We start from the raw sequence: 71,452 nt of genomic DNA, 5'->3' as shown, positions 1-71,452 counted from the left end.
ACAGACCGCATTACCAGTCTCACTTCCTGTTCCCGGAACGTCAGTGTATTGCTGCAGGGTGGTGGTGGGGGTGTTGGTATATGCTGCCTTGGCCTTTTTAATGCCTCTTTTCAGCTCAGCTCTGGCAGCGCTATATTTTATCTTGTCCCCTGATCTAAAGGCGGAATTACGGCATTTGATGAGTGCCAGTGTCTCATTGGTCATCCAGGGTTTTTGGTTAGGAAAAACCCGTATTCGTTTATCTATAGTGACGTTGTCGATGCAGTTTTTTATGTAAGAAAGTACAGAGTCCGTGTAGTCCTGGAGGTTGTCGTGTACAAAAAGTTCCCAGTTGGTGCGGGAAAAGCAGTCCTGCAGCTGAGAGAGTGCGTTGTCGGGCCAAGTTTTTATTGTCTTTATTTGTGGCGTTGTTTGCCTCCGGAGTGGAGTGTAAGCGGGGGTGAGAGATAGGCAGAGGTGATCTGATCCAGCTAGGTGAGGGAGGGAAGTGGCTTTATAAGCATGTTTGATGTTAGAATAGACATGGTCAAGAGTTTTGTCTCCTCTAGTATTACAATTTACGTATTGAATAAACTTAGGTAAAACAGTCTTTAAACACGCCTTGTTGAAATCACCAGCGACAATAAAAACTCCATCGGGGTGATCAAGCTGTTGTTTGTTAACAGCCGTTAGCAGGAGGTTAAGTGCCGTGTTAACGTTAGCATTCGGAGGTATATAGATAGCCGTTGCTATGACGACGTTAAGCTCTCTTGGAAGATAATAGGGCCTACATCGTATTGCTAATAACTCTAAATCCGGGGAACAGTGAGTGTCAATAATTTTACTGTCACAACACCATTCATTATGTACATACATGCACAGTCCTCCGCCCTTGCTTTTGCCTGTTAATACTTTAGAACGGTCGTTGCGAAAAAGCGTTCGGCTAGCTAGCGATACCGCCGCGGCGGGGATATGCGGGTGTAGCCACGTTTCTGAGATGATAATAATATTACAGTTTCTAACAAAGCTGTTGGTAGCAATACGAAGTTCCAACTCATCCATTTTGTGGGTGATGGATCGGGCGTTGGTCAAAAGGATACTGGGAAGCGGAGCTCGGTGTGGTTGTTGTTTCAGCTTAGCAGCAAGGCCCCCCCGGCATCCACGCTTCTGTTTCCTGTCCCTTCGCCGCCTTCGACGTGCTTTTGGTGGGCTGGCTAGCCACGGAGATCCCGGAGAGTGTGTTAAGAAATCGGATGTATCGCATATAACAAACCGTTCTTGGACCAAACATTAGCCAGTTTGGGGGCCCCAAATCAACAATTTTTTCTTTTTGGACCAAACAATTTTGTTTGACAAACAATGCATTTTTTCCAGCAAAAATTATGATTGATTATTATTATTTATATTATGCGTGGTAGGGTGGTCCGGTGAAGCGAGTGGTTCGCGCGTTGGCCTCACAGCTCTGGGGTCCTGGGTTTAATCCAGATCAGTGGAGTTTGCATGTTCTCCCTGGGCCTGTGTGGGTTTTCTCCAGGTACTCCGGTTGCCTCCCACATTCCAAAAACATGCATGGTAGGCTGATTGGACACTAAATTGCCCCTAGGGATGGATGTGAGTGTGCATGGTGGTCCGTCTCCCTGTGCGCTGCGATCGACTGGCCACCGATTTAAGGTGTCTTCCATCTCTGGCCCGAAGTCAGATGGGATAGACTCCAGCACCCCCTGCGACCCTAGTGAGCGGTTCAGAAAATGAATGAATGAATGAACGAACGAACAAAAGAATATGCATGATAATTAAGGCATTTAATTGCGATTAATTGTGTGAGATGTGAGATTACATGCAATTATTTACATTATCACAATTTGCTGATAAATCTAAAATAGTAATTAGCACACGTTTTTAATACTAAAATAGTAATTTATATTATCTTATTAGGAATGCGTTAATGTACGGTTAAAATAATTAACTCTAGTTAAATGGATATATATATATATATATATATATATATATATATATATATATATATATAATACAATTGCGCAATTGTTAATCATAATGTAGATAAATAAATTGTGTTAAAAATGAGTGGAGATCATAAAGCAAGTGTTTTTTACTATCTTTCCATCAGTCCGTCTGTCTTTGTGTGTGTGCGTGTGTGCGTGTGCGTGCGTGTGCGTGTGCGTGTGCGTGTGCGTGTGCGTGTGCGTGTGCGTGTGCGTGTGCGTGTGCGTGTGCGTGTGTGTGTGTGTGTGTACTTATATATTGTTTATCCAAGAAGGTTTAAGTATTAACCTTCAATAATGCAATTTCATATCATGCATTACTGTTTCATTCAAAGTAGTGTTTGGGCAATAAATAAACTTTGATTTGTAGGACTAGTAGGTATGTTGCACTTAAATGGTTAAAATAAAGTAATAGGACTCTTACTCATGTATTATTTATTTTGGCTACCCGACCCAGTTGTAGTTAATGTCTAACTGATCGGTGTGGACTGGACGTACCAGGACGTGAGGACAGGTTACATAAGGCGCTATAAAAGGTTCAAGTTTGTTTACACCCGCGTTTCCGGCTGGAAGACTCTGTTTCCCAGAATGCCCCTCGAGCGCATGCGCAGAATCTTGGATTTGACATTGGTAAACAGACGTCAGAAGGGAGTCTTCGCCTCGAGTCAAAACAAAACAAACGCTAACAAAGTCCTCCACTCAGCCCAAACGTGAATCTTCAGACCACCGGCGCGACGAGAACTTCCAGCCCGGTCGTCGCCGACTCCAAACGGCCACTTTGGACGAGTTCCCGGCATCTTTTGGCCGACTTTTCGGCGCCTCGCAAAGTCCGTAGTAGCAGGAGCTTAAGCGGCTAACGTGACCGGGGGGCTACCCGGGCTTGTTTTCGCAAAAGTTTGCAGCCGGGCAGCGTGAGGCGAGCCATCCGCCGGAAGGGGCTTTTGTCGTGAGCGGTGACGACCGAGTCGCGCGGGGGAGAAGACCGGCTCGACGAGATCCGGGGCCTCGGCGGAGTCGGAGGAGTTTTGTAGCCGCCTCTCGTGGCATCGTGCGCGGCGCCACGAGTGGACAAACATGGCAGATGGCGACATGTGGCGGATTGCGCACACCTAAAAACTAAAGAACAGTTAGTAAGTCAAACCTGTCTTCTTCGCTTGCTACTTTTCGTATATCACTTTTATTTTTGGAAACAACCACCACCATTTTGTAGTTTCTTTTCTCCCTCTGCCCCGCAATGGACTGTCAGTTTGCGTAGTAGTAGGTGGGGTAGTTTGGGGTCTTTGTAAAAATATTTGGGTCATATTTTTTAAAGTCCACCTAGTTTGTAACCCTTTTTCTTCTAATTTTTTAAAATAGAATCCACCATTTAATTTGATGACTGTTCACAAACTCATCCATACTGTCCAACTTCCCAAAAAGTAGTTTCACATTTTAGTCCAGTTTTAATTTTTATTTTTGACCTGGGTTTTAAACAAAGGAGCCCCGGTTCCCTTCTATATAAATCAGGAGGTTTATGATAGTTAGTTTTAAGGAGATTATTTGGGTTCCCTAATCTCCAATCTGAGGATTAACTGGAGCTATTGGTGTGCCCAGATTATTGCGTCTTTTTTTTATCCCCCCACCTTGTTGTTTTTTTTCCTTTGGTCGGATAAAAACATCGGAGTAGGTTTGTAAGTAGTTCCGGTGCGGAGGAGGGCTTCGCCATGGAGGAATCACTACCGTTGCCACCCATTGACCCGGATTTCGAGCCGCAGAGCCGGCCCCGCTCGTGCACGTGGCCCCTGCCCCGGCCGGACATCTCGGCGGTCAAACAGGAAGCCCCCGATGGCGGCGAGCCGGCCGCCGGCACCCCGCCCGGCGAGGATGAGGGCAAGAGGCTGCAGCGCGCTGCTGCCGAGCAGGAGAAGGCGGCCGGGCCAGGGGCGCCGGTGTCTGAGCCCGGGGCTCCCGGCGGGGTGACGCCCCGCAAGGGGTCGTCCAGACGCAACGCTTGGGGCAACCAGAGCTACGCCGACCTTATCAGTCAGGCCATTGAGAACTCGCCCGAAAAGAGGCTGACCCTGGCGCAGATCTACGAGTGGATGGTCAAGACCGTGCCGTATTTCCGCGACAAGGGGGACAGCAACAGCTCAGCCGGATGGAAGGTGAGTGACCTCCGCCAGCAAAATCTGCTGTTTTATAATAGAAAGTGCTTCACTGATTGTAAACTGACCCCTTTGCTGGGTTCCCGCTCACGCTCAACTCCTACTTTGGCGCCATCTGGTGGTATCTCGGTGCCAAAGTGAGTTGAGGAGCTTCATTTATACTAGGGGTGTCCACCTCATTTTTGTCGGTTTGGTTCGGAGGACCGCCTCGGGTGCCAAGTGGGTTGCCACAATTCATCAAAGAACAAATTGACATCTTTTCTGATATTTATTTGTAGACATTAAGACGTCCTCTTTTTAAATTTCTGAAAAAGAAATATTCTCTTGTATTTTTTTAAATGTCCTTACATTTTTTTCAATACAAATGAGAAGAGACGATTAATGTTTAAATAAAAACAATCATTATATATATTATATATATGTGTACATATATATTTATGTGTATATATATTTATATGTATATATATGCATATGTATGTATGTGTATATATATATACATACATACACATATACATATATATGGAAAAATACTGCATATAAATGGAAGCTTGACTATATCAAGTGACACATTCAGCAGAAAAGTCATTTAAATGAGAATGAGAGGTGAGAAGGATAGACGCAAAAAAATAAGGTAAAATTTAAGTTAGCTGTGTGCATAGTCTAGCGACATTTATTAAGATGTTTTATTCATAGATATTAATCATAAAATGTTATTATGACTAGATCATTTAAAGGTAGTAGACATGCACCTGCTTATGGCAGGTGTGATACTGGTGTGTGCCCATAGCGAGCATTTATGAAGTTGCTCACACTGGTCCTCTGTGTGCTCAGGGAGGTTGTCTGTATGTCCAGATATATGAAAAATTAGAGGGAACATTGGTTTCAATATAAATTTTAACATTTTTATGAACATTTTTGATTTGGATACTTAATGTAAAATTCAGCGATAGACTCAAGCCGCCAAGTGGTGAAGGATGACAGTATTTAAAATTTCCCCCCTACTTTTTTTAATCCAAACATATTTTCTAATCCAAAATGTCCAAAAATATAAAAAAGACACGGCAGTTCAGAATGCCAACCACCCTACCCTGTGTGTTTTTGGGACGAGGGAGGAAACCAGAGTACTTGGAGAAAACCCAGGCAAGCCCAGGGAGAACATGCTAACTCCACACAGTGAGCACCCACCTGGGATCGAACCCTAACTCTTTGGCAGCCCAGTCAAAAAGGAGTTGGACACCCCTTACTTGTGCTAACTACCACATGAGATACTTTTCTTGTTGAAAACGGTTGAAGGTGCGTTGGTGTCACTGGCAGACATCGATAGACAGCTACCAATGCGCTTTTTTTGGGTGGTCCGAGGTCAATGTTGATTGCGTTTGCTTTCAGAACTCCATCCGCCACAACCTGTCCCTGCACAACAAGTTCCTGCGCGTCCACAACGAGTCAACGGGCAAGAGCTCGTGGTGGATGCTCAACCCTGAAGGGGGCAAGACGGGCAAGGCCCCACGCCGCCGCGCCGCCTCCATGGACAATGGCGGGAAGCTGCTCAAGAGCCGCATGCGGGCAAAGCAGACCAAAAAGCAGGCAGAGGGGGCGGGGACTGGTGCCGACAGCCCCAACTCGTCCCAACAGTTCCCCAAGTGGGGCGTGAGCAGCGGCAGCCCGTCACCCCGGGGGGGCGTCCCGGACGATTCCGACATGTGGACGTCTTTCCGCCCCCGCACCAGCTCCAATGCCAGCACCCTGAGCGGCCGCCTGTCACCCATCGCTCCCGGGCAGGAGGAGGACGAGGGCCAAGCCGACGACGGGCTGCTGGGCCGTTATGCGGGTGGTGCCCTGACGCCCGCCCTGGCCGAGAGCCTGATGGAAGAGCTGGACCTGATCGACGGGCTGACGCTGATGGGCGGGCGGCGAGGCGGCCCCGTCCCACCTCCGCCTCCTACCCCTCTGCCGTCGGCCGCCACTCTGCTGCCCCGTGCGTCCTTCTCACCGCCGGATGCTGGCCCGGCCTTTGGGAACTCCCTATTCGGCTCAACCCCTTATGGCGCCCGCACGGCATCTGGCCTGGAGGCGCTGCTCACCTCCGACTCGCCCCCGCCCAGCGACATGCTGATGGCGGCCGGCCTGGGGCCTGATGCGCCGCGGTTGCTGCTGGCCAAGGCTCCGGAGGTGACAGCCGTGGCCCAGCGGAACCTCCGACCGCCGACCCAGCCGCGGCCACACCTGCCGCTCCAGCACCACGCCTCGCCGGGCTTGGGCGCCATCCTGTCCGGCATTGCCCCGCTCCAGGCGGCCAACCCCTTTGGGGGGCCGCACTGCTTTCACGCCGTGCCCGAACGGCTGCCCACCGACCTGGACGTGGACATGTTTACCGAGAACCTGGACTGTGACGTGGACTACATCATCAACAGTGACCTCATGGACGGAGACGCCATCGACTTCAACTTCGACCCCGTCCTGCCCGCCGGGCAGTCCTACGCTGGGCCGGCCACCGCCCAAGGCTCCGCCCGCAACTGGGTGCCCAGCTAAAGACTCGGACAGGTAATCTAAACCGCTACTGTCGACTCGTTCCCAACCGAACTGCGAGTTCATTGCCGCCGATGGCGGACAGTGGCCGTATTCCTGAAATCGGCTTGCAAAACAACACTAAAACCAATTGAAACCATGTATAAGAAAGCTTTGAAAATATTGGACAGAAAGCCAAAAAATACTGTTAAATATGCAAATGCACCTTTGTTTACAAAATCTTCCAACACAAAGCTCCTTCATTTCAAAATTTTGTACAAAAAATTCCAACACATCAACAAGGGCTGGCTCTATAGGTGACTCTGTAGTTCCCTTCAAAAACAGTGCTTTCAGCCAAAGCATCTTCTCTGTCCGTGCCGCACATACCTGGAACTCAATACCAATTAACATACGTGAACTCGCATCTCTGAACTGCTTCGCCAATCATCTTAAAGCCTGGCTATTAGACGAGCAAAATTGTAATCACAACGCTGTCTAAAACTCTGCTACGTGTGTCTAGTATGTGTCATCGTTTATCTTCAACCTGCACTAGAGACTAAAGATGGAAATTAGACCTCGGCTACAATCTTACATATGTACATATATATGTTCATTAACATGAATATAAAATATGTTCCTTAATACAGTGGTGCCTTGAGACACGAGCTTAATGCATTTCGGGACTGAGTTCGTATGTCGATTTACTCGTATCTCAAATCAACATTTCCCATAGAAATGAACTAAAAACAAATTAATTAGTTCCAACCCTCTGAAAAAACACCAAAAACAGGATATTGGGATGAAAAAACATTTTTATTTGTTCTAATTCGTCATCTATTAACAGAGTAACAAATAACTAGTGGTAATGATGTTTAATAGTAGTAAAATTAGACGGATTTCGCGGAGGGGAGAGAGAGGGACAGAGAGAGAGGGGGGAGAGAGAGAATGCACGGCAACGCGCTTGTAACATGAAAAAACAAATTTAAATGAACTTGGATTATGATACAGACACTCAAAAGTAAGTTTAATCTAACCGTACACTAAATTTAATTCTAATTTGGTTTACATTTTTATACCTTTCTTCTCCCGGGTTGGCTCTATTTGCCCCGCCTCCACCCTGAATTTCAGCTGCAGTTTTTAACAGGAACCTATCGAAGGTTGCTTGCTTTTGTTTTTCCTTCAAAATATTCCAAAAATGATGCACACAAATGTCCTCACAATAGGATAACGCACGACCACTTGCCAACGGGAAGTAGTATACTCCTCTCCCATTCTGCACTGACTAACGGGGGAAAAACACTGAAAAAATGCAACGCTCCGCCCAGTGCTCGTAGAGACATTTAACAAGGGAGTTGCGGGGAGAAAGACAGCAGCCTCTCGCGTCGGCTGTATGCTCTTATATCAAATTATGTGTCGTATATCAAGGGAAATATCTGCTTGAAATTTTACTCGTATCTCAAATTGCTCGTATGTCGGGGCACTCGTATGTCAAGGTATTACTGTTCAAACTCAAATAAGATTAATGTTGTTGGAAAAATAGGAAGGTTGTTGATGCCGTTCCTGAGTTTGAGTATCCTAAATTACAATCTGGCGACGTTTTGTGCTCACTCTAATAACTTCCAGTTCAAGTCATGCAAAAATAAGTAATGTCATGTTTTTAATCACATAATTTTAGGACTATTCTCCGAATATTACTAAAATCGCCTGTTATAAGTTGTTTCAGATGAACTGTAATTATTTTCTGTATAAAAAATGATTTTGGTGTTCAAAAAGTTTTCAAAAGAGGGGGTTCGGGTCGTCTTATATTCGGGCCAATGCGGTATATCTATTAAAAATAAGAACATACAAAAAGAAACAAAATAATAATAAAGAACATTAAAAGAATCCTTAACTGGTTAACATAAAAAAACAGAATTAACTTTTTTTTGTCAACAGGAGAGAAGAAACCCGCACTCCCCCCAAAAATGGGCAAACGACACGTGCCAAGACAACCGACGACCGACTATGCACAATTTTTTAGACCCCCATTTTCCCCCCATATCCTGACTGGCGGACATTTTTACCAAACATCTCCTGGGTGTGCATGCGCCGCGACTTTTTGGTACACAAACCTCGTAGTTTTTTGGTGGCCAGTTTTTCGGTACAAAACGACGATTCATTTTTTTCTCACCCAAGAGACGATCCCTAACTTTTTGGGGGCTGAATCAACACTACTTGCTTTTTGGGCAGTTTAGATTGGAGTTTTTTTTTTTAACTTCTTTTAAGTTGTTAAGCATTTTTCTCAGATTTTTTTGCCATCAGTAATAACTTCTTCACTGCCATTGACGGCAATGTACGTCCAATTCATTTTGAGTGGAAGATCGCGTCCAGCTTTTCCCAGTGTGTGTGTATCGCCTTCAGTGGTGACCACAATGTTAAAGGCGTGCATATTTTTGCTAACTACCACAACGCAAACCCTGCTTTAACCCTTTATAGGGCACTCATTGAAATATTATGAGTTTTAATGGGAAAAGGAAAAAACACTTTGATGTTAATAGGCCAGAGCCAGAGTTGATTTTTCATGCAAATGTCCCAAAATCAACAGGAACTGACCGAAATAAGCAGGAAGTGACACAGAAATGCCCCCAACTAAGGGGTCTCCAAACTTTTTTTTTTCTCTGAGGGCCCCTTATAAAAAATCTAAGGATGCCAGGACCAATTTATCCTCATCCTGGCCTTTTATTTGTTGATTACACAATCAGAATCAAGTTTTTGAAAATGTAATTTTTTAAGTATTAACTCATTGGTTGCCATAGACGGCAATAGATTTCCCATACATTGAATTGGTAATCTGTCACCGTCAATAGCAGTGAAACATGATTTTTGAAATGTTTTTGATGTCAGTGGCAGGAAATGGGCTACTAACAACAAAATAATCAAGAGGCGTAAAGATATTGTAAAGTATATAATCATTTTTTTGCATTTACATTTTTTCGATTAACTATGGCGTCCGTTATTAAAAAAAATTAATCACTTGACAGGGGTGATATATATATTTTAGAGAAAATGTCCAGTGACCACAAAAAAGTCAAGAAAATAACAACCAAGATAGCTCTTTTCCAGATCAAATTCTTTGTTTATTAAATGTATTTATGAAAAACAAAATACTAAAATTCTGCAGTTTCCTGCTTTGATTGGGAATACAGTAATCCCTCGAATATCCCGGTTAATGTAGACCAGACATGGCCGCGATAATCCAAAAATCGCGAAGTAGGGTCACCCGTATTATAACTTTTTTTCTTCAGTCTTGAGTCCTAGTAGCAAAGATGGCTTCTGTTTACGAGTTTCAGCGTGGATTTTTACATTTTTATGAACTTAAAAAAAAAAAAAAAAAAAAAAAATAAACATTAATAGCGGGAAAAAAAATCACAAAGTAGTGAATTCGCCATAAGTGAAGACGCGATAATCGAGGGATTACTGTAATGGAGTTTATGTGATTAGCTCCATCTAGTGTTAACGTGGAGAAATTCAACACAATTTAGGCAGGATTTAATATTCTTTAGTGAGCCATTTTTATGTTTGATATTTTCATAATTTGCTGCGGGCCAATAAAAACTGGGCAGCCTGCCGCATGTTCTCGTTTGGACACTCCTGCCCTAAATCATTAGAGTGGCTCAAAATAAAGAGGGAAATGCTGAAAAATGAATGTATTAATGAAAAACTAATTGCAATTGGGTTAAAAAAAGTGATTTTTAGTCTTTTTAATAACCAAAAATATTGACTTGCCTTATAAAGGGTTAAATGACTGTTGTTATAGTAGTAGTAGTAGTAGTAGTAGTAGTGGTAGTGGTAATAGTAGTAGTAGCAGCAGTAGTAGTAGGTGAACTAATGATTTTTTAGCGGGCATTTTTTGATTTTTGCAAGCACTTACGATTTACGTCTAGAATCTGTTTTTGAAACATTTGAAGGTTGCACATAACGACGCTATGCAGGTTTAATAAGATTTTTGAAGGAAATTTAAAAAAATTAATAAAAAGCAAACGCGTTGAAGGCTATTTTGTCATTGTGCACCTTCACTAATTAAAAAAAGATATATTATTTGGTTATAGCTTTAAAATACAAACTAGATGGAGAATGATAAAAGATGCAACTTATATAATTTTTTTTACATTTGGATGATGCATTTTTTTCAGATTTGTAACAGTTTTCTACACTTATTTTTGTAAAAGTTGACACGCATGTAGATTATTTGTAAAATAACCAAAGGAACACTAATATTTGCATGGCATTTCTGCGAGCGACGTGTACATAAGCTTTTATAGTTTTTTCCTTCCTTTTTGCCATTTTTATAGATTTTCCACATTACTCATCTCAAAAAAAAAACAAGGAAAAAAAACTCATACAACCATTACCTCTCAGGGTCGCTCGAACGAAGAAAACCTTGCTTAAAAAAAGAATTTTAAAAAAGTATTTATTTTGTTTTTTTTCCTCCCTCTGGAAATTGCTATGCATTTTATGTGGATTTTTTTTTTTTTTTTTTTTTTTTGGCTTTGTCGCCTCAAGATATGAAACACTAGCCCAATGTTGTTAATAGTGTGTATGCCATTTATTATTTTTTTGTTCTTGTTGTATTTAAGTGATGGTCATGTACAGTATGTTATCTATGACAAAGTATCAGGGCTTAACAAAAAACAGGCCTAGAATATTCGTAATATCACAAAAAAAACTGTTGTAATTTTACTGAACTTTATGCACTCTGCGTCATATCATTTCACAAGATGTGGCGCCGCTTTCGTTAAAATCAAAAATATTGAGGCTGTATTTTACGATCTGTTTAATCTTAGGGCACATCGGGTACCGTATTTTCTTGCATATAAGCCGCACCCTTAAAATTATTGAATTTTACAATTTTTCACATATAAGCCGCCCCCTGATTCACAATTTTCACGGTAATTCATGGTTTTAATAGGGAGTACAAATGTGTTACTTTGAAGGAAAAATCAATGCACATGGTATTTCGGAAATAGTGTATGAATCAAAAGCACATTATTTCGGTCAATATCATAAGGAAGTTAGTAAATCATCCAATAATGTTTTTTTTCTTACAACAAAACAGAAAATAACCAACAAATAGTAAACGTGAATTTGCTGACATCTACTGGTGAAAAAGAGTATAGCAACGCTGTAAGTCTTGTGCGAATATAAGACGTACCCTTGATTCAGTCATTTTTTTTAGTTACAGATACGACTTATATGCGAGAAAATACGGTAATGTTACGGAATGCCGTAACTCTGACCATTTAACGGCTGTCATATGGCATCGAGTTGTGCAATATTACGACATATTACAAATCTCTCGTGAGGGTGTAGAATCGGTTTTACAAATAAGTTATTAATCTTTCGGCACATCTCATAATAGTAGGTTAAGTCACGTAAATGTCACATTATATCATCCACGATACATAAAATGTCATACAATGACTTTTATGTCGTAATATTACATCTTCCATCTCATATTTTTTCAATGCATGATTCAAATCTCGTGATATTATTTAAATCTCATAAATGAGCCATGACTTTTTTTTTTCCTTCATTTTACGCCTTTTTGTCATCTTACAATTAAAATCCTAATATGACAAAAAAGGAATTTACAATGTATAATTTAAATATACTACATGTTATGATATAGCCACGCTACATTGTTACTATGCAAACTTATGTAATATACAGATTTTTTTTACATAACTAAAATCATAATATGGTTTTAATCTTGTTATATTTCTGCTTAAATCTAGGATCATTGCGTAACATCACAACTACATAAATGATTTATTCATATTACGTAAAGTACATAAAGATATATTGCAACTTTTACCTTGTAATTTACGATTTAGCCATATTACGTTTAATACGTGAAAATATGTAATATTACGAATATAGGCAATTTTTTTTGTTTGTGGCCCTAATATTGTGTCATAGTCTAACCAATCATTTCACACTTTCAAAAAAATCGAGAAAAGGAGGAGCCCTCTTTGCTTTGGAGTGGTGCTACTAGTCTTTAGCTCAAAGTGACTGGAAGAAACTATTATTTTGCTTTTTATTCTTCTTAAACTTGGTCCCCATTCTGCTCTTAAGTTGGGAAAAAATGGCTTCCTCTTCAACTCTGTGTCTTTATTTTCTTTTCCTTCAACATTTAGGTTGACCTACAAAAGTATTTTAGGACTTAGTGCAGAAAGAAATTGTGTATATGATGATTTTTTTGGGAAGCGGGGTTTGATTTTGATTAATAGTTCCTCCCCCTACTCTTGATTATTATTGACATGCAATAAAGTGTTTGAAAATGACAAATTGATGAGTCAATAAACCGCTTCAACCCGCTTTCCAGCCTTGACTGACTTTTCTTTGGTTAACTTACTACCGTATTTTCACGACTATACGGCGCATTGTATTTTTAGCCGCAGTGTCAATAACGAGTGCTATTTCTGTATTTTACACAAAGGACGCACCGTTTTTATAGACGCAGCCAGGCATGGCAAAACATACACCAGCTTAAGCATTCACGCTACACCCACACGCTAAAAACACGTTTTTAAAAAGGCAACGGAAGCAAAACTGAGTTCGGTTGTATTTTATTTAGCCATTTTACAATCACCCACAAATCCATCAAAGTTGCCTCGTAAAGCTGTGTTGATGCCGATCGCCAGGCCACAATCCATTCGCAAATAGTAGCTAGCGTCCATGCTTCGTAAAGCTGTGTTGATGCCGATTGCCAGGCCACAATCAATTCGCAAATATTAGCCAGCAGCTAGCGTCCATGCTTCGTAAAGCTGTTGATGCCGATCGCCAGGCCACAATCCATTCGCAAATAGTAGCTAGCTAGTAGCTAGCAGCTAGCGTCCATGCTTCGTAAAGCTGTGTTGATGCCGATCGCCAGGCCACAATCCATTCTCAAATAGTAGCTAGCTAGTAGCTAGCGTCCATGCTTCGTAAAGCTGTGTTGATGCCGATCACCAGGCCACAATCCATTCTCAAATAGTAGCTAGCTAGTAGCTAGCGTCCATGCTTCGTAAAGCTGTGTTGATGCCGATCGCCAGGCCACAATCCATTCTCAAATAGTAGCTAGCTAGTAGCTAGCGTCCATGCTTCGTAAAGCTGTGTTGATGCCGATCGCCAGGCCACAATCCATTGGGTGTATTGACAAAAGAACTACCGTAATTACTCGAATATAACGCGCACTCGAAAATAACACGCAGGTAATTTTGGGCCAAAAAAATCTGGAAAAACGCAGTACTCGAATATAGTGCGCACCTAAAATTTCCCGCTGACGAAAATCAGAAATCTTACCTTTTTTTCTTCGTTTCACGATTGTTTTGTTCAAACAAATTTATTCATTAGAATCCTTCAAATGAAGAGTTCCTCTCTCTCTTTGTCTGTCCTCTCATACATCTCTTCGTTGAGAATCCTATCAACGTCCACGCTTCCTTCATCCACTTCCTCTTCCTCCCACAACACATCATCCGATTGGCTTTACGAGATGACGTAAAATCCGTGCGTCAAAGTGAGTTTGACAATGCTTTTTTCGATCGAAAATTTGTAATTTATTTTAGTTATTGATTATAACACTGAACTGAGAGAGGGTGAACTGAGACGGGTACGAGGCTAGAGGGGGGCAGTGGTGGTCTCGGCTTTACGAGATGACGTAAAATCCGCGCGTCGGCTTCACGAGATGACGTAAAATCCGTGCGTCGGCTCTACGAGATGACGTAAAATCCGTGCGTCAAAGTGAGTTTGACAATGCTTTTTTCGATCGAAAATTTGTAATTTATTTTATTCAATTCAATTTCAATTCAATTTATTTGGCAAGAAAAAGCACCAGGCTAAGGGCCATGTAACAAGACACAAAAAAAAAAAAAAAAATTTCGTTATTGATTATAACACGCACCCCTAACTATTGGAATTAATTATATAGCAAAAATCTGCGTGTTATATTCGAGTAATTACGGTATATATCCCAGCAGTCATTGCGCAGTACTTTTTCTACGGGAAAATAGTAGAGTCGAGGACTGCTTGCCGTAGTTGTGAGAGCTGTAGAGGATGGTGTACCCTATCGACTGATTTATTTTATTTTATCGTGATAACAATTTTAGTATTGGTCCATATATAAAGCGCACTGGATTATAAGGCGCCCTGTCTATTTTGGAGAAAATTTAAGACGTTTATGTGCGCCTTATACTCGTGAAAATACGGTACTCTGACGGTGGTAAATGTCCAATCCATCTTGACTGGGATGTCAATCACTGCCAGTCCCTCAGTCAAAGTGGATGTGACTGTCAATGGCAGTGTAACTACCACTGCATGCCAAATTTTATAATTGTAGTTAATTTGAATTCTATAAACTCCAATTGTGGTCGCCTGGGGACTGGCTGGTTAGCGTGTCGGCCTGACAATGGGGGACTAGGGTTCAAATCCAGGTCGGTCCACATGTGTGGAGTTTGCATGTTCTCCCTGGGCCTGCGTGGGCTTCTTCCGGGTACTCCGGTTTCCTCCCACATTCCAAAAAAACATGCATGGTAGGCTGATTGGACACTCTAAATTGCCCCTAGGTATGGTTGTGAGGTTGCATGGTTGTTTGGCTCCCTGTGCTCTGCGATTGGTTGGCCACTAATTTAGGGTGTCCCCCGCCCCTGGTCCGAAGTCAGCTGGGATAGGCTCCAGCACCCCCCGCGACCCTCGTGAGGATAAAGCAGTTCAGAAAATGAGATGAGAATCTCCAATCGTGACTTGCCTTTAAAATAAGATCAATTTCATGTAATATTATTCAATTACAGAAGGTAGACACTACCCTCTAGTGCCCACCGAAATAGTCTCCAATTATGATCATTTCTTGTTTATACTACATTATTCAATGTGCGTTTTGAGGGTGTATTTTTTTATTGTTGTTCAGTGTGATGTGACTCTGTGCAAATGGAAAATATCTGAAAAGAAGCAAGTGAATCAGGTTTAATTTAAATATTTTAATAGAAAACATTAAGTACACAATTATTTTTGTCTTTTTTTTTTTAAATCACACATTCGTTTGTGTGTGTCTATAATTTCCCCGGTTACATTTACTTCATCCACTTTACTTAGGCTTCACGGGTAATCTTAAAAAGGCCCTATGTGGCAATACATTCATTCGTTCAGTGCCATTGACGACGATAGACGTCCAATCAACTGGCTCCCAATACAAAATTAAAACTCTTTAAATGAGTTCACCACCAGTAGACGTCCAAACAGTCTGAACCGAGAAAGCAACAGCGAGTGGATGCTTGCTCATTCGCTGCCAGGCCTCCCACTTCAAACGGATTGGACATCTCATCCCGTTTAAGATAAATAAATGACAAACTAAAATCTGTTGTGGTTTTCCGAGTTAACACCCTACACTGTTACAACAGCAAATTGGTATATTTTGATTAAAATAGAAGTTTGGAAGAAAAAAAAGTGTAAAAAGCAAAACCACAATTGTATTTGGTTGCGATAAAAGGAAGTCACCCGATGAAGAAAAAACAACAAAAATAAAGTTGAAATGATATATAATGTAAACTACATTATTTTTCAAGTTCAGAAAAAAGTCAAGTTATAAGAATAATACATGAAAAGATTGACACACCAGTGTATTTGTGCTATTTCATTTTTGACACTTAAAATTTGATTGCAAATGAAACCCCCCAAACCTCCCATTCAGTCTTTCTGTGAACAAAGACAAGAATAAGTGTTGTAACAATTTCCATAATAAAAGCTCAACAATGTTAGAAAGTAACAATAATAAGTACCTACATTTCCAAAATAAAATGTGCTTCTTTGTCCTATGGAGTGCCATAATTAAATGTGTCAACTAAATGTTAATATATCTAATTGTATTATTTATTTCAATAATTATTTGTTCATTTCAACATTAGATTACTTCAACTTCACTTTGTTTCAATTTCTTTTCTTCCAAAGTTTGTTTCCATTTTATAAAGGATTTATTTCAAAATAGATTTCATTATTTTAATTTATTTCAGTTTTTTTTAAATTACAATATCAATTAATTTCAATATTCATTGTATTTTTTTATTTCAGAACTTTTTTCAGGTTTAATTTTTAAATCGTATTTGGTTATTTAAATTATCACAACAGGGATTTTTAAAATTGAATATATGTCAAGATGTATTCACTTCAATATTGCTTTCTTTCTATTTTACTTCAACATTTATTCATTTCAATATGGATTTCTTTCAATATTCATTTATATTTTATTTATTTTGACATTAATTTATATAACTATTTATTTCAACATAATTTTAATATGCATTTATTTCTGTTGTTATTTTTTGTTTCCAATTGTATTTCAGTTTTTAAAATTAATCATTCCCACTTAATATTTCATTTAAAATATTTATACTTATTCATTTCAATATTTATTTATCCAGCATCTATTTCCATTTTTTTTCAATGTTATGAATTTCCAAGTATTTTTTTTCTCTGACATTTAAGGACTGGAACATTCATATGATCATTATTGATTTCATACTTGTTGATTTAATTGTATTTATTGTGTTGTGTTCATCTAATTTTGGCACTCCACCAATAAAGAGCAACAAAATGTTTTTGTTTTGTTCCATTGGCTCGAGTGGATTGGACGACCAGATGCAATTTCTGTCCGTCGCACGCCGCAAACAATCATCCCGTTGGTCGGTCGCTGGGTTTCTTTGCTCGTACAAATACAGACTTCCGCTTTCTTTAAGTCGCCGTTAGTTGGAAAACCTGCTTTCAAAGTCCATGTGCTCACCTGTGAAAGGGTTACCAGTGCGTTTTTTTCCTCTCTCTCTCTTTGGCACAAGCGAGTTGGCGTGCAAAAAGGCGAGCTGGGATTTGTCAGGCGATCATGTACTGAGTGATGGCTCTCAAGGCGTAGAGCAGCTCGGCTTGCAGGCGTGCTTCCATGATCAGCAAGTTGACGTCAATCTGCCCAACGAATAACCATATTCAAACAGCTTTCAACATCAAAAATTCTAGGACCACCATGTCTCCAAACCGGGTAACGTTACTTTCATTCAAAGGGACTTTACTAGGCTGACAAATCCAAATGAACAAATGTGATTCGACAAGCTTTTTCCGACCGTTTGTGGGTGTCAAACCCGGTCCCCAAGTGCAGGTTTTTCCGACTGAGGGAGAACATTTTCCCCAATCTGGTTTCTTAAAAGTGTAATCAGTAGATGGCAGTCGGGTGCTGCTGTTGTTGTTGTTGTTGTTAAGTCACCTCAGGCGCCTGAGGATTACCCTGTTTGTTAAGTGGTCTCGGCTGGATTACAGCGTGACCGGACGTTTGGTCGAAAGACGTTTGGTCGACCGGACGTTTGGTAGAACGGACGTTTGGTAGAACGGACGTTTGGTAGAACGGACGTTTGGTAGAACGGACGTTTGGTAGAACGGACGTTTGGTAGAACGGACGTTTGGTAGAACGGACGTTTGGTAGAACGGACGTTTGGTAGAACGGACGTTTGGTAGAACGGACGTTTGGTAGAACGGACGTTTGGTAGAACGGACGTTTGGTAGAACGGACGTTTTGGTAGAACGTCCAGTCGACCAAACGTCCGGTCGACCAAACGTCCGGGGACCAAATGTCTTTCGACGAAACGTCCGAGTACCGGATTACAGTAATCCCTCGATTATCGTGGTTAATGTAGACCAGACATGGCCACTATTATGAAAAACCGCGAAGTAGGGTCACCCCTATTTTAAAAGAATAATAATTGAGGACAGGGGAGTGGCTTCCGCTTGCGAGTTTCAGCGTGGATTTTCACATTTTTATGAACTTTAAAAAAAAAAAGTTTTTACTTCAGTGCTGAGTTCTAGTAGTAAGCGGAGGACAGGGGAATGGTTTCCACTTGCGAGTTTCAGCGTCCAAAATCCTACTTTTTGAATGTACAAAAAATGTTTATTTGAAAAAAAACATTAATATAATAAAAGTGGAAAACCAGAAATATATTTAATTAGTTTTTCATTTTAAAATGCCTTTTAAAAAAAGAAACAGAAAAAAAATACCTAAAAAATGTGAATATTACGAATGAAAGTTTGCTTAATCTTTTCTTAAAAAGAGAAACTGAAATTATTCTCTCTATATCTAATCATTGAATTTGATCATGAGATAGGAAGTCGACACGCATGATTTACTTGGGCGGGCCACACAGAGTGATGTTGTGACCTTAATTGGTCTCAAGAGCAAAAACGTGGAGCAACTCACCCGTTCTGAGGTTTTGAGCGCAGCGAGGCCCGGCGGGTTTTTCCCGGCGTCGGGGAAGCACGCCACCGTCTTGACGTACGCCTTCAAATCAGGTCCCAAGAGGCGCCCCACGTCTCCATAATCGTAGTCGTCGTACCTGAGAGAGGACGAGCATTTTTGGAATTGCCGACGGCAGCCGGCAGAGCGCTTACCACCGCGTCGGGCTACTGACCGGATTCCCAGGACGTAGTGGATGTAGTTCCAGACGGCCCGCTTCAGGTCAGGCCCGTGCGGCCACGCGGACGGCGCCGTCACGCTCCGGAAGCGGTCATCCAGCAGGTGGCCCACATCAGAGTATAGGCGGTTGACCAGTGAGAAGCCGTGGTCCTCCCACGAGTAGTCCTGCCAAATGGCAACAGTGTCACGAATCATCGGTTGCACTTAACACTCAACTAGTGCAGGCTTGTCCAACTCATTGTCATGTGACATGTAGTAAGTAGTTAAGGTTATGCCACTAATATTCTATTAAAAAAAATCACAGCTTTTCTGATAGTGGATAAATCAATTAAAGGCATTAAAGTGTCTCCAAATTGAGCCTCTAAACAGCAAATATTCACTTAACGTCAATGGCAGTCAATGTCGGCACGAGGCTTGCCTCACCTGAACTCGAAATACTTGGAAGTGATTGTCGTCATCCCGTCGCGCAAACTCCTGGTAGGAGAAGTCGGGTTCCGTGACAAAGCGAGACGGTTCCGCTGAGAAGATGCTCTCATCATCTTCTTGGATATCTGGAAAAAAAGAAGGGTCCCGCCTTAGAATATGTATGACAAGTTTGGTGTGTTGTTTTGACTGACCTGCTTGCAGATACTCTTCTCGCTTGTCTCGCTCCTCCTGGACTTTGTGGATCCTCTCCCTCATGTCGCTGTTGGCGTCTACACACTGACCACAAAAGTTGTCGTTTTCAGTTCTCAAACAATTAACGGTGACAAATTAGAAGAATACTGAGCTCTCTGAGAATGGGGGACCAAATGGAAGGTAATGAAATAAATACATCTTTAAAAGTGTCATTAATTCAGTAAAATTAAACAAAGACAAGTGTCATGAAATGTATCATAAATGACTTGAAATACCAGCTCATGTTAAGGGGTATTCTCGAGGACATTTTTGTTAAATAACAAATTAATGTGACAGTTATTTTCATATTTGAATCATTGTTTAGACATATTTGTGATACCAATGTTGATTTGTCCTAGTTCGAGACACTCCATAGAAATTCTCTATTTTACCCCTTTTGTTTTAATAAAAATAAACTAAGATGGATAAAAAATATTTTTGAATGATTTCTTTTTAGGAATTCAAATAAATTAAATTGAGCTTAATAAAAGTTTCATATTTAAATTAAAATAACAAGGTAAAAAAAATATTTTTTTAGTGAGAAGAAAAAAATCTGTTATTTAGTCTGGTGGTATTGGTTTGAGATTGTTTACCGGCCATTGCGTGGTTTTGTCGCCGGCGCTGTCCGGGGAGAGAGGCCGGCCGTCAGCGGAGGTATCGGCGTCTGAGCCAAAGATGAAACTGCAGAGCGAGTGGCAGTGGGCCAAGACCACCACGGCCTGGACCAGCTCGGCCAGCGACCAGCACTGCTCGCCGCACTTCAGTAGAGTCTGGACATGCGGGGGGAAAAAACACTTCAACATAGCAACTCGAAATGGCCAAATTTCCAACAACATTCCATTGGAAATATTTATCCACTATTCTTTGCATTTGTATTTCTTTTTCAGATAAATTTGAATTTAACAGTCATTTCCTTTCTTTCCCCCAAAAAGCAAATGACCACGCCATGATTAAAACCAAGCAAGATTTTTTTTTTATCATTTCATTGAAACAATTTTAAATCTTTAGTCAGTTTACACAGATTTTGTCGTTAAAAAAATCCCACTGCCAATTAAAAAATACAATATGGTTAAAAACTGCAATAATACATTGTAAAAAAAAAAGAAATTATTTAATTGGCTATCCATTAATCATAATTTGGAGTTAATGTAGAATAAAATGTAAAAATACATTTTTCCACAAAATGACCAATGTTATTATTATTACCCATGCAATAAAAAATTAAATGATAAAAAACTAGTAACATTTCATACAGCTGGAATCTTTAAAAAATCATTAATTCAAGACATTTTCAAATGAATCTTTTAATTCATTTTTTTGGCCATAGAATTGATGAGTTCATGTAAAAATATGATGACTTTTTAGGGTGGGGTATTCAGCCATTGAAAATGGGGGAGTTTCTGGGCAAATTTCTGTAGATATTTGCCAAAAAATGGCTTCCTTTTTGTGGCATGATTTTGTACATTTTTTTGAGGTATGAAAACCTGGAAGACAAGTTTTTACCATTAAAATATCTGTTTAGATGTGGTAATATTTCCCGATCCAAAACTACAATTTGAATGTTTTCCACACTTCAATTTAAAACCAAAGACAGTCTTATTCATCTCAGTCTGTTTTTCTTCCGCGTACCTTGATGTGAGAGCAGGTGGCAAGCCAGGGCCGGTGAGCCAGCACCTTGTTGATGTGGTCGAGTAGACGCAGGCGCGGGGGCGCCGCCTCCAGACCCCGTAGCCACAGCGGGTCGCCGCCCAGCCTCAGGAAGTGTGCCGAGTGCACGTATACCAGATAGTCACAGTGGTGACGCGCCGCCGCCTGATGACAAAAAATAGTAGAAAAAAACAGTGTCAAAAAGGTCAAGGGCTGAATTACAGTTAGAGTGAGTTCAAGAAGTATTTGAACACCCTGCTATATTGCAAGTTTTCCAACTTAGAAATCATGGAGGCGTCTGAAACTATCATCGGAGGTGCATGCCCACTGTTGGTAGAGCTCAAGTTATCCTTGGACCAAAGTGTCAGCAGTTAGATTCCAGGCTATGACTGCCAACTGCCAAAGTGCCCTTGGACAAGGCACTGAACCCTAATTGCCCCCAGTGGGTTGGCAGCGCCTTGCAAGGCAGCAGCACCGTTGGTGTGTCAATGTGTAGGTGAATGGCTGCTAATGTAAAGCGCTTCCCCGTCACCGCGATTTCCTGTTGATTTTGGGGCATTCTCGGGTAACTTGCATTTGATTTTGGGTCACTTCCTATTAATTGTGGGGCTTTTTAGGCCAGTTCCTTTATTTTTTGGCTCACTTCCAATCGGTTTTGGGTGACTTAGCCTTAATTGTGGGGCTTTTTAGGTCAGTTCCTTTTTTGTGGTTCACTTCCAATCGATTTTTGGTGACTTAGTCTTAATTTGGGAGCATTTCCAAGTCACTTCCTGTTGATTTTGACTCACTTTTAATTTGGGGGCATTTGTGGTTCACTTCCAATTTTTACTTTTTCGTTTCCTATTGGTTTTGGAACGTTTACAAGTCACCCCTCCTGCTTTTGAATGTCTTATAATATTGGGGCATTTCAGAACACTTTCTGTAGATTTTGGGGCATTTTTGGTCACTTCCTGCGATTCTGGGGCATTTCAATCCAAAAAAGCATGTTTTTTGTGCCGAAAAAGAGGGCTGGAATTTGTATTTGTTTGTGTTATTTTACTGATTATTTAATTCATCAATCAATCAATTTTATTTTTCATTCATTCGCTGCCAACTCTCCCTCTTCAAATGGGTTTGACGTCTACTAGAGATAAGGTCATTTGCATTCACAACAGAAGAACGAGCTGACGCTACGAGATTGGACGTCAATCGATAGAAAGAGTTAAATGGTCGGTCGGGAAGGCGACCCACCATGATAGCGATGTAATGCCGGCAGGGCAGTGGCAGAGGTCCGTCCACGTGCAGGATGTAGTGCTGCGCTCGCAGAAAGCTCTCCAAGTACTGCGGGTGGGATGCCATCTGCCGCGACACGGCATCCACGCCGCCTCGGCCGGTCGCCACCTTCGCCGATGGCGCAGAAGAAAACAAAACAAGTGATTAAGTACTTAGCTGTAGGTAAGTAACTAGGGATGTGTATTATAACTATACATTACATCTTATCTGGCGATAAGATTCGTATTACGATTGGCTCCCCATACTACACTTTTTATATGATTATTGCGATTTTTTTTCACATTAGAAAGAACTACAAAAAATGGGAGTTTTAATTGCAAATTTTATAATACTCTTTGAAATGATTCTATCATTAAATTGGTATTAGTGGACTTTATTATTTAAGGGTGATATATTATACAACGGGCGGCCCGGAGGAATGAGTGGTTAGTGCGTCGGCCTCACAGCTCTGGGGTCCTGGGTTCAAATCCAGGTCGGGCCACCTGTGTGGAATTTGCATGTTCTCCCCGGGACTGCGTGGGTTTTCTCCAGGTATTCAGGTTTCCTCCCACAATCCAAAAACATGCATAGTAGACTGGTAGGACATTCTAAATTGCCCTTAGGTATGGGTGTGAGTCTGAGATAGGCTCCAGCACCCCCTGCAACCCTAATGAGGATAAAGCGGTTCAGAAAATGAGATGAGATATCTCAACATTGATCTATTTTCCGAACCACTTATCCTTGCAAACGTCGCGGGAGGTGCTGGAGTCTATTCCAGCTAACTATGGGCACAAGGCGCGGGACAGACTGAATCAGTGGCTGAAGAGAAATATTTCTGATAATTACATTAATTCTTTCATTGCTTTCAAATAATGTGTATCTATATGTGGTATCTTTTTTGGTCTGGAGACGGGTTGTCTGTGGAATTTACGTTTTTACCTAACTAATTCAGTTACCCAAACAGGGAGGCCCAAAAGGAAACAAAATGGCTCCTCTGTTCCTGGCGATTGTGATGAGCAAGGGAAGTTCACACCTTTTGTTCTCAACTCATCTCCTTGGAACAGGACATGACTTGAGTTACACCCACTTGTTCATTTGCACTTAGTCTTAAAAGTGGACTTGTCTTGGGACTATGGCCCTCTCTCCAACCCAGAAGCCAATGAAGGCTGGATGGAGAGGGGGGGGCCCGGTCTGTATTGTCTAAATGTTCTGTCTGTGTGTTTTAATCTGTTATTGTTAAATGTTGTTTTCCTTTTGTGTTATTCTCCTGAAATCAAGTTTGTACCGTCTTCTGTCCACTTGAGACAATTAAAGAAGTTGCGAATAGAAGAAGCCGGCCTCGGTGTTTATTGCAGAGCACACAAAAAATAGCATCTTCTACAGTGAACAAAAGGAGACAGACAACCCTTCACTCTCACATTCATACCTAGCACCAATTTAGAGAGTCCAACTAGCCTACCCAGCATGTTTTTGGGATGTGCCAGAAAACCAGAGTACCAGGAGAGAACCCACACAAGCCCAGGGAGAACATACATACTGCAAACAGTGAGAGCGAACCCTCGTCCCAACGGCTGTGAGGCCGACGCGCTAACCACTTGTACACTTGGCCGCCGAGTCATTCAATTTAGGACAAAATCAACAGGGAATGAGAATGAAGTAATATGTGTAACCGAAATGCCCCCCACCCAAAAAAAACAGATATTTGAGCGAGGCAAACTTTTTCGCAGCAATGACAAAAGTACTCAGTTGATCCCACTGACCTACATTGAGATTACCGCTTAAGTCTTTTGGCGTATTTGTTTTGTAGTTGTCGGTTTTCCTTCTCAATATTTACTGCACTCAAGAAAAAATGTGCACGCTCATGGTTCCAAATGATGACTTCTCACTTTTAGCCCACACAACCTGCTTTTTTTGCTTTTCTTTTTCATGTGCGTTTTTCCCCCTTACAGCTTTTTTTTCATGTGGGTGTGAGTCCTCAAGAGTGCTGCTGTTTGCATGAAATTTTCTTTGTTGACAGCGGTAGCCTTGAAACCGTGTCTTTGTCAGTCTGAATGCAAGAAAAAGGAGAAAATCCAGTTTATAATTTTATCTCTGACAGCCATAGACATCCAAACCATTTGCAGTGGGATTGCAGGTTTGCTCGCACACCTCCTGTTTAGCATCTTAAAATGGCTGCTGTCACGTTTCCCAATGTTCAGCAGTATGTTTGGAGTTAACACAAATATGTTTTATTTGCTCTTGGCATCAGGTTTTTTTTTTTTATAAAGGAGCTAACTCTTTCTTCTTCACTTATTAGCTGCCAATGATGGTGCATGATGAAATTAAACTTTCTTAATAGGGCCATAAGAGTGCATTTAATTATTTTTTCATTATAACTTTATAAATATTATTTTCATTAATATTGTATTCCTTTATAAATGTCTCATCTGATCTCATTTTCTTAACCACTTTATCCTCATTAGGGTCACGGGGGCGGGGGGCTGGTGGGGTGTCCTCCAGCCAATCCCAGCTGTCTCCGGGGCAGAGAGGGGGACACTCAATCGGTGGCCAGCCAATCGCAGGGCACAAGGAGACGGACAGCCACCCACCATACCTAGGGGCAATTTAGTGTCTAATCAGCCTACTGTGCATGTTTTTGGAATGTGGGAGGAAACCGGAGTACCCGGAGGAAACCAGAGTACCTAGATGAAACCCACGCAGGCCGGGGAGAACATGCAAACTCCACACAGATGGACATGACCTGGATTCTAACCCAGGACCCTAGAGCTGTGAGGCCTACGCGCTAACCACTCGCTCCACCGGGCCGTCCTTTATAAATGTATTTATTTATATTAATATAAAATAAGAATAAAAAATGTTTCGTTCATTTTCAATTCATTATTAAAATATACAATATTTAACATTTTGATTTATTGTTCATCCATGAAAGCAGGTGATTATCGCAGTTATGAATATTCCTCATTCAACTTTTCTCTATACAGTAATACCTAGATTTCTGAAATTTGAGATACAAGGAAAATTCCGAGCAAATATTTACCTTGAGAGACGAGACACATTTGAGATACGAGCATACGATACAGCCTGTTAGCCGAGTCCGCGAGAGGCTGCTTATGATAACAAATTAACCTTTCCCACAGAAATGAACTAAATACAAATTAATTTGTTTCCACCCTTTGAAAAACCCACCAAAATCAGGATATTACATTGGGAAAACATATTTTTATTGGTTCTAATTCACCATCTACTAACAGAGTAACAAATAACTAGTGGTTACTCGTATGTCAAGGTATTACTGTACATCGGCACACTAGCTCAGTCCCGGAACGCATTAAGCGTTCGCGTGCAGCCCCCCTACTTCAAAAAGATTGGACATCTAGTTGTTATGAACTCGTATGAATTTTCGGCATAATGAGACAAATTCATACAGGCGCAATAAAAATCTCAATTTTTCAGTAGTAGTAATGAAAATATTTCTGTTCCTGCGACATTGAATAATGACTTTTCGATGGCACTGAGGCATGGCCCAAAAACGGCAGGTGATTTTCCCTCTTCTTCTTGACCTCATTTGTTTTTGGCAGAGTCAAAAGCGGATTCAGCCGGCCGGTCGGTCGGGAACTTCCCGTTGAATTGTCGCCAAGGCCTCATCGGGAACAAGATTGAATATCCCGCTTCAGTGTCCGTGACCCACAAAAACACACTCCTCAACTTGAGCCCCTTTCTGAGAAACAATTTTCTTTTCTCAGTGCACCATGCTCATCCCCAGTCTCTCCTTTGAGAGGCCAACTTGTCTTACATGTCTTTAACACCGGTTATGCTTAACAAACTTGACTCTCAGTGTTGACGGACATTGAACATGTTAATTATTTTTCTTTTCTGCAGGCCGGGAACTAAAAGTGCATCTTTTATTTGAACAAAAAAAAATTAAATGAACTTGGATTATGATACAGACACTCAAAAAGAAGTTTAATCTAACATTACACTAAATTTAATTCTAATTTTGTTTTATATTTTTATACCTTCTCCTGGCTGGGTTGGCTGTTTGCCCCGCCTCCAACCTCACGTTCGCTATCGATGGGCTGTTTGATGATTGATGAATATCAATGAAGTAGGGTAAGGGTTAGCCGTAATCTCGTAATACTGCGGGGCAAACGTTGGCAGACGTCAAAAAGTTAAATTCGGTAAACTCTCAGCGTACGGCTTCACGGTTACAACATCGCTGACGACTCCAAAACAAAATGGCTGGCAACGGAGTTCAAAAGACAACTCCTGGCTTTTTTTTGTATAGTTAGAATAGTAAACGGCCACACAGCTTCCTTAGCTGGTCACTAGCTAGCAGCAAAATCGCCGAAAAAGTGCGTTTATTATTATTAAATCATTCACTGCCATTGAGGGCCTCACCATTCAAAAGGGTCGGACGTTCGTCGTCGTCAATGGCAGTCGATGAGTTAAAATAAAACCTGTAGTGCAATGACTTTGTCTCCGCCCAGTGCTCGTAGATACAGTGGTACCTCAACATACGAGCACCTCGACATACGAGCATTTCGAGATACGAGTAAAATTTTGAGCAAATAATTATCTCTAGATACGAGAAAAATTTTGATACGAAAAAGCCAGGTGGCCAAGATATGAGAGGCTGTTTATCATTGTAGCGTCTTTTTTGCCGCATCTCTTTCGTGTACAACAGATATCTACGAGCACTGGGCGGAGCGTTGCATTTTTTTCAGTGCCCACCAATTCATTTGCGCAGCTTGTGAAAGTACATTTGGCCAAGATTAAAATGTAATATGTTCTTTCAGGGACTTGATTTGACCTCGATTTGACTCGCTGTTTTAATGACTTTTGACCTGACTTGAAAAACTATAAGTATTTGAGACTTGACTTAGAAGTTAAAGACTTAAGACTTGATGCAGCGTTGGTTGCCATTCTAGCTAATGTTATTGCAATACTAAGGAATGGAAGGGGGTTGGCTGCTGCAGTGGGTAAAGCATGCTATCACACATTCAAACAATACAGAAAAACTATTTTAACTCAATGTTATAAAAAAATCATTTTGAATGTGTTATCAAAAAAGAATTTAATGATGCTATTACTATTTAGTTTGATTATTAGCTATTTCAACATGAACAAATCCAAATAATCATTAGAACATGTTGGGGCAGTCATTGATGTTTCCTGACAGTTAATTATATCTTGTCCTTTTAATTTATTCAGTTCATGTTAATTCATTCATTTTCAGCAACTGCTTATCCTCAAAAGGGTCACACCAGGTTGGGGACACCCTGAATTACTGGCCAGTCAATCGCAGGGCACAAGGAAACGGACAACCATTCACACTCACACTCCTACTTAGGGGCAATGTGGAGTTTTTAACATCCCTAACCTGCATGTTTTGGGGATGTGAGAGAAAACTTGAATATCCGGAGAAAACCCACGCAAGCCCGGAGAGGAAAATGGACCTGGGATCGAAAGTACATGAAGCTTTAGTTCAGGGGTGTCATTTTGTGGCGGGCCCCATTGTAATTCCATTTTGATTCAGAATTCCATTCTGTCTGCCCACTAGCCGCTTCAATTAAATGACTAATGAATTGACAGTTTTTCTGATAGTCGATAGACAATTTGGCCAAATCGTCTTTTTGAGCCTCTTAATTGCAAATATTTTGTACTTTTGTGATCTTGTTTAAATGTATTCACATTTTTGTAAAAAGATGAAAGAAACATTTTCTTATCCTTTATTAAATTCAAAAGGAAAAACAGTAAATATTCTATCTAAATAAGGGAGAAAAGTAAGTACCCACTGTATACCTATAATCTTTAGCTGAATTTGAGCCCACACGCGATTTACTGGGCGGCCCGACAGATGAGTGGTTAGCGGGTCGGCCTCACAGTGGGGGTCCTGGGTTCAAATCCAGGTCAATCCACCAGTGTGGAGTTTTCATGTTCTCGTGCCTGTGTGGTTTTCTCGGGGTACTCTGGTTTCCTCCCACATTCCATACACATGCATGGTAGGCTGATTGGACACTAAATTGCCGCTCTGTATGAGTGTGAATGGTTGTTTGTCTCCTTGTGCCCTGCGATTGGGTGGCCATTAATTCTAGATGTCCCCCAACTCTGGCCCAAAGTCACCTGGGATGGGCTCCAGCACCCTCCGCAGCCCTATTGAGGATAAAGCGGTTCAGAAAATGAAATGAAAAAAATGAACACAATTTACTTTCGCAGGCCGCACAAAGTGATGTGGCGGGCCCAACCTGGCCCCCAGACTGCCACTTTGACACCTGTGCCTTAGTTGGACGTGAAATAAATGCGTCAACAGCTTTCTGTAGAGATGTGAAAGGGAGGCGGGGGAGTAAGACAAAAAAGTCTGTGCTGCAGGATGAAAAAAGACGAGCAAGTGAATCCTTTTTTAGCATTTTTACAATACATTCGCTTGGAAATGAGCGTGCACTCTCGTTGTGGCGAGCAGTACCGTATTTTCCGTTGAATTCCTGCCTGTTTTGCTCCAATTCCATCTGCAGCAAACATGACAAGTCCCTTTCTTTTAATTGAGACTACCAGATTCAGCGCCCCCTATAGGTTGCAAAGCACACAGCAGCAACGGAGGAGAAAAACAAGTTTGATTGGCAGTCCTCGTGGAGCCCCAAAATCATCACAGCATTAAAAAAATAGGATCTACTGATTTGGACCCGAATGTTAAATTGACAGCATTTTGCAAAGGCTGCTACTGTATTCCATATTTCCACTTGACACTATTCTACCGAAATCTTGTCAGGTTGACGTCACTCCTCAACTAGCGCCAGCCTGTATATTTCAACACAATCAAGGTCAGTGGTGGCATGTTTTGCCCACCCGGTTGAATTTGAATTGAGAAAATGTGATTTTAAATACACGACCAAGCGCAAAGCGTACTTTTATTTAAGTGAACGCGGCGACGTGTATTAAAAGAGTGACGAGAAAGGTGCTTTACTGTAAAGGAACAAGTCGGGAACTTTGTTTTTCATAGCCTTTATCGTTTTCAAAAAATGTGGCTTCAAAATAAAACCTAATTCTTCGCCGACAGAAGTTAAAAAATATTTTTATAACGGGGTTTTGACTACGTTGAGGAAAAGTTTACTATCTTAAAATTGACACCGGTGGTTTGAATTACAATTAAGTAAGACAGGGGGGTTGAAATTTATATATTGTTTGGGGGTGAAATTGAACCCTCTGTGTAAAATAAATGAATGAAAGTCCTGTTTTGGCCGTGAGTGCTCCCGCAAATCTGCCGCTTTTGGCTTACCTGTTTCTGCACTCTCTGGCTTCTGAGAGGGTATTCCATTTTATTCGTGCAGATGATCATTTTCCAGCCCAGGGTGCAAATTACATGGACGCGGCTGTGTCTTGTAGGTCCCCGGTCGGGCGCTGCTTCTGACAAAAAGCGGCGGAGGGGTGTGAGACGTCTTCGCCGCTCGACTGCCGGCAAACGAGTTGTTAAAGTGAGCCAAGACGAAAGCTGCCCGCGGACAACTGGCAGCTACGGTAACAGTGTGGCCAATCACAAGGAAGCAAGGGAGGGCAAAGTGACTTGTACGTTAAACGCTTAGCCAATCACAAAAAAATGAAGGCGGGCGCTTCCGGTAAAATTCTGTCTACTCACAGTGATCAGGACTAGGCAAGATTTGTATTGTTTAATTTTATGCTTTAAATTATGTCGTTTCACAACGTGTACGTTCAAATTGTGGTTTGGGAAAATATATTGGGTTTGACACCAAGTAAGATCGGAGAGAAGACGGTGGCCAATTACAGCAAAGGAGAGGCGGGAAAAATAGCGCTTTCGGTTGCATTGCGACCAATCAAGGCTCAGGGGGGCGGGTTTGATCTACTGAGGGTGAAAGCCGAGGCGCCCACTTGAAGAAAACTGCGTTTAACAGAAGCGTCAAAATGTTTTTTTGTGGTTTCCTTCGGAGTTTTATTATTTTGCCCACCTCCAATACATTTAACTCGTTTAGCTACCCTTATTGGCGTGGTGGCCAGAAAAAATGGGCTGATTTTTTTTAGCGCTGTCAAAGACAGGAAAACTGGGTCTGCCGTGCTTAATTGACTAACCAATTAGCAAATTAATCTATTTTGATAGGCAAAACACAGTTTCAAGAAATAGTTGACATCAACTTTTTTTTTAAACTTCAACAGTTTTGTTTAACTCAAACAAAATAACAGATTAGGCTACTTCCTTCTATAGGTGGTCAGCTCATTCAACTCACCATTTCGTCAGACACAAAAATAGTGTCTTATTTTGGCAGTATTGTTGTTGCAGAGTTGCCATCTTCTCTAAAACTTAAAAGAAAAAAACTGTAACAAGTAGATTTAAAAAAAAAAAGGAAAAAGGGTAAATAGCAGAGCTGCCAACTTCTCCGGAATTTCCGGAGTTTACTCCAGACAAGCAATGCAAACTCCAGAACTCCTAAAAAACAGTCTTTTGCTTTGAAACAAATCCTAACATTTCCAAGGGCGTTCTAAAGGAAGTAGGCGTACACAGCACTGGTAATTCTGATCCATATGCCTGTTTGGAATAAGCGCAAAATGGATGGCAATTTTGATGAAACTTCTAATAAGAAACCCAGAAACTCGCAGATGTTTATTGGTTCGTATTCGACGAAATATCCCATGTTGAAGCCATCGCCAAAAGACCTGACATTTGCACATTGCACAACATGAAGGTGTGGGTTAGGGACCAGCTGAAAACTCATGCTAAGGTTGTGGAAATTAGAATTTACCAATAAATGATCAAATCAAATTATACTTTGTTCACTTTTTATACTTATATTCATTATGCTGTACCTTTCCAATAGTTTGCAAAAACACAATATTTCAATTAATGTAATAACATGATAATAACTATGATTTAAAATTGTCCTATTTTATTTTTATTTTTTAAATTTTATATCGATTTTGTGTGAATCACATTCACTCCTGATGAAAACAAAACTCCGGAAATGAAACAAGAGTACTCCTGAAATGGGGTCGAAGGAGGTTGGCAGCTCTGGTGTAGTACCAATTTCCAACACATATACTAACTATTTTCCAATAATATGATTAATTTCTTCAGGAAAAAAACCCCAACAAAAACAGTGGCCATCCCTAAAATGAAACTCATCAAAAGAAGACTCAATGTGTGATGAGGGCATTCTGGTGAACAAAAGGATATTAAACCAATTTTGCTTACACATTTTTTTTAAATATTTTACAAAGAAAAGGACTGGGCTGTGGCTCAGCGAAGTCCAATCTATCAAATTCACTTAAATACCCCCTCGGGTGATAGTGCAACTTCAAGGTAGTTTATTTTTTTGTCACAGTTATGTCTGCTGTTATAATTCCTGAATAATTACAAAAAATGTTGAGCAGCGATTCACAGGCTGTTAAATATATCATTTTTACAACTGTTCACAAATTATTCACATTGTACTTCAGTTGTTTCTGTGGGACAAACATCCATGCATGCAAGACCTACTCTAAGACTTTTATTGGATTGGTTAAGCTTTTGCCACGGAAAGGCCTATAAACAAGGCTCACGTGTGTTAGACTTTAAATGAAATTAAGGCCTCGTTAAAAAAATCTTTACATGATTTAAAGGCCACATATTATACCTTTTTTTCTCTCCAAATAGCTCCTTACCCGTACTGTTTTACTTGTGTACAACTGAAGGTACAATACATGTTTAGAATTCTATTGGTGTTTTATTTCTGATATTCATTTCTAGAACGTGTAAAATTCACTTTTATAATCAAAATGATTTTTTTTTTACTTTAATAAAAATAGAATTTAAATAAGTGTTACTAAATGTTTTTGCGACAACAAAATGGACCATTATATATATTGTTTTTATTGGGGAGGTATTTAAATATACAATTTCGATTTTTTTTATACAAGCCATTTATAAGTTAATTTCCTGGATGTTTCACTATTACAGTTTTCTTGAAATCAGCCATCTAATAATAAACAGAAGTAGAACTGAAAGCAAAGAACATTCTGTATCAAAGAGGAACAAAAAAATCAGATTTAGTAACTGACGTTGACAAAGACAGATGTCCAATAATTTGGCAATTTGCTATGGAGGAACAAAAAGCTGCAAAAACTAAGTGTGAAAATAAAAATTACTAAAAATAAGAAGTGTGATTAGAAAACACATGGAAAAATAAATATGGAATTAAATACACCGTTAAAAAGAATATAGGCAGTGATTAAAGCGTCGGCCTCACAGTTCTGGGGTCGTGGGTTCGATTCCATGTCGGTCCTCCACTGTGGAGTTCTCCCTAGGGCTAGCGTGGGTTTTCTCCAAGTACTCAATTTTTTCCCACATCCCAAAACATGCAGTGTAGGCTGGTTGAACACTAAATTGACCCTAGGTATGAGCATGAATGGTTGTCCATCTCCTTGTGCCCTTCAATTGGGTGGACACCGATTCAGGTTGTCCCCCGCCTAGTGGCCATAGTTAGTTGGGACACGTTCCAGCACCCCCGGTTCAGGCAGTCGTTCCTAAAGAGGAAGTGACGTAAATCCTGCGCATGAACAGTCGCAAAAAGTCCCGATTCGGTTCCTGGTTCCCCCTTGTAGTAAAACTAAGATTAAGGTTAAGGACTTTCCGGATTAAAAACTTTCTGGTCAACTGACTCCAGCACATGAAGTTGGGTTGCCACCTATCATTTGCCGGAATGGTCAGCACCGGCTCGCCCCAAGGATGCGTCCTGAGTCCACTACTCTATTTGCTCTACACACACACACACACACACACAAGACTGCAGACCCACACACCCTGAGAACATCATTGTGAAATTTGCAGACGATACAGCGGTGGTGGGGATGATCACAGGGGAGAATGAGACTGCCTACAGAGATGAGGTCCTTAGACTCAGCGAGTGGTTCGCTCTCAAAAACGGAACATCTCCAAAACCAGAGATCTCATGCTGGAATTCCGACGGAAAAAGGCTGCTCCATCCCCCCTGTATACCAACAACGAATGTGGGGAGCGAGTGGAAACTTTCAAATTCCAAGGTGAGGACATCTCTGCTGATCTCACTTGAGCGGCAAACACCACAGCAGTCGTCAACAAGGTGCAGAAGAGTCTACATTTCCTGAGAGTACTCAGGAAGGAGCAACTAAACACCAACCTGCAGAGAGTGATCAACACAGCCTAAAAGATCATCAACTGCCCCCTACCTACCCTTTCCAGCATCTACAAATCCCGGTGCCTTAGAAGGGCAGAGCACATTATAAAAGACAATACACATCCCGGCTTCCACCACTTCAACCTGCTGCCCCCTGGAAGCTGCTACAGAACAGTCAAGACCAACAGACTCAAGGACAGTTTCTTCCCAAGGGCTGTCTCTATACTCAACTCGAGTTCTGCACCTAGGACCTAATCACAACATTACTACTACTTATACTCCTTATTCATGTTGACCACTTATTTATCTATTACTATGTATTGATTATTTATTTATCATTACTATATATTGATTATCTGTGTTTGTTTGTTGTTGAGTCCATAGACTCAGCGAGTAGTGCTCTCAACAACTTGCCACTGAACGTCTCCTAAACCATGGAACTCACCCCGGACTTCAGACAGAACAAGGCCACTCCGCTCTGCTGATCTCATTTGGACTACTTATTCAATGATTATTTGTGTCGGTTTGTTGTGGTAATTTGTGCACCACGTGGTGAATGCTTTAAATCTCATCAAACTTGTATAAGGACAATAAAAAAGGCCTTCAAAATAAATGCTAATTGGTAGCGCTCATCATCGTTAGCAAATAGTGCCGTTGGCTACTTGTTGGTTGTAATGACTAGCTCGCTACCCTCTGCATTTTCTGCAAGTAATTTTAAACACAAGACCAACCCCCTTCTTTGAATTAGTTTAATCATATTCATAGACTCACAATGTAAAAAAAAAAAGAGACCAAAACACTTGTTTATTGGTTGATATTTAACTCAATTCACATTCTTGTAATTATTTTTAATTTTTTTAGCCTTATTTCATTTTTTCACATTCACTTTTATCATGTATATAATTTTTGCATTTATTTTTTAATCTCACTTATTAGTTTTGTATTGTAAATACTTTTTATTTCACGTTTATTTATGTATCTATTTTTAATTTTGGCGGCTTTGGTCCTATATATTTTGCATCCTTCTCTTGTGACCTTATATTAATTTAGCACTTAAAGACATCCAATCCATTGGAAGTGAGAAGGTCATGTCTATCACTGTCAAAGGCAGCCAATGGGTTAATAACAGAACAGACGTATGCCTTTAATCAGCCCAAATAAGTTAGCAGGTAACATGACCAAGACTGCGAGTCCACCGTTATTAAATTACTTCTGGCTTTTGCGCAAACATCATGCGGATCCTATTAAAGAGCCTGACAGAACCGGTCTGAACACAAAGGATGTGTTATCAAGAGTGGGATTCTAAATAGTGTTCCGTGTGAAGAAAGCGTCAAATATATTGAAACTATCATCCACTAACACTTCTCCCTGATTCATTGAGAAACAATCATTTTCAATGATTAAATAGATATTCCCACGTCCCTGATGAACTCACACTGAATTTTTAGCATCCATTTTGTGGCGGTGTTATGGGCAAGTTAGTATTTCAAAGCCACTCAATTCTTAATAATTACATTTTGGTAGATTACAAGAAATGCTATTAATACAAATACATATGCAAGTGAAGAAATGCCCAGCAATACTCAAGGTTAAATTAAGCCTTAGAATATTTGCAAGCGACAGGTGCTTGACTATCAAGTTACCGTGTAAATAGTGAGTAACCTGTTCGTGACTTGCGCAATAGTCACACAGCTTATTAGTCTATGGCCGCCAACGACAGCAATAGGGGACCCCCAAACCAAATGGATTAGACTTCTATCGCCGTCAATGGCAGGGAAATTAATTCAGCTAAATAGTCATTGGTCCTATAAAGCCAATTATTTTACTCAAGATTTTCCCCTTCAAAGCAACCGACATTTGTACTACCAATTAAACCGTATGGAGGTGAAAATTGCGAATCAGGAGAAGTCTTGTAAATTGTAAAATTCAACGATTTTAAGGCAATTTTAAGGGTGGGGCTTATACACAGAGGTATCTAATATGCGAGAAAATACTGTATACCTGCAAATTTGCTTGCGTCGCATGTGTTGCTCTTCCATATATGAATCGCAATTACTGGAAGAGTAATGCAAATTTCAGTAATTCAAATTATATGATAGCATTATGCTAGGGGGCTTCTAAGTTCTGATTTTCTTTAACCCCTTTGATGCCTCAAATTACCTTGAACAAATAAACATTATGCAGTGTAATGTAGTACATAGGGTACATAAAAATAGTATTTAAAAAAATGCTAAATACAGAATATTAAATTGATAAGAAACAGGGCAAAACCATACAGCTAAAAATGAGATAATCCTAATAAAAAGACCCACAAAATTTTAAAAATACAAATAAATGTCAACACATTGAACTAAAATTTCTTCAAATTTTATTTTTTTAGATTTTTAATTAAAAACTTTTTTGAATTCTAAATCAAAACAAAAGGCAATATTCTCTTGTCAGTTTACTTTATTTGATATGATGTACTTGTATGTTTTAGGGATACACCAAAACAAAAATTCTTGGCGGAAACAAAAACTATTTTTTTATATTACGGATTAAAAAAAACTAATGCTAATTAATCTTCAGATTAAAAAAAAGACATCTCAGAATTACAAAACTATGCATTTTTTATTTGGTACTGACATTTCAAAAAATTAAATACAAAATTAAATGTGTAACTTTACACACTATACATTAATTAATGTATTTATATGACCTTCTGAAAAGCTAATTGTACTTTTAGAGCTGCAGTTTTTTCATAGAAAATAATTTCTGTGGTTTATCACACTCAAGTACAATATCAGATTTTTTTTTTAAACCTAAAATTAGTTTTACGATTTTTCCCTTTTTTTTTTTTTACTTTATGAGACAATAAGAAAAAAATACCCAGCTAGAGCAAAACAATTGGAACCCTTTTATAGGGCACTCATTGAACTTATTGGCTGCCATTGACAGCGTGAGGTGTCTAATCATTGCACTATCCTTCTGGTTTAATTAAAATTGATTGGACGTGAATGGTGGACAATGAGCCAAACACTAAAATAATTTTTAAAAACAGTTATATGAAATTACTATAAAAAGGAATTGTGGGCTATAGCAGGGTATATAATCATTTTTATAATATCTGTATATGGTTACTTGATTTCCATTTTGGGAAAAAAATGGGGGAATGATTGACAATTAAAAAAAAAAAACCTTTTAATTATCTTCTTAAACTGATTTATCTACGAGGGCTAATATTGATGTAAGAAGTGGATATTTTTTGGATAGAGCACAGAAAAAAACAGCTCGCAAAGTTCACCTACATTGCATACACAAGAGAGTGGACCAGATGGGTGGGGGAGGGCATAACATCATCTCACTTGAGTCCAAGAGCTTTGTCCATAAAATTTGCAAACTTCTCAGGCTGACCTGGGACGAAAGGCTTGAGGACAGAAAGGTCCATGCTCCTCAGCGTTTCTGTCAGAGTGCTGATAGACAAGAACAAGAATACTATGAAAAAGTATACAGAAATATACGTTAATTGTATTCAGTGGGGAAAATGAGCACAGTAATACATCGACATACGAGTGTCCCACCACATTTGAGATACGAGGAAAATTCAGAGCATATTTTTGCCTTGATACGAAAAAAAAAAATTGAGATACGAGCATACGAGATGGTTCACGATGCGGCCATCCGGGTGGCCGAGTAAGCGAGATTCTGCTTATGAGAACAACATCGCTCTGTCTTTCTCGCCGCATCTCCCTTGCATTTTACTGGAGATAGCGTGTCCAAGTCGATAATCTGCGAAAAAGTCAGCGGAATCTACATGGATTTGAAAGCAAAGCAAGCATCTGAAAAGGACACCAACTGAACCCTGCAAAACGAGTCGTGCCAGGTTCGATAATTTTAAAAAAAGGAACTGGGATACACTAAGAGAAGCAGCAAGTTCCGGCTCGAAAGTTGCGGTGGAATACATTAACAACTTTGCCTTGCTTATCACACAAGAAGGTTTAAATTTAGGGTAACGTAAGATTAAAATTTATTTTTAAGTGTGTTTATAGTAATCCAAGTTAATTTCATTTAAATTTAAAGTTATGTTACGAATGCTGAAAATAAAATAGTAGGATTTAAAAAAAAAAATTGCAAATGGTGGTGAAAAGTAACGTGGGGAACCTTCAACAATTGGGTGTCCCACCCTCAAATACTTACCCCACTGTATTTTTAGAAGGTTAAAAAAACGTTTTCAGATGAAGGCACAAGATAAGGCAAAACCTTTTTTTCTTCATAGTTTGTGTCTGTATTACATACTTGCATGTGCAGTAGAGCAGATGTGAATCCTTGTGGAGCTGTCTGGCCAGTTCCAGCTGGTGGTTGTCCATCAGCTTGTCATTGACCACCACCAGTAGGTCTTTGCCAGCACCCAACGCCTCCAAGCAACTTCCTGCCCCTGATACCAAAGACATCCACATTCCTCAAGGTGGACACAACTCACTGCTTTTTATGTCGCATCACATCTTGTAATGCTTATCTGCCACATGCAAAATGGCAGGAGGACACGCGTGTACCATCAATTCTACAACCTGTTCAATGAGGCTCTCATGGGTTTTGTTGCAAATTCTTTACATGAAACTAAAATCCTTAACTGCACTTAAAAAACAACAACATCTGGTCACTTAAAAAAATTCATATCATTCTTTTTTAATTATTCATTATTGTATTGTTACTAGTGGTAGGACTTTAGCTGTTTAATTATGAAAATATTAAAGAGTTAAAAATATTAACACATTTTAATGGCAAGTTAGGTTCTAAATCTGTGTCAGTCAACATTTGCTAACAGAAAAATACCTTGATGGAAATGTGGGTTTGTGGGAAAGAACAAAAATCACCCTCACCCTCACCCTCACCCTCACCCTCACCCTCACCCTCACCCTCACCCTCACCCTCACCCTCACCCTCACCCTCACCCTCACCCTCACCCTCACCCTCACCCTCACCCTCACCCTCACCCTCACCCTCACCCTCACCCTCACCCTCACCCTCACCCTCACCCTCACCCTCACCCTCACCCTCACCCTCACCCTCACCCTCACCCTCACCCTCACCCTCACCCTCACCCTCACCCTCACCCTCACCCTCACCCTCACCCTCACCCTCACCCTCACCCTCACCCTCACCCTCACCCTCACCCTCACCCTCACCCTCACCCTCACCCTCACCCTCACCCTCACCCTCACCCTCACCCTCACCCTCACCCTCACCCTCACCCTCACCCTCACCCTCACCCTCACCCTCACCCTCACCCTCACCCTCACCCTCACCCTCACCCTCACCCTCACCCTCACCCTCACCCTCACCCTCACCCTCACCCTCACCCTCACCCTCACCCTCACCCTCACCCTCACCCTCACCCTCACCCTCACCCTCACCCTCACCCTCACCCTCACCCTCACCCTCACCCTCACCCTCACCCTCACCCTCACCCTCACCCTCACCCTCACCCTCACCCTCACCCTCACCCTCACCCTCACCCTCACCCTCACCCTCACCCTCACCCTCACCCTCACCCTCACCCTCACCCTCACCCTCACCCTCACCCTCACCCTCACCCTCACCCTCACCCTCACCCTCACCCTCACCCTCACCCTCACCCTCACCCTCACCCTCACCCTCACCCTCACCCTCACCCTCACCCTCACCCTCACCCTCACCCTCACCCTCACCCTCACCCTCACCCTCACCCTCACCCTCACCCTCACCCTCACCCTCACCCTCACCCTCACCCTCACCCTCACCCTCACCCTCACCCTCACCCTCACCCTCACCCTCACCCTCACCCTCACCCTCACCCTCACCCTCACCCTCACCCTCACCCTCACCCTCACCCTCACCCTCACCCTCACCCTCACCCTCACCCTCACCCTCACCCTCACCCTCACCCTCACCCTCACCCTCACCCTCACCCTCACCCTCACCCTCACCCTCACCCTCACCCTCACCCTCACCCTCACCCTCACCCTCACCCTCACCCTCACCCTCACCCTCACCCTCACCCTCACCCTCACCCTCACCCTCACCCTCACCCTCACCCTCACCCTCACCCTCACCCTCACCCTCACCCTCACCCTCACCCTCACCCTCACCCTCACCCTCACCCTCACCCTCACCCTCACCCTCACCCTCACCCTCACCCTCACCCTCACCCTCACCCTCACCCTCACCCTCACCCTCACCCTCACCACCCTCACCCTCTCCCTCTCCCTCTCCCTCTCCCTCTCCCTCTCCCTCTCCCTCTCCCTCTCCCTCTCCCTCACCCTCACCCTCACCCTCACCCTCACCCTCACCCTCACCCTCTCCCTCTCCCTCTCCCTCTCCCTCTCCCTCTCCCTCTCCCTCTCCCTCTCCCTCTCCCTCTCCCTCTCCCTCTCCCTCTCCCTCTCCCTCTCCCTCTCCCTCTCCCTCTCCCTCTCCCTCTCCCTCTCCCTCTCCCTCTCCCTCTCCCTCTCCCTCTCCCTCTCCCTCTCCCTCTCCCTCTCCCTCTCCCTCTCCCTCTCCCTCTCCCTCTCCCTCTCCCTCTCCCTCTCCCTCTCCCTCTCCCTCTCCCTCTCCCTCTCCCTCTCCCTCTCCCTCTCCCTCTCCCTCTCCCTCTCCCTCTCCCTCTCCCTCTCCCTCTCCCTCTCCCTCTCCCTCTCCCTCTCCCTCTCCCTCTCCCTCTCCCTCTCCCTCTCCCTCTCCCTCTCCCTCTCCCTCTCCCTCTCCCTCTCCCTCTCCCTCTCCCTCTCCCTCTCCCTCTCCCTCTCCCTCTCCCTCTCCCTCTCCCTCTCCCTCTCCCTCTCCCTCTCCCTCTCCCTCTCCCTCTCCCTCTCCCTCTCCCTCTCCCTCTCCCTCTCCCTCTCCCTCTCCCTCTCCCTCTCCCTCTCCCTCTCTCTCTCTCTCTCTCTCTCTCTCTCTCTCTCTCTCTCTATATATATATATATACATATATATATATATATACATATCTATATATAAAATCTGGAAGTTCTAAAATTGCACTTTGACCTCAGATAATTAATTGCCCAGATTGTTTTTCCACCGTTTTGAAAGGTAATGCTATTAATTGATCATTTTCAGAGAATACTACAGACGCTCCCCTACTTACGAACATTCAACTTACGAACAACGGTACATGCGAACATGTCTGCAAATTGCGTTTAAGTCCAAAAATGTTCGCAAGTCCAATTTTGTATTTCGCGCCTTTTTCGGAGTAGTACTTCTTTCCGCCGCTAATACCGATGCCTGGCGCTGTGAGAGCTCAGCTCACCCAGCATCTACCTTCTTCTTCGTTGCAATGCGGAAGTGCGTGAATGTATCTCCAGTGTGCAAAGAACCTTTTTCATTTGTATCATTAAATATCTCATGCATCCAATCTTGAATATGGTTGGTAAAAAGCTAAAGGCTTCTATTGAGGGAGTTGCAAGGAAGAGGCAAGCCATTTCATTTGAAACGAGTGGCAATAATAACGAAGCTTGATGCGCGTGAGAGTGGTGAGCGTTTCACGGGCATTGAATCGTTCGACCGTCAGTACCATTTATAAACAGAAAGATCGAGCAGCAGGACCCAAATATTGAACGTTGCACAAAGTTTGCAAATCAATTGAATGATGCCATACAGTGCTACCGCATCATTTATGATGAAAAAAAGAAGAAAACTGTGCAATCGTCATTAGGTCGCTTCTTTTGGCCAGTTTCTAATACATAAATCTCTCTCTCTCTCTCTACAGTACTGTACATATTCTCTCCATTTTATTAAATGTTTTTTTTTCAGTACAAACCAATGCGTGTTACTTATACAAGCCTTAAACATACAAATGCACTTATATAAACCTTCAATATACTTATATCGGCCTTAAACATAAATTATAATACCCAATATAGCACTGAATCAACTTACAAACAAATTCAACTTATGAACAATCGCTCGGAACCAATTGCGTTCGTAAGTAGGGGAGCGTCTGTATTTGATTCGTTCACCCATTATAGTTGTTTCAATATATTTTGGGGGGCATTTGCAGGATAAATATACTAGTTATGGCTCCAATGAGAATCAAATGTTTGTTTTCCAAATAAATTGTATTTTTTAAATTAAGACCCTATATATGGTTGATCAAGGATACAATAAAACTGACATTTAATTTGAAACATGAAGCAACGTTGTCATCTATTAGGCGTGCCACTTTGTCCAGAGTGGTTCTCACGGTCAACAGTCTGAAAATTTGCAACCAAATCAAGATAAAAATAACGTATTTTTCATTACTTTGGGTTAAATGGAAGCAATTTTGTACCAAATCACTGAAGCCCGTTGAATAGCATATTGACAGACTTTGCAATAGCACCAAATATGGAATGTTTGCGGGTGAGATAATTAGCACGAGAAGGTAGGTACTCACCAGCATGGCTGACAATGAGGTCGGCCTCCTGCATGTTTGTCAAGATGGAGGGCTTGAAGCGGAATGCCTCCAAGCTAATCTGTGGAAAGTTCTGAGGATCTGGCAGAACCGAACCTCTGCCCACCTGCAGAACCAGGCGCTCATAGCCACGATGCTTTAATGCCTGTCAGCAGAAAAAGCAACCACAGGCTGTATAACTTAGAATACAGTATTCATACACGAGGGTCACAGGGGTGCTGGAGCCTATCCCAACCAACAACGGGCAGTAGCCAGGTTACACCTTGAATAGGTTAAAACAGGAAACGATACTATTTGTCCTTTTTCCTGCATGTTTAAAAAAATAATCTACTTTTTACTTTTCATCTTGAAAAAAAAATGTAAGTGACAAGTTTTGGGGATTTTTGGAGTTTAGGGAGAGAGGTTGTCAGGAGTCCCGGAGTTTATCCTCGTCCTCCTCCATCCCTGGTAGACTTTTTTTCCCAAACATTTCAGTTTTGGGGGCATTTAGGAAAGCATGGACAAATGCTTAAATTCAAAGTGCCACATCAGTAACTGTTTAACAGACAACTTAACTCACCTGAATAGCCTCGTCAGACGTGATTTCCTTGATTAAGTCTTCAAAACTCGTCGTGCCTACAGTCACAAAAACGGTCTTCATCGTTGTTCACGCCTTAAGCATTAAAACTTGGTTCTTCGCACTAATGTAGCCAAAACTCACACTTGCTTCCACTCAACGTGGCTTTCAGATAGACACTTCCCGGTTTGCTACACGTAACGAGCGTTCAAAACAAAAACAAAATATACTGCCTCTAAGGCTCAGGAGCGGATTTAAACGCGTTTGTAGAAAGGGTAAAACATGGAAAAACGAAACGTTTCAAGATTTTAAGCAATTTGAAAAAAACTTACTTTTGCGTAGACGTGCTCATTTGAATTTAATTTAATTGAATGCTTTTATTGTCATACAAGTATAATGATCGCCTTTTCCGTGTTCGAGACGCTACTTCCTCAAATATGACCCTGAGTTAACAAAGTATGCGACCCTCAACGGTCGGAGGCTGAACTGCAACTTTTTGTAACAAGTAGTACTATGCCACCAATTACAGTTCAACCCGTTTACGAAATAAATTTAAAGTATCACTAAAAATACACATTTTAGCCATAAAAAATATATGATTTCAATCCAGGTAAAAATGTCAAACAGACTGTCACTGCCATTGGCAGTAATAGAAGTTCATCCCATTTGACTAGGGTGCTAGCCACGACCAAATGATTGCTGCCAGTGCCACATCTCAATGTTCAAATTCAACAGACATCTATCTACTGCCGTTAGATGCTGGCAATGAGATATGTTGTACAAATTAGAGCCTATCTGCTGGTTGAAATGTGCAGAGCAGGTCTATTGATGGCAAAAATTACTGTGTATGTGAGTATATATATATATATATATATATATATATATATATATATATATATATATATATATATATATATATATATATATATAAGGCCTTCTCTGCTGGCCTCAGAAATATATGAGTCATATATTATATTTTGTCCATCAATACTTATTAAATAATTCCAAATCGTCTGTTAGCTTCCTTTCATTGCTTTTCCCCCTGGTTGCACTGCTTCCAGATGTGTGCTTTCATATTGAAGCATTTAACCAATCACATTTCAGCCATTATTTGTTGCCAGGGTCAGAAATCTGCCTCAAGGCCTTCACAATCAGTTCTGCAGGCTCTGCTGCATTAAACAAGCATCAATAAGACTGTTGCTTTAACCAATCAGATTTCGAGTATAACCATTTAATAGTTTTTGAGGGTTGGATTGATTCCGATAGAAGGCACTACTAGAAAATGCACGGATTATGCACTAAATTGTTACATTGTACATAAGTACTGCAGGTTTGTGTGTATAGTGCACTGTAATGGGTTCATTTCAAAATGAAAAGTCTACTTGTTGAAAAAGAAGAACAGGACACCAAGATGCACCAGAAGTTATTTTAAGGCTCTGTTAAATTCTCATTTTACTGTTAAAAAAAGAAACACAATATACCTTGTAACCTGATGTCATCAAAGCAGAAAACGATTGTCAAAATAAAACATTTAAAACTTACTACTCACATTAGTTTTTAATAAATATGATAGTATTTAAAAAATACAGAAAGCAATGTCGAATCTTCTTAACACAGTTCAATAAGAGTTATTGAACAAGAAGGATTGAAATAAAGACAACTTTTGGACCTCCTGCCATCGCATGGTCCATGTGCGTGTGTCAAATTTCTCAAAATTTCACTTCAAAATGACCGAAAATATTCTTTTTTTTTTTTCAGCATGCAGACATGTGGATTTACTGCAAAAAAAGAGAATGATTATGTTCCATACAGTCCATCATCAACATTTGCTGGTACTAGAAAAAAAAATCTAAAATGGAAGTCAACTGTGTGCATGCTTTGAATCAAACATTTTTGGGATGAAATACTTGTCCAAAGTTCGAAAAACGTAGTTGTAGAAAAACACATTTTGAGAATTTTTGGGTGTATTAAACCATATTTACCGTCATGTATGCAACTTTTCCTCAATTCCATACATTAGCAAATGGCTTTCCATATGTGAAGTAATACAAATGATAAAAGTATATAACAGCAATGATGAAAGCGGCTTTAAAAACAGCGCTGCGGCCTCACAAACACTTGTTGGTTCTCAAAGTTGAGGCGGAATTCTAGCTAAAAGAGAAACAAAAGAAAAAGACTGAAATTGAAGAGTAGTCCCTCCGTGTTATGTCTCTTTGTCTAACTTTCAAGGCTTTTCCAGGTCGGCGAAAATGTCCTGTTAGCGGGATATCAAAAATAGTAGCTGCGTGTCAGTTGGCAGGTGAGCGTCAAAACGCTTGGGAAGCTTCAAAGTCAGGCCTGGCGGCCATGATGTGTGCCCCATAACCATTCTCTGTTCCCTTCCAGCTGATCCGGACAAAAAATGCATCTGGAAAGCAGACACAAACGCAATATCTTTTAGCAAATACATGGCTCGTGAACTACCACCATCAGGGCCGACGAAAGTTCATTGGTTGCCATTGTTGGTGCTAGATGTCAATTGGAGTTGGACTCGGAGAGTTGGCACTAGCCTATCTCAGTCCAAAGTGATTGGACTAGCACCATTAATGGTAGTCAAAGATTTAATTTATGAACATTAAAGTGACATGAACCCAGTGCTTTACTGTACAGTGGTACCTCGTGATACGACAGCTCGTCATAAGACATGCTCGTGTTACGATAGAAATTTCGATCGAATAATTCGCCCGAGATATGATCAAAATTTTGTGATGCGATCAAGCCAGGTGGCCATGGCACTGTCTTTTTTGCATCTCTTTCGTGTATATATATATATATCTACGAGCACTGGGCGGACTTTGCATTTCTACACCCGTTTTTTCCCCCACGTTGGTCTACATTTACATACAAGGTAAACAACAATGGATCGGCAGAGTTTTGCAAAGAAAAGATCTGGAATACACTCAGTAATCAGACACGGGGAAGCGGCAAGTTCCAAACAACTCTTGATGCGTTCGTTTTGAAGACTCCGGCGGAATGTCCGGGTGGGGTCAACCCATAGAACTAAGGTAAAAAAGATTAAACCAAAATTAGAATTCAGTTTTGTGTGAAGTTACATTAAACGTTGAGTGTCTGTATATATTTATCCAAGTTAATTTGAATTTGTTTGTTCGTTTACGAGTGCGTTGTTGCCGTGGATAAAGTCCTCCCTGAACCCCCTTAACCCTCTTAACCATAATATTATGGGTTTAAACTTGCAAAATTACAACAAAAATTACAAAATTACTAAATCCCAGGTTGCACGGTAGACGAGTGGTAAGCACATCTGCCTCATAGTTCGGAGAGTGGGGGTTTTCTCCGGGTACTCCGGTTTCCTCCCACATCCCCAAAACATGCATGTTAGGCTGATTGATTACTCAAAATTGTCCCTAGCTTTGAGTGTGAGTGTGTATGGTTGTTCGTCTTCTGGTGCCTTGCTATTGGCTGGCAACGGACCCGTAGTTGGCTGGTATAGGCTCCAGCCGCCCTGCAACTCTTGTGATGATAAGCAGTACAGATAAAGAATGAATAAGTTAAGTCTCATAACCTTACGACTTTCATCTCATATTATGCCTTTTCTCGAGGAACATTAGTAATAAAAAGAACCTATACACGTCAAATGTCTAAATATCGGTCGATCAATAATACTGAGTATCGTATCAAGACATCACTAATCCAAACATTGTTTGAGATTACTACATATTTTTGGTATGTTTGCATGTAGTTCTGCATGCATTGAAAAAAATGTGCAGTTTTCCCCCGATTATTGCGACTTCACTTATTACGAATTCACTTTGCGATTTTTTTTGCTATTAATTATTTAAAAAAATTAAGTTCATAAAAATGTGAAAATCTACGCTGAAACTCAAGCTCTTGCTACTAGAACTCAGCACTGAAGAAGAAAAGAAAAAAAAGGTAGTTGTAATAGGGGACCCTACTTCGTGATTTTTCGATTATCGCGGCCATGTGTGGTCCACCTTAACCGCGGTATTGGAGGGATTACTGTAGATTGCACAGTAGTAGTTCAGCTGTCAAATTTGCTTCCAATAGAAAGTTTTGCAGGGGTAGCTAGGACATTTTCAGAGAACACGGGTGTATAGAAATGTGCCAATTATACCTTGATGACATCAACTAAATTGAGAGGGCAAGTGTACCTACCTCCGCTTCACTGGACCACACAGGCGGTGCAACACTGCTCTTGCTTCTCGGGTAGTGAAGAGTAATTCATCTGGCGCACAATCTCGGCGAAGAGCTCGTCCACCATGGTCTTGCTCTTGGCTGAGGTCTCGATGAATGGACAACCCCATTCTTGAGCTAGGGCGCGGCCGTCTGAGGCCGCCACCTCACGCTCCGACTCCAGGTCCACTTTGTTGCCTACCAGGATCAGCGGCACCTTCTCGAAGCGCTTCACACGCACTATTTGGTCTCGCATGGGGCGGATGTCCTGAGTCCAAATTCAAAGAAATATAGTCATACCTCTAGTTACGAATGGCTTTTTATGTGCAAATGAGTGACTCGAGATACAAAAAAAGATCCAAGTTACGAAACCCCCCAAAAAGTTAATCCATTTCCATATCCGTCATTTTATTTTAAAAATATATTTGTGGATGCATTGATTCTCACTTTAGAACATTGCTACCCTCTACTGGGCTCTAATTTCATTGCTCTGATTCTATATCACATAATGACAAGAAAAGCCTTCAAATCAATTCAATTGGCTTTCTCACAACAACTTCTTCCCATGTTTCAAGATCCTCTCTTACATACCTGTCCACCTCGACCAAAATGCTCCCTTTATTAATGATTGCAATTCCCTTATTAAGGTAGTTGTGATAGGACTGTCGAACGAATTAGAGAATTTACATATAAAGTACACCTCTACTCACAAAATTTTCAAGTTAAGAAAAAAGTTCTAGAACCAATTAATTTGGTAAGTATGGGTACAACTGTATATTCACATATTTAGAATTGTTGCGAAACATTCATTTTGTCTAGAAACTACTCGTTAACATACTAAAACTTTCAACTCGTTATCAACACTCAATGCTATGGATGTCTTGAATGCACATTTTTGAATGAGAGATTGAGTCCCCTGATTTTGAGAATCTGCTGATACCAAGGTGAGCATTATAAAAGACAATACGCACTCCGGCTTCCACAACTTCAACCTGCTGCCCTCTGGAAGGTGCTACAGAGCTCTAACAGCCAAGACAAACAGACTCAAGGACAGTTTCTTCCCAAGAGTCATCGCCACACTCAACTCGAGTTTTGCACCTAGGACCTAGTCAAGACTTATTACTACTACTTATACTATGTTGACCACTTATTTATCTATTACTGTTTAGTGATTATTTATTTATCATTACTAAATTTTGATTTTCTATGTATTTGCTTGTTTGTTGTTGCATCCAGTGGTGCACTCTCAACAATTTGGCCCTGAACGTCTCCAAAACCATGGACCTCATCCTGGACTTCAGACGGAACAAGCCCGCACCGCTCTGCTGACCTCACTGGACTATTTATTTATTTAATTCTTATTTATTGATTATTTGTTTCTCTGTTTGTTGTTATTTGTGGTGAACGTTTTAAATCTCATTATACTTGTATAATGACAATAAAAGCATTCAATTCAATCAATTCAATTCAATTTGGCAATATCTCGGAAATGTCACTTCTCATTGGCAATAATGGGGGTTCCCCTAAATGTGACTTTGATCGAAGGTGTCGATGAAAGCTGACCTGGAAAGATTGCTGGTTTACCAGACTGTAGACGAGGATGAAGCCCTGTCCATTCTTGATGTACAAGTCCCGCATGGAGGCGAACTGTTCGGTTCCGGCCGTGTCTAGGATCTCCAGCACTGACGGCGATGAGTCCACCTCGATCTCCTTTCTGTAAAAGTCTTCGATTGTGGGGTCATACTTCTCGATGAAGGTTCCGGTGACAAACTGGACGGTCAGTGCCGATTTACCGACGCCGCCGCTACCCAGAACCACCACCTTGTACTCCTTCATCTCGGCCAGCTAACTCAGAGCGGCTAACAGATTAGCTGCAACGGGGCCTCTTACTCAAATCGGGAACCGAATGACGACACAAAACGGCGTCTAGTCGCGCGAGTTGAGTATCCGAGCGTTCATAGTCGTTCGCGATACGGCCACTTTAGAAAAACCCTTGGAGCGAAGACAAAAAAAGTTGCTTTCTTTTCACTCTGCCCGGTAGTTAGCTTGACTGTGGCTAAGCGTTCGCGCTCCCGCATGCCCGGAGTTCCCTCAAGGGTCCGGGCCGGTGACGGAGAGGCCCCGCCGGGGAACGAAACGTCGAGTCCGAGTCGTTCCCCGCATGCTACGGAGCCGGTCGGGACAGTTCGGACGCAAACGGCGGGCTGGTTGCGTCCGGCCGAGGCCTGCTCGTGTTTCCGGAGGCTTCTGTCCACCTCCCCTCGGACAAGACAAGGCAGCGGGAGCTTCCTGGCGTGCTTCCGGCTTGAGCACAGAAGAGTTGGACCCAGGAATCTTGGGATTTAAAGAGGAAATCCCGACATCTTTATTCCGCTTTTCAGGAGCGCTCAGCAATGATCCTCATCGGGTCGGCGGGGGACCTGGAGCCTATCCTTGGCCGGCTCTGGGCGGGAGGCGGGCGATGTCCTGGAATGGTCGCCAAATAGCCAATCGCATTAAACCCCCCAAATCAAAATAATTCAAATGGATTTGGGGCGTCGTTTGCCGTCAATGGCAGTGATCCACGGTCAGCGCCAATAGGGCTACAAAAAATAAAGAAAACACCATAGACTTACGAGTTTTTCGTCTAATGAACATGTCACAGGCAATTTTTCACATTTTTTTACCTTGAGATACGAGTATCTTAATATACACACGTTTTGTTTCTTGCGAGCTGTTGCGAGCATTTTACATACGGGTGCAAGATTCTCAATGAATAAAAATGGTTTACTCAGAACATTCTTGAGACATGAGTGTCTTGACTTTAGTTTTTCATTTCAAAATCTGTCACCATAAAAAAAACGTCTTGCAATATACATAAAAAATGACATCAATTTGTATCTATTCATTCATAGGGCGGCCCCGTGGAGAGTGGTTAGTAGCGCGTTGGCCTCACAGTGGGGTTCCTGGGTTCAAATCCAGGTCGGTCCACTTGTGTGGAGTCTGTGTTCTCCCTGGGCTTGCGTGGGTTTTCTCCGGATACTCCGGTTTACTCCCACATTCCAAAGACATGCATGGAAGGCTGATTGGACACTCTAAATTGCCCATAGGTATAAGTATGAGCGTGAATGGTTGTTAGTCTCCTTGTGCCCTGCGATTGGCTGGCCACCAATTCAAGCTGTCCCCCACCACTGGCCTGAAGTCAGCTGGGATAGGCTCCAGCACCCCCCGCGACCCTAGTGAGGTTAAAGCGGTTCAGAAAATTAAATTACTTTTACTTTGGAAACCTTAGACAAATTGGCATTGTGGTTTCCGATACACCAAATAATTCAAATTGTTGTTTTACAAAGTACAGTTTATTTTCATATTCTTTATTTTAGACTTCATGTCAGTCTCTACATTTGTATGCTTTACCTTTAATAAATGCGGCACGCCAAACGGAAGTGCTGTTCTCGTACACAAAAATCAGCTTGATTGGGAAAGCTAAATCAAGTGGTGGATTATTTGTGTTTTTTGTCGTCATTCTGTGTTCAAAGTTCATCTGCGCAGAGGCACAGAGTCATCATGAGCATGCCCGTGAGTTTTCTGGACATCTTTAAACCATCATGACATTTTGAGATTATTTTCTTGCATGTTTCCTGACTATTTAGCATTAGCCTCGAAGCCAAATCTACTAGCTTGCGAATCGGCGGTTTATGTTTTGACGCATAACTTGATCTATTACAATCTTTAAACGATCTCCAAAAAGGAAGCAAATATCGCCGAAAGGATCAATTGAATGGTACGAGTGGTTTGAATTAATACGCCAAAGAGACATTTCTGTGCAGCTCAAGATATATTGATTGTGTAATAGTCAGTAGGTCTTTCCACAGAGCAATAGAAAAGTAAATAAATGCTATTTATGTTGGAATGAAATAGTCAAACTAGTCCTGGGCGATGTGACTAAAAATGCTATCACGATAAAAGAAAATAAATCATTTGTATTGATAACTCACATCTTTCGTCTTTCAAATTTCTGTGAATAAGTAAATAAATTACTTGTCATCCAATTATGACAGTAACTACGTTACCTTACTTAAAAAAGAAAGCATTTTTGTTGTTCCGTTGTCCAATAAGAGATAAGACAACACCAAACGATATGAAAAGTAATGAATTAAAACCTAAGCATTTTGACAGCCATGCTTTTATTTATAAAATTGCCTTGAAAACAAAAGTTTCTGTGCAATGTGAAATTAATAACATAATAATCAACTGAAGACATCATCACCATTGGCAGGCAGACTGTTTTCAGCCTCACTAAAATAAATGTATGTAAATTTACCTCACAATTAAAAAAAAACAAAAAAAATACAAAAAGTTGGATGAACCTAACCCATTTCAATCCAAGTTTTCGATTTTTGTAACTTTTTCAGAAAATTGGCACAGAATTGGTAAACTCCTTGATATCAGGCAAGAAAAGAATTACAGGGTGTCCTCAAATGAGGAGGCTGGGTTAAAATGGGTTAAGCAAATTTTCTATAAGGCCGGTGTTTGTGCACAGGTATTTAAAAGACATTAAAAAAAGGAAGAGCCACACTAGTAAAACCCGCCCTACCATGGCTGAATTTCTCTTATTAACTTCTCATGAGATCTTGCACTATAATATTAGCCAATCACTAACCACTTCTAACCATGTGCTATTTTCATGTTAGAGAGAGACTTAAGAGTCATGTGGACTGATTTCTTCAACGTATACCTGCACGCTTGTGGGATTGCAAAGTCAATCGTGCTTGCTCTCAGTGCGCCTCACGTGCGTTCATAAGTACAGATAAAGTACAGAACAGGAAGATTTCACTTGGATTTTTTATTGGATAGGACAGTATTGTCCTGGATCTCACAATCGCTCATTTTGGCTGTTTTACTCCTTAACGTTTGTCTAGAATTACCGTTCACGACTATAATATTAGCCAATCACTAACCACTTCTGCCATGTGCTATTTTCACGTTAGAGAGAGACTTAAGAGTCATGTGGACTGATTTCTTCAACGTATACCTGCACGCTTGTGGGATTGCAAAGTCAATCGTGCTTGCTCTCAGTGCGCCTCACGTGCGTTCATAAGTACAGATAAAGTACAGAACAGGAAGATTTCACTTGGATTTTTTATTGGATAGGACAGTATTGTCCTGGATCTCACAATCGCTCATTTTGGCTGTGTTTTACTCCTTAACGTTTGTCTAGAACAGGGGTCCCCAAACTTTTTCCTGTGAGGGCCACATAACTTTTCCCTTCTCTGATGGGGGGCCGGTGTCAGTTTGTAACAGAAAGTGTGACGATCGTAGGGGAGCTTAATTTTTTTTTATTGTTTTCCAGAAAGCCACACATAACCAAATAACCCTTTCCAGGTTCTTTACAGAAAAAAAGTCAGGAAACATATAATAACACTATTAATGAAATAAATAATAACTAAATAACCCTCTGAGTTCTTCACAGAAAAAACAGGAAATAAATAACACTATTTATGAAATAAATAATAACTAAATAACTCTCTCTGGGTTCTTCATAGAAAAAAAAGCCATGGAACATTAACTTTCTGTTGTGCCATGCACAATCTTCTCCCTTTGCTCTGAAGTTTATGCACGACACCACAACCGTCATTACAGAATCCCACGTCAACATTTTGCAGCACAGTGCTTGCTGGTGAATTTGGCAGTGGACTCGTAGTGGGGCGGTGAGACCCCTTTTTTCCAACTCCCGGTTCATGCGTCCCATTATTAGACCGCGAGTTTCGGCCACCATGCTAGGAGCCCCGTCAGTCGTGATGCTAGCTAGCTTTGACCAGTCCAGGTCCAACTTCTCCATGGTTTGGCACACTTTGTCAAAAATATCCTCTCCCGTTGTAGTCCCTTTGAGACTTTGGAGGGCTGCCAGATCCTCGCAAATCTCAAAGTTTGCGCTAACTCCACGAATAAAAATGAGCAGTTGCGCTGTGTCTTGCACGTCCGTGCTTTCATCCAGTGCTAATGAAAAAAAGTCAAATTATTTCGTCTTCTGCTGCAGCTGGGCATATACATTACTCCCGATTTCTTCAACGCGTCTGGTCATTGTACTCACCGACAGACTTACAGCATTAAATGCATCTTTCTTCTCGGGACACACCTTTTCCGCGACAGTATCCATACATTTCTTAACAAACTCTCCGTCAGTGAAAGGCTTACCGCTGCTTGCTATCAATTTAGCAACCCAAAAGCTGGCCCGAACGGATGCCTGGTTCTGCTGAGATAGTAGTCCACTTTTTCGCTTTGAGAGTTTGTCTGCTCGTATTTGGCCTTGCAAGCTATCGTACTTGTCTTTGTGACGGGATTCATAGTGTCGGCAAAGATTGTATTCTTTGAATACCGCCACCGTCTCTTGACAAATGAGACAAACAGCCTTTTCTTTGCATTGAACAAAAAATAATCGTTTGTCCACTCCAGGTTAAATACCCTGCATTCTGAATCAATTTTTCTCTCACCTAACTTTTTCGCCATTATTCCGTTCTCAAACAGGTTGCAGTTTTTATATGCTTGAATAGTCCGCGATGGTCCCAGGGCTCCGCCCTCACCTGCGATCGTCCAGATGTCTCGGTAACACTGCTCGTGCATGCAACGGTGGACGTGCCCGCCTGCATCAAAGGGAAACACTCTCCCCGCGCGTGTCACCAAAGAAGCAATGCGAAACCCCGCTTCACTGGGATGATTTGTGGGCTCAGCAGGGGTGCAATGAACCAAACACAAGATTAAAACGTCCCAGTCTCTAAGGCCAAATAGGAAAAAAAATCAGATAGTGTCTCTGGTATTGTTCAGAGGGCCGGTCCAAATGTGCCGGCGGGACCCCTGGTCTAGAACTACCGTTCACGTCGCATCAGCGCCCCTGTTCTTTTTGGTGTTTAGGTTGTGTAATTACAGCTTGTATTTATCAAAAGTTTTTATTAATGTTAAGAAAAATATTTGAGGAGAATTACTGTTATCGTTTTATCACCCAGGTATAAGTCAAGCCACCTTTGCAAAATTTCTGTCATGTTACATTTTTTATTTTTTTTATTTTGCAGAAACACAAATTTTCCGTGACCATGACGTGTGAAGGATGTTCGGGCGCCGTCAGCCGAATCCTCAGCCGTCTGGAAGGTGAGCCCACCTTCCCCGCTAAAATACCTGAAATTACAATAAAATGGTCGTTTACAAACTCTTTACTTTTTTTTTAGATGTGAAGTTTGAAATTGACCTGCCCAACCAGCTGGTTTGGATAGAGTCGGACAAGGACGCCGACTTTCTGCTGGAGACGCTCAAGAAGTGCGGCAAACCCGTCACCTACCAGGGCACCCAGTGAACAGGTGATAATGACATTGTATGGGATTTGCTGGGTTCCAGGGACGGCTGTTTCATTTGAAATCGGAGGGGTCTGCAGCGAATATAAGAAAGTAAGTCTGGGCCAAGCGTCACAAAAAGCACCATCGATAACATGCATAACTTGTTACGTCCATCTGGTGCTAGCTTCTTTGAATCATCATGGAAGTGGTTTATTATGATGAAGTAACGCCCCCATATCTAGGCGCTCCACACACACAGATCCTTCTCATCGAATATGCATTTGCAGCCAGCCCCTCCCACTTCAAATGAATGGCCGCCGTTATTGGAAGCCATTTCATTAAACATGCTTATGGTTTTCTTTTCTTCCTCAAGGCTGTCAACCTTTTGTTGCCATATGAAGAAACCAGGTTCAATGATGGCTTTTATTTGTTTTTTTTTTGTTAAAAAATATTAAATGGTCGTGACTTCAAGCATTCCGTGCTAAAACAGTGAAAAAGATAAGCTTTTTTTGGAACTCAAGCCACCATGATCAACTACTAACACTAAAAAAAAAAAAACACTCACTCTTCTTTGTATTAAAAAAAACTAATTCTTGGTTCTTAATTGGATGTTTTCAGTGCAATAAAGTTTGATATTTCAATTTTCATGTTTTGATTTTTTCCTCCAATTATTATTATTGTTATTATTATTAGGTATAATAATTATAAAGAATTGTATTCCTATATTTTTAAAAATTAAAACATTATTTTATCTTCCATTTATATTTTGTTTTATACATTTATTTTACATTTGTATTTATACCCACGATTCTGACTAGAATTAGCGGTTAAAAAATAATGAATAAATTTGTATTCCTATTTTAATTATGCATTTATTTAATGTTAGATAAATTATGCATAAATTAAATTTAACTAAATCTTTGTTTTATATTCATGCATGCTTTCAGTACTTTATTTTTGTATTATATTGGTTTCATTGTTTTTGTTTTTATTATTCTAAATGTATACAGATTATTATATAACACATGTATACCTTTAATTTAAATAACTATTGCATGTCATTTTCATATTTGCATTAATCTTTTTGTCATTTCTTTTACCTCTATTTTTCAATGTCATTAACCATGATCCCAAAAAAATCACATGCTTTTTTTTTATCTTGCCGAATATTGCTAATGTTGTGTTTTTCATTTGCTGAAATATACATACAAGGACATGGTATTAAAAACACAAAATTATCGCAAAATTGATCAATCATTGACCCCACAATAAATATCAAAGTGGAACATGTATTTTCAATTGGCAGCATTTTTATCTACAATCCCGCCAGCAGGTGGTAGCAAAGCACTTGCTACTCCTAAACGAGCGCTCTTACAAACACGTTGTCTTTCTGTGCCATTTCCGATGTTCTGTCGTCCAATCATCTTTTTCCTGTGAAGTGAAATAAGTTCATCATTAGCAGACATCCTAATCATTGGGAGGGCGAGGCTGTCAACGAATGAATATTCATTCACTGCCAGAAATTAAACCACGATGCCTTCAATTGTAGACAGTGAGGTAAATCAGCATACCTCACAGGTCTGAGATTGAGGATTCAAACCCTGTTGGGTTCTCTGACCGTCCTGTGTGGAGTATGCATGTTCTCCCTAGGCCTTCTTTGGGTTGTCTCCAGGTACTCCGGTTTCCTCCCACATCACCAAAACATCCAGGGTAGGGTGGTTGAAAACTTTAAAATGTGTTTAGATGTGTGTGAGCGTGAATGGTTGTTCGTCTCGTTGTGTCCTGTGATTGTCTGGCAACCAATTCAAGGTGTGACCTGCCTCCTGCCCGTAGTTAGTTGACCACCCCCACGACCCTTGAGAGGATAAGCGGCTCGGTAAATGAATGACAAAATACTGTACTGTGGTACCTCGACATACGAGCAATTTGAGATACCAGTACAACTTTGAGCAGATATTTATCTTGAGATATGAGATAAATTTTGATATACGAGCAGACAGCGGACATGAGAGGCTGCTCATAAGAACATAATGGGCGCTGTCTCTCTCCCCACAACTCCCTCGTGTAATGTCTCTCTGGTCGCAACTCCCTCGTGTAATGTCTCTGCGAGCACTGAGTGGGGCGTTGCATTTTTTCTTTTTTTGAATTTACAGAACCTTTGAAGGAAACTGGAATAAATGTGGACATAAATAAATAAAAAATGAAATACATCATTAAAAACCTATCTATTGAAGTACCTCGACATACGAGTGCCCCGACATACAAGCAACTTGAGATACGAGTAAAATTTCGGGCAAAGTTATCTTGAGATACGAGACAAATTTTGAAATTCGAGCATACAGCGGACGCGAGAGGCTGCTCATAAGAACATCATGGGTACTGTCTTTCTGGTCGCAACTCCCTCGTGTAATGTCTCTACGAGCACTGGGCGGAGCATTGCATTCTTTCAGTGTTTGTTTTTCCGTCGCTAATACGAGAGGAGTACTACTTCCCGGGCAAGTTGGCAAGTGGTCGTGCGTTATCCTATGGTGAGGACATTTGTCTGCATCATTTTGGGAATATTTTGAATGGAATACAAAATCAAACAACCCTCGATATTGACTGAAAGTCAGTGTGGAGGCGGGGCAAATAGAGAAGGTATCAAAATGTCAAACAAAATTAGAATTAAGTTTAGTGTTAGGTTAGATTAAACTTATTTTTGAGTGTGTCTGCATCGTAATCCAAGTTCATTTAAATTTGTTTATATTATGTACGAGCGTGATGCCATGCAAAAAGCATTTTTTGACCGCCGTTTGTCGCGGTGGAGTTCTTTATTTAAAATTATTGGTGCGAATTAAATGAATAATGGAACCCTGTTATCCATCGAAATAAAACAAAAGATAAATATTGCAAGGAAATGAGGCCGTAACTCACCTACTAGCGTCGCTACACTTTTGAAGCAGAAGAAAGTATTAAAAGCGACGACTCCTTGGAATGGCCTGAATGACGAGATGGACAGACTATTACTCTAGTCCTGTTTAATACTAAGTTCTTTTGAATTCATAATTTGAAGTTGTTTAGATGTGTGTTTATGTGCATGTATTTGCGTTCTAACGTTAGCTTTCTCCTTACACTGCACTGAACTCCTGCACAAACGGTTGTGTTTTCATGCTTCTTATTCTTTTTAAAACATTAATAAATATTTTTCGAATTATTTTCTCTCTTGTGTGTTTCTCACAGCTTTCATACAAATTGGGGCACTTTTTGATCATTTTTAAAAGGTTTAGTTGTTTTTTTTATTTTAGTTAGATTAAAGAATTTACTTATAAAGTACTGCTCTACTTACAAGAAATCCAGGTTACGAAACAAGTTTTGGAACCATTTAATTTTGTGAGGTATGAGTATTGAAAATGTATGTATTTATTTATTTTAAATACTCAATATCAAGATAAACGTTTTAGCAACGTGACAAAAGCGCCACTGACAAGATGCAGAAAATTATGATTTAAGAGGCGCCGTTCGAGGATCAAATTAAAACTTTATGAGCTTGCCCGTCTGCGCTGACATTTATATGAGCGACGTGATTTATGTTTACCGCCAGGCCGTGCAATAAATAACAAATAACTCAACAATAAACCAAGTAAGAAATGGGGGAGGCGACCGGGTTCAGAGGTGAAGCGCGTGCGGCGCCAAATACGGGCGTAGAACAATGATACATGGAGGAATAAATCATCAATTAATGGTTGCCAGCACAAGACAGATGCTCATTTCCTATTTGCAGCTGTTGTCATTTGCACACAAAATGACTTATTCTTTTTTTGCAAAGTTTTTATGATGTTGTTTGTTCCACTATTTTGGTCTTTTTCTTTTAATATATTTTTATATTTCTTCTTTATTGCTGGGAATAACTCATGGGAAATGAGAAATATAGAAATAAATCCATAATTAAATGAAAGTAAGAATATCAATATACAGTGGGGAGTATTTAGTCAACCACCAATTGTGCAAGTTTTCCTACTTGAAAAGATTAGAGAGGCCTGTAATTGTCAACATGGGTAAACCTCAACCATGAGAGACAGAATGTGGGAAAAAAAACAGAAAATCACACCGTTTGATTTTTAAAGAATTTATTCCCAAATTAGAGTGGAGAATAAGTATTTGGTCACCTACAAACAAGCAAGATTTCTGGCTGTCTAAGAGTTCTAACTTCTGACGAAGTCTAATGAGTTCTCCACTTGTTACCTCTATTAATAGCATCTGTTTTAACTCATTATCGGTACAAAATACACCTGTCCACAACCTTAGTCTCTCACACTCCAAACTCTACTATGGCCAAAGAGCTGTCGAAGGACACCAGAGACAAAATTGTAGACCTGCACCAGGCTGGGAAGACTGAATCTGCAATAACGCTTGGTGTAAAGAAATCAACTGTGGGAGCAATTATTAGAAAATTGAAGACCACTGATAATCTCCTTCGATCTGGGGCAATGTTCCCTCTACGCTGCGCACGTGCGCAATAGCGCACTACTCTTGTGCTCTCTGCGCAAGCAAACATATGCAGCGCACAAAATAAAATCCAACCTGAATTGACAAAAATCAACACATTACATTTTTTTCTGCGCCATTTTTCAAAGCAACTCAGAGAGTGACAGCCTATCACAGACAAACGATAAGAAACGGTAATTTCAGATAAAACTATGACTAACACTGTCTAGCCAATGATATGATTAGCTTCACATCCCGTGTGTTTTCTTTCACGGCATGAGTAAATGTTAATTACATTTATTGGCTGCGTTATTTACGGTTCACGGTCGATTGGTCGCCGGTCTTTTGGTCGCCGATCTTTTGGTCGCCGGTCTTTCAGTCGCCCGGAAGGTAAGTGATAATTACCATTTAAATCGTTGCTCAAATTCCCTAAATACAAACTGTGAATTATTATTTAGTCATACTTAATGCACTATTAATTATTAGGCTAAAGAAAAGCTCAAAATTTCCCGGACTTTTATTTTTTTTTGTTGGAGAACTTGTTAAGACCATGACTGACGTAGCTTCTTAAAGGGACAACGCATGTATACATACAAACTCTTATACACTCACACGTCCGCTCAGTGAAACTGCTCAGGGCCATTGTTGGCTTTTATTGATGCGTAGACCGTGTTGTTTTACCTTGTTTTGTCGCCGGTCTTTTGGTCGCCTGTTGTCGCGGTCAGGGCGACCAAAAGATGGCGAACAAAAGACGGCGACCAAAAGACCGGCGACCAAAAGACCGGCGACCAATTGACCGCACATGGTTATTTACACATTTCGCCTGTATTGCAGGTTAGGTTAGTATATAGCTAACAGTTCGTCCGAGCTGCTGTCAAGCCTTTATCACGGTGAAATTACCAGGCTGCGGCAGAGCCACTCAACAAGGCAAAGTAAAATAAGAAAACCGGTTCTTTTAAGAGGGAATGGCTGCCGGAGTGTGTGCAAATAGAGGAACAAATGGTGAAATTGGGTGAGAAAGGTCTCCTCTGCAAAACACGCAGCAAAGCTAAAGTTGTTTGCGAGTTTTCTGATGGGAAAATATTGCATATAGATGCAAGTTTAACTATCAAGTGACACATTCAGCAGAAAAGTCATTTGAATGAGAAGTGAGAAGGATAGATGTGAAAAAGATGGTAAAATTTAAGTCAGATTTGTGGATATTCTAGTGACATTTATTAACATGTTTTATTCATAGGTTTTAATCATTAAATTCTATTATGACTAGATCATTTATGGGTGGTAGACATGCACCTGCTTATGGCAGGTGTGATACTGGTGTGTGCCCATAGCGAGCAATGATGATGTTGCTCACACTGGTACTCAGTGTGCTCAGGGAGGTTGTCTTTCTGCCCAGACAAACGAAAAATTAGAGGGAACATTGGTCCTAAGCAAGCCAATGCAATGAAGGGTAGTGAGAAGAAAAAGCGTATGATGACAATCAATATTAACCATGGAATAATTTAAAAACATGGTTTACACGTGACTGAGCTGTCTTGCCAATACAAGAGGAGTACTTCGACAATGTGTACCATCCTTAAGCAAGAAGGATAGTATAAAGCAGGGGTGGCCAAGTTCGGTCCTCGACAGCCCCTATCCAGTCTGTTTTCCATATCTCCCTCTGATACCACACCTGAATGAAATGATCAACTCATCAGCAATCGGTCCAGGAGCTTCAGACTGATCCCGATTATTTGATTCAGGTGTGTTGGTGGTATACGGTCGATTGGTCGCCGGTCTTTTGGTCGCCCGGAAGGTAAGTGATAATTACCATTTAAATCGTTGCTCAAATTCCCTAAATACAAACTGCGAATTACTATTTAGTCATACTTAATGCCCTAGTAATTATTAGGCTAAAGAAAAGCTCCAAATTTACCGGACTTTTATTGTTTTTTGTTGGATAACTTGTTAAGACCCTGACGTAGCGTCTTAAAGGGACAACGCATGTACATACAAACTCTTATACACTCACACGTCCGCTCAGTGAAACTGTTCAGGGCCATTGTTGGCTTTTATTGATGCGTAGACCGTGTTGTTTTACCTTGTTTTGTCGCTGGTCTTTTGGTCGTCGGTCTTTAGGTCGCCCGTTGTCGCGGTTGGGGCGACCAAAAGACCGTGACCAAAAGACCGGCGACCAAAAGACAGCGACCAAAAGATGGCAACCAAAAGACCGGCGACCAATCGACCGCACACAGTGTTGGTGGAGGGAGACATGGAAAACAAACTGGATAGGGGCCCTCGAGGACCGGACTTGGCCACCCCTGGTATAAAGGAAATCAATTCTTCCAAAGGACTAACCATAATTTTCAAGCTGCACAGTGACATTCATAGCGAGATGGAGAGCCTTCTTTTAATATGGATAAAAGATAAACAGTTAGGGAGGGTTAGAGTGACCGAGTCGATAATATGTGAAAAAGCCAGTGGAATCTATATGGACTTGAAAGCAAAGCAAGCATCTGAAAAGGAACCTGCGAAACCCTTCAAAGCGAGTTGTGGCTGGTTCGATAATTAAAAAAAAACTAACTGGACGAAACAAACACTCGGTTTCGAGGCATGGAGAAGCAGGAAGCCGTGGTAGAAATACATTAACATCTTTGCCTCGGTTATTGCACAAAAAGGTTTAAATTTAGTGTAGCGTAAGATTAAAACTTGTTTTTAGGTGTGTGTGTGTGTATAGTAATCTAAGTTCATCTAAGTTACATTTAATGTTTATGTTATGTTACGAGGGCATCCACAAGTCTCTCTCCTGTCCATCTCTCGTCCGTGTCGTCTGTCTGTACTCACTAATGTGACATTTTAGTATTGAATAGCCTAACCACTAGATAGTTATTTGTTACTCTGTTTATAGATGGTGAATTAGAACCAATAAAAATGTTTTTCCATTAAAATATCCTGTTTTTTATGTGTTTTCAGAGGGAGGGAACGAATAATTTTTATTTAGTTCATTTCTATGGGAAAAATTAATTTGAGATACAAATAGATTGAAACGCATTAAACTCGTATCTCAACGTATTACTGGATATACATTTTACAATATTTTTTATGCTATTTGCATTAGGAGCGAAAATTGAAGTGAAACTTTCTTCATGTACTGCTTTTGCAACAACATGCCCAAATGGACTTTTTAAAAAGGCTATCTTTTCCATAAGAAAATGCCTCTTTTACAAAGATAAACTTAAAAAAGTGGGGTGACATACATTAAGAAAAATAAATTCCACTCGTTAAAATGTGTCTTCTCTGGTTAAAGTCGAATTTGAGGAAAATAAAATGAGTTCATCCTGGAAGAATCTGAATTTCCTCTCCTTTCACTTATTTATTTACAGTAACCACTTGGTGGCAGCAAAGTACCGGCTTTAAGGTTCAAGCTACTTGCATATTATACCGTATGTCACCAGAAGCAAAAAACGAGGATGAGGAGGATCTATAATGTGTGTGCTCCCTGCGAGGAAGATGTATAGTCAGGCTAATGATGACACATGCTGAGAAAAAAAATAATCTAAAATGACACAAACAACTTATTGTCTATGGTGACACATGTCACATTAGTTTGAAAATAAGGGATAATGTTGCACTTGCATTCGAGTTGAGTCTGAGTCACCTGATTTTGTCGAATCTTTTGATACCTCAGAAAAATTTTAAGAATGGAAAAATAGCTCACCCAAATGCCTTTTTTTCCCACAGTTTGAACAAAGCTATCTAATTTTAAACCCATGTAAGGCAGTTACTAACGGAAAACATTTTTTTTTGCAAATCAAAATCAGGTTGCAAACAAATTATGTTAGTATTTTGTTCTGATAAATTTATCTAAACCTATTGATTAATTGCGCTCTCTTTATTTTAATTTTCTTGATTTATGATATCTTTGTTCTGCAAAGTTTTTTGGTACTGTATATTGTACTACAAAACACTCTATATATGTAGTTTTTGCAATATACCTCTGAATTATTTTAATTAATTTATCTAAGATATGTAGTGGGGTAAATTGAGGTCTCTTGGTTGTTATTTTCTTGACTTATATTGTCGCTGGACATTTTCTCTTTATTTCGCAGTTTTTTGACTATTGTAAATAAGTAAGCATTGCAAACACATTTATAATAATGATTATTCCAACACTGTGTGTATATAGATATTTTTTGCAATATACCTCCAGATTATTTTGTTGTTTGTAACCCTTGTGTGTTCCATTGCCCTTGACAGATATAGACATAAAATCCATTTTAAGGCTGACATGGAGTGATCATGTTTCACTACCATTGACGGTGATAGACGTCCAATCCAGTGTCTAATCATTTGATCACTGCTAGCCTTGATCTTTTTTATCCTCTGAAAATGACTTGTTCAGGCCAGGTTCTTAATCACATTATTGTATGTGTTCATGGTTAAAGATTTGCTAGGTCGGGGAGACCTAAAATTCCATGTTACAACACAATAAGGAAAATGATGTACATGATGGCAAAAATTGTATATTGGTTTATTCTCAAAAGAGAAAGACACATGGCAAGAGCAGCAAACACAGATAATCACATGGGAAGAACGTTAAACAATCATAGATGCTGCAATCAAAAAAGCGCCCATATGCATTTGTACTTTGACCTATATTGTGTGGCTGTCTTCTTTGTGAACAGCTATCATTATCTAAAACATCATCATTTTACTGTTATACTACATTTCTTTTCTGTTTCCAAAATTTGATTCCTTAATTATGCATGTTTTAAATACAAAATAGTGTGGGTTTAATGGACGGTATTTAACAACAGTAGTTTGGTGTTCTGTTAGATTTTGCTACCAAAACTTTTCCCGATCAATACATTAATTATTATTATTTTTGCTACCGCTGTTTCCCCGTAGCCACGTCAATTATTTTTGTGAGCATCTAATTGCTAAGAGACGAAAATGATCCCTCATTTTTTTGTGGTTAATGGACACCCCTGTGAAAAGTGAAAACCATGAAATAGGCCCCAACCCCCCAGAAAAATAAGACATTTCAAAAAAACCGTATGTTGTATGGTGCCATTTTTAAATCTTTACAGCAATTACAGTGCTCTGTACATTAACTGTGCGATGCGTGGGGGGAACTTGGCACACCTCCTGGATGTTGTGGACGTCCACTTAGAAGTAAAGCAAGTGGGTAGCTGTTATATTGTATGATGCTTCATTTGTAGGTTTTAAAAAAAGTTACAATCTCCATTTGGATGTTAGAGGTCCATAACCGCTTTTGAATGCCCTCAAATCAGGTAATGGTGAAAAATAACATTGACTATTGCCACGGAGGTCCCCTAGGTCAGCGGTCCGCAAACACCGGCCCCAATACACTTCTTGATAATTGTACTTGAGGACTTGTAGTTTCGTATAAGCACGAAAAAAATCCTACTTTCTGGTTTTTCGATTATCGCGGTATATATTTATTTATATATATATATATATATATATATATATATATATATATATATATATATATATATATATATATATATATATATATATATATATACCCTACCACTTTGACACTGGTTCGTCCATCCCTCTTCGTGGTTGCCAATGGCATCCCTATTTTTAGATAAAAACAGCCATATATATATATATGTATATATATATATATATATATATATATATATATATATATATATATATATATATATATATATATATATATAAAATAAAGTTGATTTTTAATAAGGGAAAAACAATAAATATCTTCTACAGTTCAAATCCAGGTCATGTCCATCTGTGTGGAGTTTGCATGTTCTCCCCAGGCCTGCATGGGTTTCCTCCGGGTACTTTGGTTTCCACCTGCATTCTAAAGACATGTATGGCAGGCTGATTGGACACTCTAAATTGTCCCTAGGTATGAGACTGAGCGCGAATAGTTGTTTGTCTCCCTGTGCCCTGCGGTTGGCTGGCCACCAAATCAAGGTGTCCCCCGCCTCTGGCCCGAAGTCAGCTGGGATAGGCCCCAGCACCCCCTGCGACCGTAGTGAGGATAATGCGGTTCAGACAATGAGAGAGAGAGATGAGATCTGTAATCTTCATTTGGATTTGATTTTATCATTTTTGATTTGATATTTGTTCATTCATTCATTAATCTTTCATACCGCGCATCCTCGAAAAAGCTGGTGGGGTTGCTGGAATTTAACCCATCTGACATCAGCCACAGGGCACACAGAGAGAGGGCATTCACAATCATACCGCCACCAGCGGGAATCGAGCCCGTGCATACCCACACTGAGGTCAGGCGAATGAACCTCTATACTACGAGGCAACACTTTATCATAAATCCATGATTCACTTTCGCGGGCCGCACAAAATCTGGATCTGGCCCCCACCCTACCACTTCGACACTCTGGTTCATCCATCCCTCTTCGTGGTTGCCAATGGTATCCCTATTTTTAGAGAAAAAACAGCCAAAAGTGTCAAAAGGGAACATTTTGCTGATACCAAGACCACCCACCCCCCCAAAAAAAACAGCCTGCTAAATATTCTCCAAGAAGGTGAGAGGCTCCCGTGATTAAAAATGACGGCATTAGCAGCCGGTTAGCGCTGGCTTTCCGGGTCTCACTCAGGTGCTTTTAATCTCACTGCCTTTGTCGACTCCATCTTTAAGACCGTGGCGTCCGCGCACCGTGAAAAAGAAGAAAAGTTTTTTTTATTAAAGACCGAAACTTTGTAGAATCAAGATCAAGCTGCCGCCAAAGACAAGAGATGTATAGCAGAAAAAAAAGTCGTCCTTCAAAGAATCTGGAAAGAAAGTACTGTGTGAATGTATAATGGAGTTCAGGTAACTGGAAGGCCAAATGAGAAAGGGAACGTCATCATTATGCTCTTCACGCATGCAATGACAAGAACTCAAATGTTTCAAAATTTTGAGTCCATCCATCTGTGTTGGAGACCAATTTCAAATTTAATAGTAGTTTCTTTTAAAAAAAACTGGCCAGAGATGCTTCAAAAAGCCTTTTTAGATCAAAATGATGGACTTTCTGTGTTCTTTGGGTAGGTTTCTAGGTCTGCTCGTGGTGAACACACTTACCAAATTTCATGATACTTAGTCAAAGTGGATTCAAGGGCTGAATTTTTAAATCCATTTGAATTTCTAATGTGAGTCTCAAACCATGGCTTCAAAGCAAATGATGGACTTCCTGAGTCCTTTGAGATTTAGCATTTGGAGACTTTTTGTAGTTCTGCTCATGTTGGACCATATTTCATGATACCAAGTCAAATTGTTTTTGGGGGCTGAATTTTCAACAAACCGTGGGTGTGACCTAAAACGGATGTCATGTATCTTTCCAAGGTTAGGGTAGCTTCTCTTTGTGGGTCTGCAAATCCATCTGAATGGTAAATACGGGCCTCAAACCATGGCTTCACCAAACCAAAATATCGAACAAAGTGGACTTCCTGTGACCTTTGGGATAGAGCATTTTGTAAGATGAAAATCCTAACCAAATTTTGTGTGTTCAGTCTAGTTTGGGGATGAATTTCCAAATCTGCAAGAATGCCGAACGTGGCATTTTTGTTGGTTTGCTGATGGAAATTCCAGCCAAACTTTAAATTGCTCGTTCGAACTGGATTAGAAGCTTAAAGTGACCTTATGTGGGGTTTGAACCAAAACCGCTGACTTCTCTAGACAATTTTAGGTGGTTCTGTTCATGGTTGACTTGGCCACCAAATTTTTTGTTTCTATTGTAATCTTTTATTGTTACGTAGATTGGGGTTAAAGTCAGCCCACAACCAAGCTCTGCCTCCTTTGTCAACTAAAAAAATATGCAATTCAAACTGGTTGTGGCGCCCAGATAAAAAGTTATGACGACGTGTTACAGAGCGCCATGTCCCAAGTGTTCCAAAGCTCGGGAAAGATCAAGAAAACGCAAATATATAACGGCCCAACCGACATACCGATTGAATAGATTTTCTTTTCCAAAAAGCTGCAGGGACTCAGACCCAGAGGAAGACCACCTTATTCGGGAAGACGTAGGGTGGCGACTGCTCAAAATCTGGAAATGCGGTATACTCACAGTGCACTGCCAGCCTTATGTGGGAGATGGTGTGTATTTGTGTACTTGATTTTTACGAGTTTTAATATAATAATAACAATACATTATTGAAGTTTTCTTTTGTGAGACTGACGTATGAGGTGACCCAAAATGCAACTCTTGTTTAAAAAATAGAGAGAAAGAGCAGTCTTGTCAAAAATAGAGAGAAAGAGCAGTCTTGTCAAAAATAGGAGTTTGCGCAACCCTCATTTAAGGGAAAAAACAAAGATTGGAATATTAGAAAAACAATTTGGCAGTCGGGGTGGCTCGGCGGATGAGTGGTTAGCGCGTCTGCCTCACACTTCAGGGATCCTGGGTTCAATCCAGGTCCACCTGTGTGGAGTTTGCATGTTCTTCCCTGGCCTGTGTGTTTTTTCTTCGGGTGCTCCAGTTTGGATTGGATTGGATAACTTTATTCATCCCGTATTCGGGAAATTTCATTGTGACAGTAGCAAGAAAAGGCATAGTTATAAGTTAGACAGTACAGTCAAAGGCCGCAGAACAACAAAGCAAAAGCAAAAAGCACAAAGTACAAAGCAAATCAAAGTCAATGGGATCATTATGAATCACCAAATCATTAAGACAGAAAAGCAACAAAAACACAAAATGAGCTTTTCCTCCTACATTCCAAAACATGCATGCTAGGCTGGTTGGAAACTCTAAATTGCCCCTAGGTATGAGTGTGAGAGTGAATGGTTGTCTTTCTCCCCGTGCCCTGCGATTGGTTGGCAACAAATTCAGAGTGTCCCCTGCCTCATGCCTGAAGTTAGCTGGGATAAGCCATGATCCTTATGAGGATAAAGCCATTCAGAAAATGAATGAATGAATGAATGAATGAATGAATGAACTCGGCAGTCCTTTTCCTTTTTTCTTGTTCGTGCATGCGCTTAGCAATGTTGACATATTGAGCGAATTTCCCACTAAAATGAGTGGGTTATATTCATGGGTTGATTGGTTTGGAGTCTTTGTGATCTGGCAACCCTGAGGTGCAGAGATCCAGTGGATCATAATCTCCATTTGATGGTGCCTTGGGGTTTAAAACATTAATGTTTATTTTTCTGACGGATCAGTACCAAGTGGTTTGCTAATTGGTGGTTGGGGACCGTTCCCGTCGAGTACATATCATTTGAACAGTTTTCATGATTTTCTCATATGTTAAGTGTCGACATGCACCATAAATCAGAGCACAGCATCATCCTCTGCTGGCCCCGCCTTCTTTAATACACAGCATCTATCGAGTCAATCTAACCACCAGTCAGTGTTCATTTGAATCGTCTATGGTTTGAAAGTGTCTGCGCTAGTCTAAAACTGCGTTTAAGTCAAAGGAATTGAATAAAGGTAAATTTACTGAGAAGCGGCCCGGCGTCTTGAGTGGTTACGGCATTGGACTCATACCTCTGGGATCCTGGGTTCAAATGCAGGTTGGTCCACCTGTGTGGAGTTTGTATGTTCTACCCGGGCCAGCGTGGGTTTCCTCTGGGTGCACTGGTTTCCTCCCACATTCCAAAAACATGCATGGTAGCCTAATTGGACACTCTAAATTGGGCTCCACGACCCTAATGAGGATGAAGCGGTTCAGAAAATGAATGAATGAATGATACATTTACTGAGATGTTCCATAATATTCAACAATTCTTCAGGCCAATAGGAAGAATTTAAATTTTTACATCACTAGCTGCTTTAGATGATATGCTTTGTGTAATGGCAAAATGTTAATGGTAATCCCAGTTATCTTCAAAGTAGAAGCTGTCGCTTTGAATGTTATGAATATTTATATAACTACTGAAAAACCCAATCTAAGTGTTATTATCTGATGGAGGAGCATCAATAAAAGAGAAAAAATTGAGAAGAAGAAAAATGAAAACGCAAAAATGAAAAATCACTGATTATTTTCAAGGCGAAGGATTTGAAAAAGATCAGGCAGTGATAAATCCATGGGGTCCAAATATTGTTTAAGAAAATCTCAAACATCCGACTCGGGCTCTCAATATGATATATTGGATAAGGCGTGATGGAACCATCAAAATTCCGTATTTTTTGGACAATAAATCACAAAATAAGTCACACCAGACAAAAAAAAACACAATAAAGTGGAAAAATCAATCTAAAACTCACACGGGAATATTGGTTGCAAGTTTGTGAGGGCATTTTTATTATTATTTTACAGTTATAATTATCTTATTTTTTGTCAGCAAATAAGAACAAACATACATTAAAGTAACAATACCAAAATGGAGAACAGGCTAATTAAGCATCTGTTAGCATAACAGTTTTTCAGATAACTATAGCCGAAAAAAATAAAAGTAACAGGCTGTCAGTCAGTGGTCAGAGAAAAAAAGTACATTTATACACTTGAGTATAAGGGCCCAGTCAAATCAGGACAAAAAAGTGCAACTTAAAGTCCGGAAAATATGGTGTGATCCCACCAAAAATGAAAACGTACAAATGCTTCCAAAGTAGCTGGGAATAATGACAGCAGGTTTGGGTCGAACATCATTGATTTATTAACGCATCGAATACTGGGTGCATTATTTGATAGGGTGCAGTAGAACCATAAAAAAATAAGATAATTAACAGCAAGATCATTTACACTGATCCCTCACTATGTTGCGCTTCACACGCTGATTAACTGCGCATCACCGATGCCTCCCCTATCATGATTGACAAACCACAGAACAAATGAGAGTGAGCGGATTGACTGAACATAGCAGTGTTGCCCAGCCTCTTATGTAATGCTTTTGAATCATGTACTGTTATACCTCTACTTATGAAATTAATTGGTCCCAGAACTTTTTTCATAACTTGAAAATTTTGTAAGTAGAGCAGTACTTTATACGTAAATTTTCTAATTCATTCCACAGTCCTCACACAACTACCAACTAAACCCTTTAAAAATGGTCAGTATCCCAATTTTGTATGAAAGAAACACTTATTATCATATAAAAAGCTTTCGTGACCTGAAAATGTCGTACCCACAGGCATTCGTAAGTAGAGGTACGACTGTATAGAGGAATTTCAACAAGAACTCGAGACTCAATTTCAGTGGTACTTTTCACCATTTCGACCTACTTTGAGAGCACCCAAAGCCCACTACAAGCTCTAGGGAGATTTTAAATATTTTTACCATTTTTTCTTACCAAAAGAGGAGGGGTCTATCCCCGCCAAACACCTAGGGCAGCGGTCCGATAACCTTTTTCTCACCGCGGACCGGTAAAGCTCTTTCTATTTTTACTTGCCCAAACAGGCCTTTTTGCCAGATTGACCCTACAACGTGACTTTTCTGGGCCGCTTTCTTGAGACTTTTTTCTCGGTCTTGTCATTATTCAGAGCAAATTTCATGTTGCCAGGCTTTTGGGTCATACTTTCACTGTAGTGCACACTTGAGATGTCAGAAAGTCGACAAAGTCACTCTCATTCGAACGTGTGGCGGCCGTACCCCGCGGGAAAAAAAGTTCCTGCCGCAAAAAGTGCCCGCCGGCCCTTTAAAGGCACCAACATGAATAATAAAAGGCGCTGTTTGAATTATTAATGCAGATTTTTGCACACAATCTGCGGCGGCCATTAAGCGGGCCTGTGACGGATCTCATTTAATTTGGCCAGATTAGACGGATGGGCCCACCTGCAGGGATTATTATGCCGCCATTACTCAGCGGGCTCAAAAATAATTTGCAAAAACTGGTGTCCTTCCACTCATCGGCTGGGTTTGACGACGATAAACGTCAAATTGATTTGAACTATGAGAACCTGCCACTGATCAAAAATAGAATAAAAGGGGTTGAAAAAAGTTTGCACACTGAGGTAAAAAAAACAATGATATTCCTCATTGGTTGCCATTAATGGCTAAAACATTGAATAATGACAACCATTCTCCTAGCACAGGGGTAGGTAACATATGGCCGAGTCCCAAATGCACCAATAGGAGCGTCACGTCGAGAATGTGGCTTTGACGCTACCTCTAGCGTCTTTTTAATCATAATTTTATTTCATTAGAGTCTTCTGCATCCATTCTCTCGTTGATTCTCATTGATACTCATTGATACCCATTGATACCCATTGATACCCATTGATACTCATTGATATTCATTGATACTCATTGATACTCATTGATACTCTGATACTCGTTGATACTCTGATACTCGTTGATACTCGTTGATACTCGTTGATACTTATTGATACTCATTAGTATTCATTGATTAGCAGCAGCGTAACAACGTTGTCAAAATAATTTAGAGATGTTTTGTACTTTGAAAATGGTAAAATGACACAAAAAATTGTACATTTTCTCGTATTTTGACTTTTAAATTCTGAGTAAGGCTCTCTAGGAATAACATTTTAAATTAATCCTAACCCTAACCCAGGGGTCGGGAACCCCTGTCCTAGCACAAATGAATTGTTCTGTTGTTGCTTAAGGCAGGCAACAAGTTAATTTGGGTTACTTCCAGTACATTTTGGAGCGTTTTGGTATAATTTCCTGTACATCGACAAACTTGTAACCTGACTCTCAGTGGTTTGACAAACTTGTTACTCGGATTGACTGAACAGAACCTCATGCCTCGACTTGATCCGTAATAATCTTGTGACTCAAATCAATTTGATTCTACCTACCTAACCTCATGACTCGACCTGACTTGACAAGACTCGACAATCACATGTGGACCACTGTGCCTCCCCACATCTCCTGGA

The 71,452-nt window shown here is 40.7% G+C and overlaps 5 protein-coding genes across 7 annotated transcripts; 2 read left to right on the top strand and 3 right to left on the bottom strand.

The window, feature by feature from the left end:
* Window positions 1-2,553: 2,553 nt before the first annotated feature.
* foxo4 (forkhead box O4) lies at window positions 2,554-12,988 on the top strand. Its single transcript, XM_077609444.1, has 3 exons — window positions 2,554-4,126; window positions 5,513-6,667; window positions 8,567-12,988. Exons 1-2 carry the CDS (start codon window positions 3,686-3,688, stop codon window positions 6,653-6,655), a joined length of 1,584 nt encoding a protein of 527 aa, XP_077465570.1. The 5' UTR covers window positions 2,554-3,685; the 3' UTR covers window positions 6,656-6,667; window positions 8,567-12,988.
* A 2,616-nt stretch (window positions 12,989-15,604) lies between these two features.
* Window positions 15,605-30,136, bottom strand: sesn4 (sestrin 4). The gene is made up of 9 exons (XM_077609984.1): window positions 29,920-30,136; window positions 22,626-22,775; window positions 21,378-21,560; window positions 20,342-20,518; window positions 19,709-19,793; window positions 19,515-19,642; window positions 19,087-19,256; window positions 18,876-19,011; window positions 15,605-17,596 (listed from the first exon to the last, which is right to left on the bottom strand). Exons 1-9 carry the CDS (start codon window positions 29,977-29,979, stop codon window positions 17,507-17,509), a joined length of 1,179 nt encoding a protein of 392 aa, XP_077466110.1. The 5' UTR covers window positions 29,980-30,136; the 3' UTR covers window positions 15,605-17,506.
* A 6,075-nt stretch (window positions 30,137-36,211) lies between these two features.
* Window positions 36,212-43,233, bottom strand: LOC144082879 (UDP-N-acetylglucosamine transferase subunit ALG13). Of its 3 annotated transcripts, none has more exons than XM_077610347.1 (5): window positions 43,080-43,233; window positions 42,751-42,806; window positions 42,174-42,336; window positions 38,057-38,195; window positions 36,212-37,233 (listed from the first exon to the last, which is right to left on the bottom strand). In XM_077610347.1, the coding sequence occupies exons 3-5, from the start codon at window positions 42,205-42,207 to the stop codon at window positions 37,122-37,124; spliced, it is 285 nt and encodes a 94-aa protein (XP_077466473.1). In that variant the 5' UTR covers window positions 42,208-42,336; window positions 42,751-42,806; window positions 43,080-43,233; the 3' UTR covers window positions 36,212-37,121. The 3 variants fall into 3 exon arrangements, with proteins under 3 accessions (XP_077466473.1, XP_077466474.1, XP_077466472.1); XM_077610348.1 differs by having other exon boundaries at window positions 42,892-43,194; XM_077610346.1 differs by having other exon boundaries at window positions 42,751-43,194.
* A 926-nt stretch (window positions 43,234-44,159) lies between these two features.
* On the bottom strand, window positions 44,160-49,404 carry rap2c (RAP2C, member of RAS oncogene family). The gene is made up of 3 exons (XM_077609124.1): window positions 48,502-49,404; window positions 46,921-47,206; window positions 44,160-45,154 (listed from the first exon to the last, which is right to left on the bottom strand). Exons 1-2 carry the CDS (start codon window positions 48,772-48,774, stop codon window positions 46,928-46,930), a joined length of 552 nt encoding a protein of 183 aa, XP_077465250.1. The 5' UTR covers window positions 48,775-49,404; the 3' UTR covers window positions 44,160-45,154; window positions 46,921-46,927.
* Window positions 49,405-50,326: 922 nt separating this feature from the next.
* Window positions 50,327-54,883, top strand: atox1 (antioxidant 1 copper chaperone). Its single transcript, XM_077609126.1, has 4 exons — window positions 50,327-50,493; window positions 53,985-54,060; window positions 54,138-54,266; window positions 54,616-54,883. The coding sequence occupies exons 1-3, from the start codon at window positions 50,482-50,484 to the stop codon at window positions 54,260-54,262; spliced, it is 213 nt and encodes a 70-aa protein (XP_077465252.1). The 5' UTR covers window positions 50,327-50,481; the 3' UTR covers window positions 54,263-54,266; window positions 54,616-54,883.
* The last annotated feature ends 16,569 nt before the right edge of the window (window positions 54,884-71,452 follow it).

The sequence above is a fragment of the Stigmatopora argus genome, chromosome 9 (genome assembly GCF_051989625.1).
Source record: "Stigmatopora argus isolate UIUO_Sarg chromosome 9, RoL_Sarg_1.0, whole genome shotgun sequence".
NCBI classification, from domain to species: domain Eukaryota; kingdom Metazoa; phylum Chordata; class Actinopteri; order Syngnathiformes; family Syngnathidae; genus Stigmatopora; species Stigmatopora argus.
This window is presented reverse-complemented; position numbering and strand designations above follow the sequence as displayed.

Bases quoted from the DNA above. Each gene is read 5' to 3' on its own strand.
- foxo4 (XM_077609444.1), top strand. From the start codon at position 3,686: ATGGAGGAATCACTACCGTTGCCACCCATTGACCCGGATTTCGAGCCG. The intron at 4,127-5,512 runs GTGAGTGACCTC...GTTTGCTTTCAG, and splicing joins ACAGCTCAGCCGGATGGAAG to AACTCCATCCGCCACAACCT.
- sesn4 (XM_077609984.1), bottom strand. From the start codon at position 29,979: ATGATCATCTGCACGAATAAAATGGAATACCCTCTCAGAAGCCAGAGA. The intron at 20,519-21,377 runs GTACGCGGAAGA...CCGCATGTCCAG, and splicing joins CCACCTGCTCTCACATCAAG to ACTCTACTGAAGTGCGGCGA. The intron at 17,597-18,875 runs GTGAGTTGCTCC...TTCGTTGGGCAG, and splicing joins CGCTCAAAACCTCAGAACGG to ATTGACGTCAACTTGCTGAT.
- LOC144082879 (XM_077610346.1), bottom strand. From the start codon at position 42,831: ATGAAGACCGTTTTTGTGACTGTAGGCACGACGAGTTTTGAAGACTTA. The intron at 42,337-42,750 runs GTGAGTTAAGTT...TTCTGCTGACAG, and splicing joins CGTCTGACGAGGCTATTCAG to GCATTAAAGCATCGTGGCTA. The intron at 38,196-42,173 runs GTGAGTACCTAC...CTTTGGTATCAG, and splicing joins CCTCATTGTCAGCCATGCTG to GGGCAGGAAGTTGCTTGGAG.
- rap2c (XM_077609124.1), bottom strand. From the start codon at position 48,774: ATGAAGGAGTACAAGGTGGTGGTTCTGGGTAGCGGCGGCGTCGGTAAA. The intron at 47,207-48,501 runs GTCAGCTTTCAT...ATTTGGACTCAG, and splicing joins TAAACCAGCAATCTTTCCAG to GACATCCGCCCCATGCGAGA.
- atox1 (XM_077609126.1), top strand. The intron at 54,061-54,137 runs GTGAGCCCACCT...CTTTTTTTTTAG, and splicing joins AATCCTCAGCCGTCTGGAAG to ATGTGAAGTTTGAAATTGAC.